The sequence below is a fragment of the Primulina huaijiensis genome, chromosome 5 (genome assembly GCF_012295235.1).
Source record: "Primulina huaijiensis isolate GDHJ02 chromosome 5, ASM1229523v2, whole genome shotgun sequence".
NCBI lineage: Eukaryota > Viridiplantae > Streptophyta > Magnoliopsida > Lamiales > Gesneriaceae > Primulina > Primulina huaijiensis.
In genome coordinates, this window is record NC_133310.1 from 16,576,107 (window position 1) to 16,648,195 (window position 72,089).

Below are 72,089 nucleotides of genomic sequence, written 5' to 3' on the forward strand. Positions count from 1 at the left end.
TTCTCTCACTCGAATGGCATGATAATCATCAGCAGGCCGCAGCATGTAATTCTGATCCAGGGATTGGTTATCTTGGTGGGATTGGATCCTGGATTGGATTGATGAATGCATACGGATCTTCAAATCCATTAGTCTAATACTATAGATTAATTAAATTAAGATGGAATTTTTTTCTTTGTTTTTTGTTCATCTTGTTGCATTTATTAAATTGCAATCAACGTAAGATTTAATCGGAAATATTAATCTTACTTAGAGAGAGGGTTTAAAATTTCATTTTAAACTTTTTAAGTTTTTTGTCTTATGTTTAGCAGTTTTAATTGACTTATAATTACTAAGTGGATGAGTGTGAATTGGGAATGTTGAAGGCCCGAGTAAGATAAATATATATGTTATTAAAAAATGCTAGCTTTATGTACCTTATTTATTTGACAAAAAATTGTGTGAGACGGTCTTACGGGTCGTAATTTTGTGAGACAGATCTTTTATTTGGGTCATCCATGAAAAAATATTACTTTTTTATGCTAAGAGTATTATTTTTTATTGTGAATATTGATAGGGTTAACCCGTTTCAAAGATAAAGATTCGTGAGACCGTCTCACAAGAGACCTACTCGATTTATTTTATATGCTTTATTGTTTTTTTTTTCAATATTATATTGTTTTGAGCTGAATGATTATTTTTTATTTTTTTGACTTTTAAAAATCCATAATCTTACAATTTACAAAAAAACATACATACTACAATCCTGAGTATAATAAAATGTATAAAATTGAAGGCCATGGATCCCCAGCATATACGCGATCCTCCTTGGAATGAGACGTAATCCTCCTACTGTATGTCGGACCCGGATCACCTACAGTGGTGGTATCACTGTAGGTGATGCTGTGCCATGGTATCTTTTTTTATTTTTTTTAATTTTTTTTTCTACTTTTTTTACCTCTGTTTTTTTCTTTTGTTTTCCCTCCATTTTCCTCATTTTTCCCTCTTTCACAAACATTATTTACACAGTTTTGTTTTCTTCTCGGCTATTTCATCTCGTCTTCTTTTGTCTATTTTCTTCTTTTTCTCATTTTTTTCTCTCTCAATCAATTTTATTATTTTTTTTATTTTTACAAGAAATACTATAACATACAAAGTTTGATTTTCTTGTTTCTTTAAATGTCTAATTCTTTTTCTAATTGTTTGGCTATCGAATTTTTTATTTGATTTTGTTGATTTGTATTTTTATGGTGTTATTGATCTGAAAATTCTATTAATTGTGTGTATTGCTTGCGGTTACCGATGCTACCTTTAAATATCATTGTTGTAGGAGATTTGTGTGATATATATAATTTGTATATATATATGTATACATGTATAACTATGTAAGATTAGGTTTTAGCACATGATATTCAATAATTCTAGGTAAGGATGATAAATTTTTCTTGGCTTTCTTGCTTGTGGCTTTGTTTTAACATTATTTTAAATTTTTTTTAAAAAAAAATATATGGTTCTGATCTGTATTAAATTAGTAGATTATATATGTATCAAATATTTAATAAATAATTATAAAAAAATATTGAAGAATGTATCGTGATTTTAAATTATGAATTTTCCTATATTTTTGTATAGTTTAGAAAATTGGTCGTGATGTATTTTAATAGTTAGTAAAATATTAGAAAAAAATTTATTGTTATAATCTAATCTAAAATTAATTTTTTTAGTAAGAATATTATATTTACCATTAATAAGGATATCATTTGAATATGAATTTGTAAAAATTTTACATCTAGTAGAGTGAATATGGAGCAATACAAAATACTTCATGCAGATCAACAAGACAATTAGGCTATTTCATCGTTCTCTTGTACATGACACAACTCGCCTGGTTTAGAATTTTGATTGACACTGATTACAATTCACGTACTTGATTTATTGCGTTTTGACTTATTGTTCTTGGATATTAGTTGAGAAAAATATTGTTTTATTATTAATTTGTTGCATTTAATATGTAACAGAGAAATTTATTGCATTTTTTGTCACTTTCGTTGAAAACTGAGACTGAAACAAGCCAAAATTTTTATTGATACTTTCAGATTCTTGATAGATTCTAGTTCAAATATCGAATTCAAGCCTAAGATTGGTATGGAATTTGATGGTCTAGACGAGTCTTTGAAGTTTTGGGTTGAATATGATGGGAAAACTGGATTTGGAGTTAGGAAGCATTATTTTAACAAGAGCAAGAACACCGGATTTATAACTTTGTATAAATATGTTTGTTGCAAGGAGGGTGTTCGTAAAAAAGACAAAAGAGATTCATCGACACTCAATTCTCGGCTTGAGACTCGAACAAATTGTAAAGTAAGAATGAGCGTCACATTTGTGGATAGTAGATATAAAGTTAATGAGTTTATCAAAGAGCATAATCACCCACTCCATCTTCAAGAAACAGTTCATATGTTGTCTTCCCAACGTAAAATTACAGAAGTTAATTCAAGCCTATGAGATTGATTTGACAGAGGATGTTGGACTTAAGCAAAAATCAAATTTTCAGTTGATGAGTAAGCATGCAGGGGGAATAGATGGTCTTTGTTATACAATGTTGGGTGCTAAAAATTATATTCGATCCAAAAGACAAAGAAGTATGGTATATGGGGAAGTTGGTTGTCTGATGCAATATTTTCAACAAAAATTATCTAAAAATTCATCATTTTACCATGCTAATCAGATGGATGTGGAAGAACAGATAACTAATGTTTTTTGGGCTGATGGCAGAATGCTAATCGACTATGAGTATTTTTGTGATGTTGTGTCATTATATACCACGTATTGTACAAACCGTGTATACCGACCACTTGCTATCTTCTCAGGTTTCAATCATCATAGAGGAGCGGTGATTTTTGGTGCAGCACTTTTGTATGATGAGACAACATCATCATTTAAATGGTTGTTCGAAACTTTTTTAGAGGCACACAAACAAAAAAAACCTATCACTATCTTCACTGATCAGGATCAAGCTATGACAAAGGCCTTACTGGAGGTGATGCTTGAGGTATTTCATGGATTGTGCACATGGCATTTGATGCAAAATGGCATCAAACACTTGGGAAACTTGATGAAAGATGGTTCGGAGATAGTGGTACCACCACTGTAGGTGATGCTGTGCCAAGGGAGGGAATTGTCTTTGTCCGCATTGTCTCCTACTTCTCAGGAGGTTTTAACACCCCTTTATTAATTTGCTCCTGCAACACATTCTTAAATGCCCAACAATCATTGTGATAGAGTGATTAAAAGGGTTGTGATACTTACAATAATCTTTTCTTTTAATATCTTCTTTCGATGGCATCCCATGGCAAGGAGGAAATGTGATGAATTTCTCTTTTACTAGAAAACAAAAATTTCTTCGTTCTTGGAGACATCAAAAGTGTACCGATCCTGCATTGCTGTGATGTGTTGGAGACATTTGAAGACAACACCTGTACAAAGTGTTGATTAGAGAATTGTTTTGTTGCTCCGAATTTTGGCTACACAAATTTGCATTTTTTGTTTTGGTTATTTTGTTTGTTATTGATATTTTAGGATGCAATTTACTTATTTGATTTGTTTACTTGTGCATAAACATCTCTGTGTTATTTTAGTTATTTGAGCGTTAAAAATATTTAACTTCATGTTGTCGTAAGGTGTTACAACATCCGAGATAATACTTATCTAATGCACACAATCCTTACCATTATGTTAAACAAAATACTATCACATGTTATCAGAGCCAACTTTTGACGTTACTAAGTGAGATTCTAGTTATTTTTGTTTAACAGGTAATGTTCAATGGACATGTCACTTGTCAACGTTACACCGCGACACCTATCTTGGATGGATCCAACTACACTATTTGGAAAGTCAAAGTAAGATTTTATATCAAGTCCATAGATGAAAAAGTATGACAACGTGTTGTTAAGATTGGACTCCACCAAAAAGAATGGATGAAGATGGTGACAGTCTGATCAAACCAGAAAGTGATTGGACAACAAATGAAGTCAAAATTTTGAACTACAATTCAAAGGCATATAATGTCATATTCACATCAGTTGATATAAACATGTTCAGCTTTGTAAGGTCTAGGAAATTCGAGCTACGTAACCTGATTGCATGCAATCTAGGGTTTACTAAAATATGTGTTTAATTATTTTAATGCATTAAATTCATGATAATGACATGAATAGGGGTTTTATTTCATGGTTGTTAAAATTTCATGTATTAAGGCTTTTAGTAGTATTTCGCGCTCGAAGGAAGAACGGAAACCGGGGACAATTAAGAAAAAATATTTTTATTGAATATTTATTTTTAATTATTTAATATATGCTTTAATTATAGATGATTTTTGAAAATGGACCTAGGTACATTATTTTTACTCTTCGGGTCATATTTTAAAATCGGTACGCAACTTTTAGCAAGTCAGAGGACTTTTTGAGGGTTCGTACAATATTTTCAAAAATGTACCTAAACGAAATATTTTATGGGAGTGTTTTTGAGCTTAATGCGACTATTTTATTACATAATGGTCCTAAAATCCTTTTTAATCTCATTATTTTTTTATTAAGGCCCATTAGAACTAATTAGTATAATTAAACCCTTCATCCAAACCCTAAACTCTCCACCCTAGCATTCGGCCACCCCCTCTACTTTTCCAGCAGCAAGTTTCGAATTTCAGCCGCTCTCATCTTTAGGTTTTCTCAAGCTTTTTTGAAGATCTTCTTCCCCGTCTCTCCGGTGCACGTTCAACGCAAATATCTCAACGAATATCTTGTTTTTCTCACCATTCACATCAATATATGTTGGTTTGTATGTTGTTGCGTGAGAAATCTTAAATGTATCATGTTGTGTAGGTTTTATTCGATTTTGACATGAGATATGCATATCTTTTTTACATGTAACTCAAGGCCTTGATGTGTTTGTGCAAGGGCTTGCTAAATCAAAGTTTTAAGGGGCTGTTCATGTCGAGATCTGAAGCATCAAGGTGCTGGAGTCAGTTAGGGGTCGAGCTATATAGAGAGACGATCGGATCTTTGAAGGCTAGTGTTCATGGGGTTGATCGGGTGAAGGGAAAAGAAGGGCACAACCATGAAGGGATGAACCACGCCGTGGTGCGGACCTCGGTGGGTCCAAGCCATGGTTTATGGAGGTCCATGCATGGATGGTTGCGAGCCGATGGTAGATCGGGGAGGCATGCTTCGAATAAAGGGCTTGAGTGTGTTGTTGGTGAGGTACCATACACGTCCGTGTGCATGGGGGGCTGCAGTCGTGGGTTGGTCGGTCCAGGAGAGGATCCACGGCTTGGTCTTGGTCCTAGGGTGGTCTGGTTCAAGGCTGGTTCGGTCTAGTGTGGGCTAGGATCTAAAATTCAAGGTTAAGTGCGCTAGGGTTTTGTAGGTTGCAAGGGCAGAATTTTCCAGCATCTGTTTGGTTAGTTTCGAGGATCTTAGGTGGTCCAAAACAAGTGGTTTAAGGGCTGGTCATGTAGGTTCAAGTCATGGTTTAAGTTTGGAAAATTTTGGTTGAGTTTCGGGTTAAAACCGGGACCCCGGTTCAAGTTTTAAAATGAATCGTAAAAGTAATGGAACGGGCTCGAGGTCACGTTTAAGAAATGATTATATTTATGTTTTGAGGTGTTTTAAAAAGTTTGGTTGGCTTCGGGCCGAAATTTTGAGGTCCAGAGGTAAAATGGTCAATTAAGGTTTCCAGAGGTAAAATGGTCATTTTGCACACGTGTCAAGTTAGAATTCCTGGCAGCGCCCTGATCACTAAATCACATGTTTTAATTGTATATATTATCATGAACTTGAATTTTATGAAAATATGAATAATACGTTACACGCTTGGTTTTAAGGAAATGTACGTGTATGCATGATTTTTATAAGTAATGAATATGATGACATGTTTTGAAGGAAGGGAGTTGGTTGTGACTAATAAGAACACGGACACGAACACGAACATGAACATGTAAGGCCAAAGCTCAGTAGATGGTAAAATTGTCGCTGATGTCCCCACCCCCGGGTACCACGGTTATACCTATATAGACCCATCGATTAGAGCTGATAAGAAAGTCAGAACTAATGATCTGAACTCAATTAAAGAAAATAAACACATTTAAGTTGATATGATGTGATATGTTTATGCTTTGTCATGTTATGTTAAGTTCACACTTTTAAGATCATGAAATTTATTTAAATTACAGTATTTTTACTGTTGCATGTCATGTATATGTATTCGTTATAACGGTTCAGGTGTGTTATGTTTTTAGACTTACTAGGTGTGAATGATGCATGTGAGCATGATGATGTGGAGACTATAGGTGACGAAGAGTGAGTAGGTGGAGCTGGGCGTGTGCACGTTAACCCGAGGACTGTACGTTTTCCGCATTATATATTTATGAGTCAGGAGTAAAAATTATTATTTTTATACATTTTCATCTTTTTCTTTGTTGATGTATTAGCAGAGTTTTTAGATGCTTCATTCGAGTTCCTTTAAAACCATAGTTTAGGAGTTTGACGAGGTTAAAAATTATTTTTACTGCAGTATTTTTAATTGTGGTGAATGATCTTTTTAAAATGCTTGTGTTGGTTGCAATTTTCGAAAATTAGCTTGCAAAAAAAAAATTCTAACAGTGTTTTAGCAGAAGACGTTTCTGTTGGTATCAGAGCAAGGGTCTTGTAAAGGGTTGTGCAAGCGCCAGCTTCAGAAGCTTAGTCTTCATACCTCAAGTCTGTAAGTTTTCATGTTTTAAATGTTTAAAATAGTTTAGTGTATCACCTGAATGTTTACATGATATATGTTTTACAGTGATTTACATAATGATAATCATGTTTTGAAAACTAGATTAAATTGCATGATGGGTTACATTTAGAATTTGGACTGTATTCAGATAATATGCCTCCCAGACGCACCCCCAGCACCGAAATGCAGGATGATAATCCTGGAGGTGATAGATTTTTTCCATCACCACCACCGCAGCTACCCGAGTCCTTGAGGATATTGCGAGATTGATGGAGCAGGCGCAGCAGGCTCCGAGACCCCAGACAGATATTTATGAGTAGTTCAGACGGCTCAACCTGAAGGAGTTCGGGGGTACTACTGACCTTTTTGTGGTGGAGGGTTGGATACGATCACTGGAGCTGCACTTCTAGTACTTGGATATGAGAGATGGTGACAGGGTCAGGTGCGAGACGTACATGTTGAGGGACGATGCATCCCTTTGGTGGGAGGGAGCCGCTCACGGGGTGGATTTGATACCCTTACTTGGAATCAGTTCAAGGACCTATTCTACAACAAATACTTTCCAGCATATGTCAAGGGACGCCTGATGAGAGAGTTTATGACTCTCCGACAGGGAGATCTATCTGTGGCTGAGTTTATCCGGAGGTTTGATAGGGGCTGTCACTTTGTGTCCCTTATAGCGAAAGATGCGGCAGAGAAGTTGAGGCACTTTATGGATGGCCTCCGACCCATATTCGTCGGGACGTTATGTTGATGAGACCGAATACATATGATGCTGCCACTGCCTGTGCTTTTCAGGCAGAACATGCCCTCAGAGATATCGATGCAGAGATGCAGCGGAAGAGGCATCAGGCCTAGAGTGCTTGCAGCCGCAGAAGAGATAGTTCTCCGGGCCACCCAGGCATCAGGGGCATCAGAAGCCCCAAGTTCAGTTTAAGAAGCCCGGACAGTAGAATCCACCACAAGCTCCAGGTGCTCTTAAACCGGAAGAGAGACAACCTTGCAAGCAGTGCAACCGGTTCCACTACGACAAGTGTATGTGGGGGACCTTCAAGTGCTTTATATGCAAGGAAGAGGGCCACAAAGCAGCTGATAGCCCTACGAACAAGGGCCCCTCGACTGGCAGGGCCTATGTGATGCATGCCGAGGAGGCGGAGGCTGAGCCAGACTCGAAACTGATCACCGGTAACCTTTATGTTTAAAATTTTTATTTTTGGTCTTGATTGCATGAATATTATGTTGCTTGCTAGGATTACTTTTGGGAATGAAAACATAGAATAAAATAGGTTGCAGGGGTTGGAGATGCCCTAAATGATGTCGTCGGTTAGTTTTTTCTTGAGGTTAACTCATATGTACTTGTTCAACAGCGTCGTGTTCTATTACTAAAGTTTATTCGTAATAGAGTGAAAACATTTGATGTCATGATATGTTTTTAAAATTATAGCACACTCCATAGAGAATTTATTTCAAAGTTCTTGTTTCAATCTTACTTGTACTTGGATTGTTTTTTGTTCTTTTTCTGATTTTTTAATTCGTTACATAAAAATTTCAATTTAAACTCTTACTATTTCCCAAAATTACGATATGATTCTCATTTAAATATAAAATAAATCAATTATAAAAAACTGTACAAGTACACAACCCATGTCAAAGCTCAATAGTTCTCATTATTATTGAGTTCATTCAATGGCATAATTATCACCTTACACATACTTTTAAAAAAAGGATATGTGAATACATTGAATTTATTATTTTGAAAAAATTGTAGAAACAAATTGTAGCTAAATGTCGATGACAAGAAGTAAAATACATATTTACAACAGTGTTAAAACCCTACTATAATGTTATTGAAAGGAAAAAATTATAAAGGTCCACAGTAAACTCAACTCATTAACTTGTTTCAAGATACGACCTCGTGTATTTGTTGAGCTCCAAGTGTCACACCCCGAGATCGAGCTTAGTCGACACCAACGTTATCCAACAATCACATAATCGTAAAACAACAAACATCGTAGAACAGTATAAACCAAAACTAGTTTATATTATAAATTCCAAAGAAAAAGAAACATTGTCTTTACAACTGCATAACTGAAACGATAGAAATAATGCGTAAACGTTTTACAACCTAAATAAAACATAATTCGAAATTATTGCTCTCGTGAATCACCAGCCCCAAAACTCGTCCGACTCCTCTTCTTCGATATGTTCTTCGGATTTATCTGGGAAGGTAGAGGAATGGGTGAGTGATATGGTCGTCACTCAACAAGTGAGGGTCGTTCGAGCACATACATGACAAAATGCATAAATTTCGAAACACATATCATGCATAACATGACTCATACCACAAGCATATCTTTGACTAGGCACTGAGATTCTTCTACTTTCCATGGTTTAATGATATCAGTCCTTAAATTTTACTCCTCTAAGGGACGATGCCTTATAACGGTTACAATCTCACCGTGTAAGGGCCATAAACATATCATATTGGGATTACCATCCATATCCAGTCGAATGCTCACCGTGCCAACACAAAACCGTACGATAATCGTATCAAGAAGGGGTAGAAGAAGAATTTACACTCGATCGAATTTTCAAAAAAAAAAACGAAAATATGCATAACCGAAAATTTAAATTTAAAACAAACGTACTTACCTCAGATCTGGTGAAAAACGTGGATGGTTCTTGCATTGGGATTTTCGAATCCTAGTCTGGGTCTGGACTGTGGTAGCGCTTCGACACTCGGAAGAACTTTGGAGAGTAAAGTCTCGAAAATTCCTAGGGAGAACTAGAGAGAATTTCAAAAATATTGAATGAAATTTAGGTGTGATTTTCGAATTGAATGGTCCTCCTATTTATAAGGTCTTATTGGGACCCTGATCTTGTATTATCCTCGCGTTTGAACTTTTAAATCAAACTTTAAATCTAAGATAATTTCTCATTATTTATCCATTTAACTTTGATAAGTTCGAAATATGGGCATCCATTTTCTTGGATAATTTCAAAAATACTCTCATGTCCAGGCCTGAAATTTGAATTTCCTTTATATTTTTCAACATCTTGTAGATCTTTTATTTTGCAGTACAATTAAATCATTGCCCTTAAATCCCAAAATTCTTTTATTAAATTCGAATTTAATGATAATTTATCCTAAAAAATAGGACTCTTGATTTTTCCTAAAATTTTGGTAGGCAAACTTTTGAATTCCTCATGCTTGTAATTCTTTATCATATAAACTTTTCCCTATCTATATAATTTCGAAAATTACAATTAAATGCCTGAAAATTTCGAAATTCCTAGATTATATTATTTTTTGTTTGATCTTTATCCAAGCAAATCAATATTATCTCAAATTCTATTTCTTTATGTGGTATTTTCTTCTCAAATTCGAATTTATTGCTCAGAAATTAACTTGCTTATATCCAATATCTCCTTATTTAATTTCTTGAATCATGGTGTATTTATTTATGCCAAGCTCAAAATATATATACAATATCCTTTTAAATTTCGAGCTTCATAAGTATCTCACACAGCTTTAGATAAATTTGAAAATCTTAAATTAAATAGTGAGATAGATAACAAAAAATCTTGAATAATATAGTACAACTCTAAATTACAAAATACTATCATGAGTTTTACAAATCGTGGGTTTTAAACCAAGACTTCTGTAACTAGAGTTTCATCAATTTCATTCATACCAAATTTCATCAATTAAGTGGGAAATTATATTTTTTTGGGATAAATTTTACATTTTCTATTGTTGGTCTCTTTGTCGAATGATTCAATATTTTAATCCATTTATTTGCATTGTTTTTCCTCCTCAATTTTAATTATTTTTCACTAGAGCACTAAAAAGACATTGGACATGTCAACATTGTCAGACATCATGTCAACAATTTTAGATATCACCTCATCGCTTTCGTTGTCCCGTCATTTAACAGAGTCACATCAGCATTCTAGTGCAAAAAATGGACTAAAATTAGAAGGAAAAAATATTTAGGGCTCGTTGGGTATTTGGAAGGCTTGGCCAATAAATAGATTTAGGCATGACTTGAATAAAATCAAACATTTCGAATTGGGCTTCGTAAAGCGCATTGGAGTTGGTCTAATCTTCTGGTTCTTCACATGTTACGTACCAGTTGACTTTCTTGCGGAAACCTCGAAGGGAAGTAAACTTTTAATTTCAACCAGACTTTAGGGTGAAAATTTTAATTTGTTTCCAGAGATTGAAGGATTTGGATTTGAGAAAAAATTTGAGAGGATGATTTGAAATAATTTTTTTAAAAAAAAAATTTTGATATCCACCACCATAATGACTTAAAAAAATAATTATTTTGGATTTAAGATTTACTGTCAATTGAATTTATCCAAACAAACCAATGGATTTGTTATTATAGATTTGAAATATAAAGTTTTAAATAAGGAGTAGATCTCTTGTGAGACGGTCTCATGAATCTTTATCTGTGAGAAGGGTCAATCCTACCGAAATTCACAATAAAAAGTAATACTCTTAGCATAAAAAGTAATACTTTTTTATGGATGACTCACATAAAAGATCCGTCTCACAAAATACGACCTGTGAGACCATCTCAAACAAGTTTTTATCTTAAATAAGTCAATCTAAATGCAACATTATATCATCAAATATCTAAACAAATTTTTAAAAAATATATATATAATTTCCTATCACGTGTGTCTTTTCATTAGATATGTTTATGACATTTTTAATAGTCAAATCGCAAAAGTAAATCAACTTATCACTCTTTGTCAAAAAAATTTGAAAAACTCAAAGTTTGATTATGTAATGAAATGAAAGATTTCTAATCCGAAATTCTTTAGGCGCTCTGACGTCGATTTTCGTCCATGCAATGTCACCCCTGTCTGTATATCTCACTTTTTTTTGAACTTAGACTACTAGTTAGAGGAGATTAAATTTTAATTTTTTTTATAAATTCAAATTTTACATTTTTTAGCTAAATATCTGTGATCAAATTCAATTAATCGCTTTAATTACGTTTTCTTTTTAAAAAATGAAAATTTATAATTTTGTTATATGTTTACACAGTACGATTTTAATCATCTATTTTGTCAAATTTAAGAGTTAATCATGTTTTTTTAATTTTTGACTATTTTAATTATTTTTTATTTTTTATATTAATAATGTTGACAAGTGATTAGTTATGACAGGAACATGTAATAATTATCAAAGTTACAACCATACAAATAAAAGAGATAATTTATTTAATTTTTTGTCATTTTTATTATTATTATTATTATCTGATTTAATCTCTGTACCTAATTCAGTGATTATTCAATGTACATTGCCACTAAGAAGTGGACCCCTGCTTTCTCTAAAAAAAAGGCCTGAGCTATAAGGAAGGGTTGCCAAAAAATGTCTAATGATATGGATAAAAAAAAATTACTTGTTTTTTAATATTATAATTCCAATTGCCTTTTTTTTTAGTTGAATTCCAATTGCCTTGAATGGATGTTATATTATCATTAAATTGTACCATTAAATAATTTAATTGACTTGTACTTTGCAAACAAGTGGCAGTCGGAAGAAATATCAAATTTGGTTCACAGGTCCTTTATTTTATTTTATTTTATTTTATACTTGATTTTTTTTATTTTATACTTGATTTTTTTATTATATTTTTACTTGGTTTTATCTGTATAATCAATAGTGGGTAATATATGGGAAGATGTAGGCATGCAACATTGTGACACCCAGTCAACAATAATACTCCTATTGCAAAAAAATATATATCTATATTATTATATAAAAATATCTCTCAAAAAGAGAAAACAAAAAGAAATCACTTTATGTTTTTTAAATTGTCTTTATGCCAATAATTTTTTTTTCCAAATCGTTATTGAAACTTATTTTCAATATTATCCCTCTTAAATTTACAATATGACCCTTCACTAAAATTTTCATTATGATATTGATAGGATCGGTTAAGGTAGTTTAAGTATATAGAAGGGGAGTTGAATAAACAGTTAGGATTTTTGATTCTTTTTCTAAATATAAATTAGTTCTTTGAAGAACTGATCTTAAAATATTGTTTGTCGATATAAATCAGTCAACTGATAAAAAGTGCGAAATTAGACTGAAATATAGATGGAATACTGAAGGATGGTATAATATAAAACTGACAGTATAATTTAAATTAATACAAGAATTTTTACAGATGTTCTGAGACTTCAAATGTTCCTACGTCACCCCTTCTATCACAAGGATATGTTTTTACTAAAAAACTTTGATATATTACAACAGATTGTAACAATCCACTTCAGCTGGTCTTACACACTTTCTAACTGAAACTCTTAGTCTATCAACTCTTTTACCGTAATAAATTGAATCGCTCTAATTGGTAACCTGAATGATACGAATAAATGCAATGAATTTAGAGATGAATGTGCGATATGTAAACTGAGAACTCGTGAAATGTATCGCAACTTATTGAATATCGTAGCTTGGTCGTTTCGTGTGTTTTCCATGAAAGCAACTTGCTTAATCCCGACCAATACAAATCTCACAGCCACAACAATCAGACTATTTACTAAATTAAAGCAGGAGAGACATGACGTACCTATCGACATTTTGTCCGCAAACTTAACCTAATTAGCTTACATAGGCATTAGCACATCAATCACCGTCATATATAGCTTTGGCTCGTGAATTTTTTCAAAAAATATTAGTTGATTTATATTCGAAATTATCGAATTCGAGTACGTGAATCTTCAATATGTTTTCAGTTGAATCCAAATTCTCTTCTTCGATATTTTGATATAATCAATATGTGCTAATTGCATCAATATCTCATGTAAAAAAACTATAAAAAAACATCTTGTATAAATTTAATATTATTTGAGGCCTCATGTTTTAAAAAAACAGACATAAAAGAACTACCAGATGTGATAAATATGTCTAAATTTTTACAACATATGTGTAAAATGTGTTTGATTTTTTTAAAATGAAGGAAGTTGATACCCCAGGAATGGACCCATCAAGATCAGGCCCAAACTCCTGGCTCATCCCTAACACAGTTAGAGGGCCTATGATAGGCCCATGTATTCTTTTATAAATATCAGGTTCTGTTGTCTAACTCAATTCATTCACTATATTGTTTTCAGCAGCACCCTTAGCTGCTCTTCACTTATATCCTCAGTCTCTGACTTGAGCGTCGGAAGAGCTACGTCGGGACACCCTCCCAGCCCCCTTCTAACGGTCTTATTCGTGATTTCAAGCTCAGGGTAATTTCGAAACCTGCGTCTGGACTAGTGACACTTGCTGGAATCGGACCCTAAATTTCCCGTGAGTACCCATCAAGATCAAGCTCAAACTCCTTGCTCATCCCTAACACAGGTAGAGGGCCTATTATAGGCCCATGTTGTGGGGACCCGGGCTCTAACTCAATTATCTTTGGGATTAAGTGGATCTTTGCTAGAAAATGTGGGTCAAAATTTTGCTTTTAATATAAAAAATAATTGTATATAAATTATACACAAATGATATCTCTATTTTATTTCAAGCGAAGTAAATACATGTCTTGATTCATTACAGTCATACAAACTGGCGTTTTTTAAAAAAACAACTACATATCAACATGTAGAACCACTAGTTCATCGTCTATGCCCGTAATCACCACGCTATCTCGATCTCTCATCTTTGTCTCGACCCTGATCCTGTCCCACCTGTTGTTATGCACACATACAGACACAACAACAGCCGGATACTCCGGTGAGAACAAATCCCAGTATAAAACCTGTATACATGCATGTCATGCAATTAAATACAAAATCATAACACATGAATCGGTAGTTATGACACATTAGTGACTACGAATAAAACTCTTCGACTCTTATTCTTTGACTCGACTAATATCTAAGTCTAGGGATCCCTTTGTGAATAAGACGTAACAATCTCCCACTTACTCTCCCAATCGGGGTGGCGGTACGTCCTATTCCTAGACTTCGGTCCTATCTATATCGAATATCTACAATAGGAGTTGATCTTCTACTACGCCCATCGATATCACCGAACATCTAGTACTTGGCTATTCTACCAAGGCTTACTTATATCATGTACATTGCTATAATTCAATAGACAAGGCATAACCGTATCAATTAAAACAATCTAGTATGTGATTTTGAGAAACTCAAATCGGATCTAATTCGAGTTGTGCAATCCCGAATTAACGTTGCTTTATACCTTTCTTGTTGTATTCTCGGTTTGAACAAGTCAAAGTCTTGAAATCTCGATATCCAATCTGTCAATACCAATCTGAAAAGACATATATACAATGTACCATATCAACCTCTAACTCAAAGGAGTACACATACGGATCAATATTCAATCTCGGTACATTTCGACGGCATAACGGCGAAATCTTGCGATACCGGTACCTCAAACATCATAAAATCAATATCACCAATTCATAACAACAATCATATGTATATCACAACCTCAAAATTCTGCACAACTCAGGCCATATCAGCTGGAAAAAGAGAACAATAACATACGGTATCCTTTCATCAATCCGTTTTCGATTATACGTTTGCCGTAAACTCAAGAACCCATATTATCAACCAAACTATAATTCCCCCAACATCTGAATTTCAAACCATGCTAGAAAACAATAAAACTTACATCCTTTGAAAGCTTATGATGAGAGGAACAAGAATCTACACTCGGATTGAAAATCGTGTGGTCGGATTTTGCACAATCAATTCTCTACCATAACATGAAACTTGATGGAATTTCTGAAGCTTCTCTCGGTGATTGCTGCTGAGGAATGAAGGAATGAAGTACAATTCAGATATATATCTTGCATGGTAAGGGGCAAGTGGCTTATTCTTTGTTCAACATGTCTCACGCATATGCGCGACTATCACCGGCGCATATGCGCGAGACGCTCTGTCTCGGTACTTGACAATTTCAGCTGCTGGCGTATATGCGCGCCCTCTCTCAGTGCATATGCTCCAACTTCTCTGGACAAACACTTTGGCTACTGGACACCTCTCGCATATGCGCGTCTCTTGTCGCGCATATGCGCGAGACCTTCGTCTCAGCACATCTTGGAACCACACAGCTCGCGCATATGCGCGTCCACTCTTCGCGCATATGCGCGAGACCTTCTGGTCACGCACTCAACGAGTATTCGCGCATATGCGCGAGACCTTCTGGTCACGCACTCAACAATACTCATGCCATGTCAATTCATATCTCGAGATGATCCGTCTAAAATCACACCAATTTATCAGTTCCTCATTTCAGATTAACATGATAAAAATCTCGGACATTACAACTCTCCCCCTCTTAGACATGAGTTCGTCCTCGAACTCGCAGGAAATCAATAAAAACATATAAGATAAGCAGGAATAAGAACGGTACAAGCATAATCAGACAGAAAGACTCACATCAGTGAAATAACTCTGGAAATCTCTGTATCATATTTGACTCAGTCTCCCAGGTAGCTTCTTCAATGCCACGACGACTCCATTGAACTTTCACCAGCGGAATTATCTTCGTTCTGAGCTGTTTGTCTTTCCAATCAAGAATCTGAATTGGCTGTTCAATATAACTCAAAGTGTCGTCAAGCTCGGCTTCATCAGGCTGAATGACATGAGAAGCATCAGGCATATATTTACGCAGCATCGATACATGGAAGACATCATGTATCCCAGATAGAGAAGGAGGAAGAGCAAGTCGATATGCACGATCGCCAATCTTTTCAAGAATTTCGTACGGACCGATGTATCTAGGAGACAACTTACCGTGTTTGCCAAATCTGACAACACCTCTGAAAGGTGAGATCTTCAGGAATACTCTGTCTCCCTGTTCAAACACTAACGGTCGACGACGTACATTCGCATACTTGGCTTGTCTATCCTGAGCTGTCTTCATTCTTTTCTGGATCAGTCTTACTTTATCAGTCATTTCTCGGATCATATCAGGCCCAAGCTCTGGTACTTCTGAGATGTCATCCCAATATAGCGGAGATCTGCACTTCTTTCCATATAAAGCCTCAAACGGTGCCATCTTGATGCTCGTCTGATAACTGTTGTTGTACGAGAATTCACAAAGAGGGAGTGAATCTTGCCAACTAGTGCCAAAATCTAGCACTACAGCCCTTAGCATATCCTATAAGGTCTGGATAGTCCGCTCTAACTGTTCGTCTGTCTGGGGATGGTAAGCAGTACTCAGGTGCAATGTCGTACCTAAATCCTGCTGCAGACTGTGCCAAAAATGTGAAGTGAATCGTGGATCACGATCTGATACGATCGACTTCGGCACACCATGCAATCTGACTATCTCTCTGACATATATCTCTGCCATCTGGTCATATCGATACGTCATTCTGTATGGAATAAAACATGCTGATTTGGTCAATCTGTCTATCACAACCCAAATCGCATCACAACCCCGGGATGATCGTGGTAACTTCATAACAAAGTCCATGGAAATGTGATCCCATTTCCATTCAGGAATAGATAAACTCTGAAGTAAACCTCCGGGTTTCTTTCTCTCGGCCTTCACCTGTTGGCAATTCAAACACTTAGTTACAAATTCTGCAATATCTGATTTCATCTGTTTCCACCAAAACTGTATTTTTAGATCGTTGTACATCTTTCTGCCACCAGGATGAATACTGAACCGACTATAGTGTGCTTCTGATAATATCTGGTATTTCAAATCTGAAATATCTTGCACGACAAGACGGTTATTCACATATAAAACATGATCATGTACCTGATACTCTAAATGATGTCCAGATCTGACCATCTCAATCGACTTCTGAACGTTCTGATCATTTTTTTGTGCTTCTTTAATGCGAACAATCAAATCTGGTTCCATTTGAATCGTGGCAAGTCGCAATGGCCTACTATCTGTGTCAAATGCTATTCCAGACAAACAACAATCTTCAATTTGGTTCGAGACACCTATCGTCGATAAGCATAGAGCACATACCTTCCGACTCAAGGCATCCGCTGCTGCATTAGACTTCCCTGGATAGTATTCGATTTCACAATCGAAATCTTTCAATAAATCGAGCCATCTACACTGTCTCATGTTCAAATCTGACTGTGAAAATAGGTATTTCAAACTCTTGTGATCAGAGTAGATTTCAAAGTTCTCGCCGTAGAGATAGTGTTGCCATATCTTCAGTGCAAATACAATGGCTGCCAATTCAAGATCATGAATTGGGTAACGAGTTTCATGTGGTTTCAACTGTCTCGAGGCGTAAGCAATCACATGTCCCCGTTGCATCAAGACACAACCTAATCCTCTGTGAGAAGCATCACAATACACAATAAAATCCCCAGTACCTGATGGAATAGTCAAGATCTGTGTACTGGTCAGTCTTTTCTTCAACTCAAGAAAACTGGACTCACAGTCTTCAGACCATACAAATGGTGCATTCTTCAGAGTCAACTGCATAATAGGTTTAGCAATACTCGAGAAATATTTAATAAATCGATGGTAATACCCTGCCAAACCCATAAAACTGCGAATTTCTGGCACTGATGTCGGTCTCGGCCAACTGATCACTGCCTCAACCTTACTGGGATCAACTGATATACCATCTCCGGATATGATGTGACCCAAAAATACAACATGTCTCAACCAGAATTCACATTTCGACAGTTTTGCATATAACTTCTCAGTTCTCAAAGTTCTCAATACCGTTCTCAGATGCTCAGCATGATCAAACATATTCTTCGAATAAATCAAAATATCATCGATAAAAATAATCACGATATCATCGAGATATTTCTGAAACACACGGTTCATTAGACCCATAAAAACAGCTGGAGCATTCGTCAAACAAAACGACATGACAATAAATTCATAATGTCCATACCTGGTTCTGAAAGCTGTCTTCGGTATATCAGAATCTCTGACCCTCAGCTGGTGATATCTAGATCTCAAATTGATCTTGGAATATACTGAAGAACCCTGCAACTGATAAAATAAATCGTCGATACGAGGCAATGGGTATTTGTCCTTTACCGTTGCTTTGTTCAGTTGCCGGTAGTCAATACAAAGTCTCATTGAACCATCTTTCTTTCGACAAACAGTACGGGAGCGCCCCAAGGAGACACACTCGATCTGATGTATCTCTTGGTTAATAGATCTTTTAACTGAGTTTTTAATTCTTTCAATTCGATTGGCGTCATTCGGTACGGAGCTCTAGAAATCGGAACTGTACTTGAAATAAGCTCAATGCTAAACTCTATCTCTCGGGCTGGAGGTAACCCTGGAATCTCGTCTGGGAACACATCAGCAAATTCACATACCACTGACAGATCTGCCAATGCTGGGCTCGATTTCAGTAAATCTACTGTATACGCAAAGAATCCCTCTGCTCCTTTGTGTAATAATCGAGTCATAGATAATACAGATATTATAAGAATCCGAGATCGGGAACCTTTATCGTAGAATTTCCACTCATCTGCCATCTCTGGTCTGAATCTGACAACCTTCTGGAAACAATCTACAGTGGCTCGGTACTTGGTTAACATATCGATACCGACAATACAATCAAAATCAGATAACCCAAGCACAATGCAATCTAAATCAATCTCATTACCCTCAAATTGTAGTATACAATGTCTAACCGATGTCACGGATATCAAACCACTTCCCAAAGGAGAAGAAACAGAGACAACAGTAGATAATGACTCGACAGGCAAAGCATGCATCAATGCAAAGCGCTCAGAAATGAATGTATGAGATGCACCCGTATCTATCAATACATAAGCAGGATAACCGCAAAGTAAACAGTTACCTGCAATCACGTCATCTGGTGCATCTTGGGCCTGCTCTTCTGTCAGTGCAAATACTCGAGCCTGCTGTCTAGAAGGTTGGCTCACTGTCTGACTCCCTCCTGGCCTCGCCTGGGATTGTGTAGGTGGCTGCTGGAAGGAATGGACAGATGATGCTTGTCTCTCCAGCTGAGGTATTGATGCAGATGATCCTGCACCCTGGAATCGCTGTGCGCCTTTCTGGGGGCAGACTTTGGCGAAATGTCCCTGCTGTCTGCAGATGTTGCATTGCCCAACCACTCCTTGACACTTATCTGTAGGATGTCTACCTCCACAAGTACTGCAATACACTCCTGTATAATCTGAACTCTGACCAGGACCCCTCTGTCGTGACCCACTAGAGCTTGATGAACTGCTACCTGACTTCTTGAACAGTTTTCCTCGAGCTGTCAGTTGATCTTTCTTGCCAATACTACTACCACCGCTCTCGAATTTGGGAGGGGATTGAAACGAGGGTTGTGGTGGTCTCGGAACCGGAGCAGCATACGATAGTCCTCGTTGCTTAATCAGGCCCAGTTCCGCTCCCTTGGCTCGGTTCAAGGCATCTGCAAAGTTGTTTGGTCGCCCCGTATTCACCAATGTAAAAATGTCAGGATTTGAACCGTTGATAAATTGATCCGCCACGGCTTCATCATTCTCAGCCACGTGTGGAGCAAAACGTAGCAACGTAGAAAACTTAGCAACATACTCTTCAATGTTCACCTGCCCTTGTCTCAAGTTTGCAAATTCTGCACCCTTGTCCTTTCGGTATGACACTGGGAAGAAACGCTGATAAAAATCAGTCTTAAACACTTTCCAAGTAATTTCTGTACCTCTCTGTTCCAACGCTCTCTTGGTTGTAATCCACCAATTCTTTGCAACTTCTTGTAATTGATACCCAATCAATTTAACTCTTCGTTCATCGGTATAGTCAAGGGACTCAAATAACATCTTGATGTCATCTAACCAGCTTTCACAATCAATAGCACTCTCAGTACCTTTCAGTGTCGGCGGTTTGAAGGATTGAATCCGTTTCAGTAGTGTCTCCATCGGTGTTGCAGTAACATCCATAGGATTATTCGAAGTACTGCCCTGTTCTGGCATCGGACGCACAGGCACTGCTGCTCTTCGAGGAAGCATATCTGATTATCAAAGGGATTAGTACACAATCTATACAATCTGTCTCAGTCCTCCTCTGATCATATACCTCTGATCCAGAATCGGTTCTGATTCATTTCGTTCTTAATACATGTCGCAATCAAATCACATAAACAGGTAGACATGTCTTACAACAAGAAACATGCTTTCATATAGGACATATGTAACTCAGCATATCACAAAAGCAAGGAAGATGACTCGATCTACCCCGCTCACTCTCTTCTAGTTAAGTCTACAGAACCTACAGCTCTGATACCAACTGTTGTGAGGACCCGGGGCTCTAACTCAATTATCTTTGGGATTAAGTGGATCTTTGCTAGAAAATGTGGGTCAAAATTTTGCTTTTAATATAAAAAACAATTGTATATAAATTATACACAAATGATATCTCTAGTTTATTTCAACCGAAGTAAATACATGTCTTGATTCATTACAGTCATACAAACTAGCGTTTTTTTAAAAAAACAACTACAGATCAACATGTAGAACCACTAGTTCATTGTCTATGGCCGTAATCACCACGCTATCTCGATCTCTCATCTTTGTCTCGACCTTGTTCCTGTCCCACCTGTTGTTATGCACACATACAGACACAACAACAGCCGGATACTCCGGTGAGAACAAATCCCAGTATAAAACATGTATACATGCATGTCATGCAATTAAATACAAAATCATAACACATGAATCGGTAGTTATGACACATTAGTGACTACGAATAAAACTCTTCGACTCTTATTCTTTGACTCGACTCATATCTAAGTCTAGGGATCCCGGTGTGAATAAGACGTAACAATCTCCCACCTACTCTTCCAATCGGGGTGGCGGTACGTCCTATTCCTAGACTTCGGTCCTATCTATAACGAATATCTACAATAGGAGTTGATCTTCTCCTACGCCCATCGATATCACCGAACATCTAGTACTTGGCAATTCTACCAAGGCTTACCTATATCATGTACATTGCTATAATTCAATAGACAAGGCATAACCGTATCAATTAAAACAATCTAGTATGTGATTTTGAGAAACTCAAATCGGATATAATTCGAGTTGTGCTATCCCGAATCAACATTGCTTTATACCTTTCTTGTTGTAGTCTCGGTTTGAACAAGTCAAAGTCTTGAAATCTCGATATCCAATATGTCAATACAAATCTGAAAAGACATATATACAATGTACCATATCAACCTCTAACTCAAAGGAGTACACATACGGATCAATATTCAATCTCGGTACATTTCGACGGCATAACGGCGAAATCTTGCGATACCGGTAACTCAAACATCATAAAATCAATATCACCAATTCATAACAACAATCATATGCATATCACAACCTCAAAATTCTGCACAACTTAGGCCATATCAGCTGGAAAATGAGAACAATAACATACGGTATCCTTTCTTCAATCCGTTTTCGATTATACGTTTATCGTAAACTCAAGAACCCATATTATCAACCAAACTATAATTCCTCCAACATCTGAATTTCAAACCATGCTAGAAAATAAAAAAACTTACATCCTTTGAAAGCTTATGATGAGAGGAACAATAATCTACACTCGGATTGAAAATCGTGTGGTCGGATTTTGCACAATCAATTCTCTACCATAACATGAAACTTGATGGAATTTCTGAAGCTTCTCTCGGTGATTGCTGCTGAGGAATGAATGAATGAAGTACAATTCATATATATATCTTGCATGGTAAGGGGCAAGTGGCTTATTCTTTGTTCAACACGTCTCACGCATATGCGCGACCATCACCGGCGCATATGCGCGAGACGCTCTGTCTCGGCACTCGACAATTTCAGCTGCTGGCGCATATGCGCGCCCTCTCTCGGCACATATGCGCCAACTTCTTTGGACAAACACTTTGGCTACTGGACACCTCGCGCATATGCGCGCCTCTTGTAGCGCATATGCGCGAGACCTTCGTCTCGGCACAACTTGGAACCACACAGCTCGCGCATATGCGCGCCCCCTCTTCGCGCATATGCGCGAGACCTTCTGGTCACGCACTCAACAATACTCATGCCATGTCAATTCATATCTCCAGATGATCCGTCTAAAATCACACCAATTTATCAGTTCCTCATTTCAAATTAACATGATAAAAATATCGGGCATTACACATGTATTCTTCTATAAATACCAGGTTCTGATGTCTAACTCAATTCATTCACTATATTGTTTTCAGCTGCACCTTTAGCTGCCCTTCACTTATATCCTCAGTCTCTCACTTGAGCGTCCGAGTGCTACGTCGGGACACCCTCCCGGCACCGTTCTAACGGTCTTATTCGTGATTTCAGGCTTAGGGTAATTTCGAAACCTGCGTTTGGACTAATGACACTTGCTGGAATCGGACCCTAAATTTCTCGTGAATACCCATCAAGATCAGGCCCAAACTCCTGGCCCATCCCTAACATAGGTAGAGGGCCTATGATAGGCCTAGGTATTTTTCTATAAATACCAGGTTCTGGTGTCTAACTCAATTCATTAACTATATTGTTTTCAGCGGCACCTTAGCTGCTCTTCACTTATATCCTCAGTCTCTGACTTGAGCGTCGGAGGGGCTACGTCGGGACACCCTTTTGGCCCCCTTCTAACGATCTTATTCGTGATTTCAAGCTCAGGGTAATTGTTGCATGTTTTCTTGATTGCTCGCAAGCGCACGATGTCAAGTTATAGTAAAATGTGAGTAAAGTATCGTTCCCAGGAGGAGTGTAACCCAAACGTATATCAATGCTTGTAATTAAAATAGTCTCGACTTTATCTAGAAAAATCAATAAAAAGGTTGGTTTTCGTAGAATTAACAATTCGCAAAATTAATAACTAATCACCGAATTGAAGAAAATATCTAGGAGAGGACACATCTAGAGAAATGATTTCACTAAGCTTCTACGATAATTATTTTCAGTTTCCATTTATATTCACGAATTCCAATCATTTAATAGCCAAGAACACTTACTTGTTTTATTCCCCCTTTCCCAAGTGACGAATAACTGTATCACTCAAACTTCGATTCAATTATTCCTAATGAAATATAAGTTTAATTGATAGATGCAAACAATGCTCTTACCTAAGCTTCGCCAAAGTTATACGCCTTCAGAACGCTATAAACATTCAACGATGTGTTTCTAAAGATCTATAATCCTAATCCCTTTCCCGAGTTATAGAATTAATCAGACAACACACAATTTATGGCCAGTAAATTGTAGTAGAATAAACACAAAGAGACACAATTAAACGAGAAAGAATTCAATCATATAAAAACCGAGTCAAATTATCGTATCCACAAAGCTACATCATCCTCTAGAATAGAAAATTAGTTCATAACAAAATCTGGATAAAAACAACGCATGTTCAAAGTTTTAGACATCGAAATACGAGAAAATGGAAAAGTGGAAGAACAGATAACAAATCCGAAGCGTCGTCTCTGTCCCCAGATTCGTCGTTCTTCGTCTTTGTAATCGATCTTCGCGCTCTGTGTCGCCGTCTCGTGTTTTCTCCTGCTCTCTTCTACGGTTTTTCTCCCCAAAAACGGCCTCCCGTATCTGACCCCTTGCTTTTTTTTTTTTATTTTTCGTCCGGGCCGTGAGTCGGAGCCCAATTAATCTTAGTTTCGCCGCCATTAGCCCCGCAGCGCTGAATAAATGGTGCCTAGGCGCCCGTCAATCTTGAATATTAGCGCCGCGGCTCTTGTCCCTCAGCGCCTAGGCGCTTGTCTCTCGGCATTGAGGCGTCGCGGCGCTTAATATCTGGCGTTGCGGTGCTAAGTCTTCGGCAATGTTGCGCCGCGGCGCTTCTTGGATAGCGCCTAGGCGCTCGTCCTTCGTACAAATGAGTGCTGTGGTGCTTGTGTTGGCGCTGCAGCTCTCTCAAAAACATAACTGATTGCTCTAAACCATCCCACAGTTGTATATCTCCTGCACTATACAAAAACAACAAAAACCAAGCATAAATCTGTTAGAAATCAACATAGATCAAGTGGATTAACATATAGATTAAGTGCAATTCTTGCAATTATCAAACCCCCCAAACTTGAACTTTTGCTAGTCCCGATCAAAATAAAAGTAGAAATAGGAATGCAGACTCAAGCAAGAAATTAATGCCGACAACTATAGTCATGGATATGCAAAAAGTGACAGTGGACTCAGATTTATTTATTTTCATGTGATTCGTATTTACTCGAGAGTCACGTGCGTGTGTGATATGTCAATGTTTATTTACCTCATCGAATGCGCAAATAGATTCACAATGCCTAATCGCCTTATAAGCTCAAGAAGTCCTCAGCTCGGTGCAACTCACACTTCATTAACATACACATTTACTTACACAGATCACAACAGACTTTATTGGTGTTTATTTGGCTCAAAAGATATTCAACTCAAGTATACCAAAAATGAAGTCACACAATGAGATGCTTGCATGCAAGTGATTAAAGTCGATACTCATTAACCATGTTTATCAGGTATCCATAAGCTTGAATTGAACAACTTTTCTCCACTAGTATATTGGATAAATGTGACAAGGTTAATAGGTTTTGTAGGCTTGTAACGTTAGGCTACGACTCATGGCTACAATAAAGGTATAGAGATCAAAATTTGAGAGAAATAAATGAACTTCATCAATTTCAATCATTTCCATTCTCTTTTTATTCACCAATTATTGTTTTCTTCTCATTCATATCCTTCATTTCCTATATCTTTTTTTTTTCACCACTTTTGATTCACTTTTTTTTTTTCACATTTTTGAACTCCTTTATGCACATTCAATTTTTTTTTCTTTTTCTTTTCAAGGAGTATTGGAATTATTACAACATCAATGAACTTATTTCTCTCAAAATCAGGTAGGATAATAAGTGTATAAGTTTCATTTGGTAGTTGTTGTGGGATATAGAATAGATACAAGTGGGGGCTAATCGTATGTCATTGACACACACCACTTGATTTTTAGTATGCTCAAAGTGGGATACTAGGGATATTTCATAATGATTTGGTAGGCTCGAAGGCTCAAACGGTTCCAAAGATCGCCTAAATCATTCCTATGTCACATATTAACCGTATTTCGCCTCGAAAAGTGTTCAAACAAGTTCTAGATTTCCATCAATCCATCAGTCAACTCATACAAACCAATCACATGCAATTTCCAATCAAAATGATATATGAGATAGGTGCACAAAGAAAAATCAAGCATCTCAATCTACTCGAGGCTCAATGGGCTAACAATTGATAATGAATGAAGAAGGGAGGCCCAAAGATATTGATAAAAATTGCCTAGATCATCTCTGTGTTCGTAAAAGTGTTAGTCAATGTCATGCGAGAATTACTAAAAATCAGATTTCTCTCATTTAATCAGCATCACAGGCACGTAAATTGTTTCTAAGCACCCATAATATCAACAAACATGACCGTGCAATACAATGTGACTCCCAAGTAATCATGAATACATTCATGCTTTAAACTCACGATTTCATTTTCATCATCGGCCTCACGATAACTTATCCACGACTTGTCCTAACAACTCTAACATGCAATAAACCAATTTTTTTTAAACGAAATTAAAGCAAACCGCAGGAGATAACTAATCATGCAGTTTCTAAAATGACAACTGAAACTGAAACTGAAAAGTAAAGCAGAGTAAACGATAAAACAGAATGAACGACCCCTCCCCAAACTTAAGTACGTGCATTGTCCCCAATGTACAGTAATAAGCAAGAAGAAAAATGGGAACAAGTACCTCATACAGTGCACTTCAGGAATCGCTGTCCTCGCCTGACAGCTCAGGCTCCTCCTCATCATAATACTCATCATCATCCTCAATAGGTCTGTGGGAAAATGCCGGCGGCTGTGGAAATACGGCCGCAGAGGATTGTTGTGCGAGCATCTGATTAAAGTCGTGCATGTAATCCATGTGCTCTCGTGTCATCCGCCACTGTCACCTCATAAGACGCTCTATCTCATCGAGACGTTCGTGTGGTGTCTTTCCCCTCCCTGAACGTGCCTGTGGGACGGGAGGAGGATGCGCTCCACTCCCTGAAGCCTATCCCGGAGCACTAGTAATCTGTCTTTGTCTCCGATCTCTCGGGAGTCTAGCAACAAGTATGATGTCGCCTTTTGTGTGCAAAACAGCCTCGCTATCATCCCATACAACCCCTGCTAACCGACATAGCTCCGTAATGGTAGAGGAGTGTGGCATACTCACAGTAGAAGTGCCCCGAGAATCCTGCAGCATAGAAGTCATAATCACGCGGCCCGCATCAACTGTCCTGCCGGTGATGATGCAATAAACCAAGGCCGCCTTCGCTTTTGTCACATAGATACGTGACCAGATGGCATCAATCGCGAGGCTACGAAGTGGTACCAGTTGTATGCCTCCTTTTGCATGGATGTCACAAGGAATGTGACCGGAGCTCGTTGATTGTTTAGTTTCCAAACCGTGCCCTGCTCACATAGTGTGGTAATGATCGTCTCATAGGGGTAGGCCTCTCGCATGAACATTGTGTACCCATCTGTTTCGTAGTCTGGCATCGAATACAGCGAAAATTGTTTTGCTATCGAAGGCAACCATTCGGCCCGCACCTTGACGTGATAATTTTCGTGTTTGACTTTAGATTAGCATAGAATTCTTGTACAATGGAAATCACAGCGTCTGCCGACGGTTTCACAAACTTAGCCCAATGAATATTCCTAGCAACAATCAATGTCATGCAATCTGGGATGCTCTGATCCATTCCTCTTTCCCGCTGCATGCTTGTATCCTGTAATTTAGAATAGTTTTCGGCAGCAACGGCATTCCAGAATCGCCGTCTATCAAAGGTAGCTGTAGACGACTCGCCCTTCCCAGATTCAATCTGCTTGGTCTTCTTCCTCAGCGGTATATTTTAAATGAAGATCAACCTTGCTCAACAACAATTTTCAACGTCTCACACACAAATAGGGCAATAGTGTGGCACCCACAATATCAACACAATCGAGCAATTGATAGTCTCCTCTACAATGCAATATCCCAATTCAATAAATCTTGAAAACGAATTCACTTAGAACATTTATCGAGCACCTTGTGTACACAAAATCCAAAACCTTATTCCTTCAAATTCTAACAGGATCTTGAAACTCTACAATGCCAAGAACGATTACCTTTTGATAGAGTACCCACAATAGGCTTGTAGTTCCTCCGTTGTTAACCCGTTGAAGATTTTTTTTTTTCAAAAATTTTTTATCCACAAGAAGGTGTAGGAATACGAAATTTAGGTGAATTTGGATGGAGGATGATTTGGGTGGTGTGTTGTGGTATTTTGAAGGTGAATTTATGGAGATTTATTGTTGGAGTCGATTTGTGGTGGATGAGGAGAGGAGAGCCGCGGCGCTTGCACTTCTTAGACTAATGAAAATAAACTCTCGGATCCCCCTTTTTTTTTTCATATACGCGAACTAGCGCCGCGGCGCTGAGTAAGTGGCGTTGCGGCGCTGCTTCCTAACGCCTAGGCGCTGCTCCTTCCGAGATTAGACATATTTTTTTACCCTTTTTTGCACACTTCGTGTCAACTTGTACCTGCATAATAACAAATAAATCAGTGTCTAATCTTCACATGCCAAATTAAATACAAAGATTTTTTAAAAATAATAATACTACTGAAAATATAATAAAATAAAAACACGAAAGCAATAAAGAGAAACTGGTTGGGTTGCCTCCCAACAAGCGCTTGGTTTAACGTCGTCAGCCCGACTGTCACTAGTCCGTTTAGTTTGGTTCGCCCAACTTGACACTGTCGATATTCCTTACTTCGGTCCCGTAGTAAGGCTTAACCCGCTGTCCATTCACCTTGAAGGTCCTTCCATCATTGCACTTTAGCTCGATAGCCCCATAAGGATACACTGTTTCCACAACAAATGGCCATGACCAACGCGACTTCAGCTTCCCAGGAGACAACTTCAGATGAGAATTAAATAATAGTACTTGTTGTCCCGGTTTGAGTTCCCTTCGGACAATGATTTTTGTCATGCCACTTCTTAGTCTGCTCTTTGTAAATCTTGGCATTTTCATATGCGTCATTTCGGAATTCGTCCATCTCGCTCAACTGTAGTTTCCTAATATCTCCAGAAGCTTGCAAATCAAAATTTAATTTCTTCACAGCCCAAAATGCTCTATGCTCCAACTCCAATGGAAAATGACATGCCTTACCAAAGACCAGCCTATAGGGAGACATCCCAATATGTGTCTTGAATGCAGTCCGATAGGCCCACAATGCATCATCTAACTTGATGGACCAATCTTTCCGGTTTGTGTTGACAGTCTTCTCCAGTATTTGTTTAATCTCCCGATTGGATATTTCAGCTTGTCCATTTGATTGAGGATGATATGCTAGTGCCACCTTGTGCTTCACACTGTATTTAGTCAAAAGTTAGTTAAAAATTCAATTGCAAAAATGCGTACCTTCGTCACTTATGATGGCTCTCGGTGTTCCAAATCTGGTGAAGATGTTCTTATGCACGAATTTAACTACAACACGAGCGTCATTAGTATTGGTGGCGATTGCTTCCACCCATTTCGAAACATAATCGACAGCTAGTAAAATATAATAATTACCAAAAGAAAGGAGAAAGGGCCCCATGAAATCTATGGCCCAAACGTCAAAAAGTTCCACTTCCAAAACATTTGTCAGTGGTAATTCGTGACGCCTAGAGATGTTTCCTAACCTCTGGCATCTATCACATGATTTTACTAAGGTATAACTATCTTTAAACAAACTAGGCCAATAAAAACCAGATTGCAATACCTTAGCTGCTGTTCGTGATGCTCCAAAATGTCCACCATATGGTGAAGAATGACATTTCTCTAGAATTTTTTGTGCTTCGATACCTTCCACGCATCTCCTAATCACTTAGTCATCACACCTCTTATACACAAATGGATCATCCCAATAAAAGAACTTGATATCATGGACGAACTTCTTCTTCTGATGATAGCTCAAATCTGGAGGGAGGGTGCCGCAAGACAAAAATTAGCAATAGCAGCAAACCAAGGAAGTACAGAATTTACCTCAAAAAGCTGTTCATCCGGAAATGTTTCCTGTAGAACTCCATCTTCTTTCGTCTCCTCCAGCTCCAGTCTTGACAAGTGGTCAGCCATTTGATTTTCGATTCCTTTCTTATCTTTTACTTCGAAGTCAAATTCTTGCAGTAGCAAGATCCACCTTATCAAGCGTGGTTTTGCATCTTTCTTGGCGAATAGTTAGCGAATAGCTGCATGATCAGTAAAAACAATTACCTTTGTGCCGATCAAGTAGGGCCTGAATTTGTCGAAAGCAAACACCACTGCAAGCATCTCCTTCTCAGTTGTAGTGTAATTTTGTTGTGCAGCATCCAGTGTGCGGCTTGCGTAGCAAATTGCTCTAAATATCTTTTCCCTTCTTTGGCCTAAGACAGCGCCCACTGCATAATCACTAGCATCACACATTAGCTCAAAGGCCTCCTTTCAGTCCGGCACTATCATAATCGGTGCAGTCACCAATGCCTTCTTGATCTAGTCGAATGCCTGCAAACAGTCATCATCAAATATAAAAGCAGACTCTTTCTCAAGTAAATTACACAAGGGTTTAGAAATCGTACAAAAATCTTTGATAAATCTACGATAAAACCCGGCATGTCCTAAGAAACACCTAATCCCTTTGATACTCTTGGATGGTGGAAGCTTTTCAATTGCAACCATTTTGGCTCTTTCTACCTCTAATCCCTTAGAAGATACTTTATGTCCAAGGACAATGACCTCTTGGACCATAAAGTGACATTTTTCCCAATTAAGAACTAAGTTCTTTTCCTGACATCTCTGCAAAACAAGGGATAGGTTATGTAAACAATGATCAAACGAAGAACCAAATACCGAAAAGTCATCCATGAAGACTTCCATTATTTCCTCCGCCATATCTGCAAATATGGCCATCATGCACCTCTGGAAAGTGACAGGTGCGTTGCATAGCCCAAAAGGCATTCTCCTAAAAGAAAACGTGCCATAGGGACACGTGAAAGTAGTCTTCTCCTGATCTTCTGTTGCTATAGAAATTTGGTTGTAACCTGAATAACCATCTAAAAAACAATAATGACAATAACCAGCAAGCCTATCAAGCATTTGATAAATGAAAGGCAATGGAAAATGATCTTTACGTGTGGCATTATTCAATTTCCTATAATCAATACATACTCGCCATCCAGTCACAGTACGAGTAGATATTAGTTCATCGTTGTCATTCTTTACCACAGTCATTCCACCTTTTTTAGGCACAACTTGTACAGAAGACACCCAACTACTATCAGAAATGGAATAAATTACACCAGCATTTAACAAATTTAGTACCTCATTTTTCACTTCCTCCTTCATGGCTGGATTTAACCTCCTCTGATGATCCACATAAGGAGTATATGATTCCTCCATTAAAATTTTATGCATGCATATAGTGGGGCTAATTCCCCTAATATCATAAATCGACCATCCTATAGCATTTTTATATTTCCTCAATACTCTTAATAGTTTATCTTTTTCAACACATGTAAGAGAGGAAGAAATGATTACCGGATATGTCGACTTCTCATCTAAAAATGCATAGCACATGTGGCTTGGCAGATCCTTCAAGTCAGGGGAAGATGGTTTTACCTCAAATTTCTCATTTACATTCAACTCCTCAAGCGGTGCATCTTTTATCTTTTCTTTCTGTAGTGCCTCAAGAGCCACCAATTGCTCTTTCATTTCCCAATTATCTTCATCAATAGTTCCTGCAGCACCTATCAAACAGCTCTCCAAAGGATCCCTAATTCCTGCACATTCAATCGACATACATGAGTCTATAACATCAATGCTTTTACAAGTGCTTACCTCATTTTATTCCTTCATGGCGTGATAGATATTAAAAATAACTGCTTCTCCGCCAACTCTCAAGGTGAGTTCACCCTTATGTACATCTATTAACGCCCTTCCAGTCACCAGAAACGGTCTCCCAAAGATTAATGGAGCATCATGATCTTCTTCCATATCTAAAATCACAAAGTCAGCAGGAAAAATAAATTTATCCACTTTTACCAGTACATCCTCGACGATCCCACGTGGATACGTGAGACTACTGTCTGCAAGCTGTAAAGTGATAGTGGATAGCTTGACCTCTCTTAGCTCCAATTCCCTGTAAATAGAAAATGGCATCAAATTAATATTTGCTCCCAAATCACATAAAGCTTTACTACATTTAGAACCACAAATAAAGCATGGACTAGTAAAACTCCCTGGATCTTTTAATTTTTGTGGTAGCTTCTTTTGCAGTATGGCGCTACACTCTTCAGTCAGTTTCACAGTTTCAAACTCCTGCAGCTTTCTCTTCTTAGACATCACATCTTTAATAAATTTTACATAATTCGGCATTTGCTCCAAAGCATCAGCAAATGGTATGTTGATGTGTATCTTCTTAAATATCTCTAAAAATTTTGCAAACTGATCATCCAAATTCTTCTTTTTGAATCTCTGGGGATATGGAAGAGTTGGCTTAAATACTGAAGGTTGTTCAACTTCAATTTCAGCTTTGGATCCCTCCGTCTCACCTTCTTCAACTGTCTTCTCCTGATCTTCTTTTTCCTTGGAACTTTGCACTACTAACTCTTTTCCCCTCCTCAAAGTGACTGCCTTGCACTGCTCTTTTGGATTAACTTCTGTGTTACTAGGAAATTGACCCATGTTCCGATCTTTCAATGCGTTGGCCAACTGTCCAATTTGAGTCTCCAAAGATTTCATTGTAGCACCCATAATTCACATGTGAGTCTCCATATTGTCAAGACGAGACTCAATCCTTGCCATCCTCTTCCCAGATTCAGCAACAAACGTTCCAACCAAATCTTCAAATGAAAGCTTCCATTCCCCCTTTGATGTATTGAATCCCGGTGGAGGATTCAACACATTTTTATCATTCGCATATGAAAAATTTTTGTGATTTCGTAATCCAAGATGATAAGTATTAGGGGGAGGGTTACCTCGATATCCTCCGAATACACTAAAGTTTCTGTTGTTAACATACTGAGCTTTTTCAGGATGAGATGGTTCTTCCGCAACAATCGATGGACCCTCAGTCTCTGACGTGCTCACCCTATTCATAGCTGCTATCTGTGTAGTCAATGTTGATACCTGCGCAGTGAGTGATGTGATAGGATCCACAGCATAAACACCATTTGTCCTCTTCACTCCTGACCTCTCGGATGGCCACTGGTAGCTTTTTATAGTCATCTGCTCAAGCAAGTCATAAGCTTGGTCAGGAGATTTGGCAAAGATCGTGCCACCAGCCGCTGCATCCACTGTTCCTCTTGTTTGCCCATTCAGACCATTGTAGAATAATTCAATTTGCACCTAGTCTTCAAAACCATGGTTCGGGCACTTTCTCAAAAGCTCCTTGTATCTTTCCCACGCCTCATACAACTGCTCAAAATCAGTCTGCCTGAAAGTGTTAATCTCAATCTTCAACTGTGCAGACTTTGCGCGGGGGGGGGGGGGATGTATTTTGCCAGAAATTTCGTCGCCAGCTCCTGCCATGTTGTGATACTCCCCAACGGAAGCGAATGAAGCCATCCTCTTTCTTGGTCCCTGAGAGAAAATGGAAACAAGCGCAATCTAATAATATCGTCAGAAACATTATTAATTTTTACCGTATCCGTGATCTCCAGGAATGCCCTCAAATGAACATGAGGATCAGAGGTGGCAGTTCCAGCAACTGAACCATATTGATCAGAGCAGGCTTCAACTCGAAATTATTGGCGTTCATGGTCCCTCTTGCAATACTAGAGTAATGATTATTGATCACTGGTCGAGAGTGATCTCTGATAGGTATAGCCTCTGGCGGGTTTTGTCTGTCATTTTCTCTGTTATCAGCCATTGCTTTGATTTCTTCCCTTCTCACTTTTCTTAGTCTTCTCACAGTTTTTTCGATCTCCGGATAAAAAATAAGCTAGTCAGGGTTTTGCGATCTTAGCATGCACTGTCAAGCAGAAAAAAATGAAAGACTCAATCTATATAAAATAATAAAAAAAAATAATGAACTCTAAATTAAAATCTAGACTAATTGGTAACAATACTGATATAAATTCAAATTTTGACACTCCCCGGCAACGGCGCCAAAAACTTGTCGCATGTTTTCTTGATTGCTCGCAAGCGCACGATGTCAAGTTATAGTAAAATGTGAGTAAAGTATCATTCCCATGAGGAGTGTAACCCAAACGTATATCAATGCTTGTAATTGTAATAGTCTCGACTTTATCTAGAAAAATCAATAAAAAGGTTGGTTTTCGTGGAATTAACGATTCGCAAAATTAATAACTAATCACCGAATTGAAGAAAATATCTAGGAGAGGACACATCTAGAGAAATGATTTCACTAAGCTTCTACGATAATTATTTTCAGTTTCCATTTATATTCACGAATTTCAATCATTTAATAGCCAAGAACACTTGTTTTATTCCCCCTCTCCCAAGTGACGAATAACTGTATCACTCAAACTTCGATTCAATTATTCCTAATGAAATCTAAGTTTAATTGATAGATGCAAACAATGCTCTTACCTAAGCTTAGCCAAAGTTATACGCCTTCCGAACGCTATAAACATTCAACGATGTGTTTCTAAATATCTATAATCCTAATCTCTCTCCCGAGTTATAGGATTAATCAGACAACACACAATTTATGGCCAGTAAATTTTAGTAGAATAAACACAAAGAGACACAATTAAACGAGAAGGAATTCAATCATATAAAAACCGAGTCAAATTATCGTATCCACAAAGCTACATCATCCTCTAGAATAGAAAATTAGTTCATAACAAAATCTGGATAAAAACAACGCATTTTCAAAGTTTTAGACATCGAAATACGAAAAAATGGAAAAGTAGAAGAACAGATAACAAATCCGAAGCTTCGTCTCTGTCCCCAGATTCGTCGTTCTTCGTCTTTGTAATCGATCTTCGCGCTCTGTGTCGTCGTCTCGTGTTTTCTCCTGCTCTCCTCTACGGTTTTTCTCCCCAAAAACGGCCTCCCGTATCTGAACCCTTGCTTTTTTTTTTTTTTTATTTTTTCGTCCGGGCCGTGAGTCGGAGCCCAATTAATCTTAGTTTCGCCGCCATTAGCGTCGCAGTGCTGAATAAGTGGCGCCTAGGCGCCCGTCAATCTTGAATATTAGCGCCGCGGCTCTTGTCCCTCAGCGCTTAGGTGCTTGTCTCTCAGCATTGAGGTGCCTCGGCGCTTAATATTTGGCACTGCGGTGCTAAGTCTTCGGCAATGTTGCGCCGCGGTGCTTCTTGGGTAGCGCCTAGGCGCTCGTCCTTCGTACAAATGAGCGCTGTGGCTCTTGTGTTGGCGCTGCGGCTCTCTCAAAAACATAACTGATTGCTCTAAACCATCCCACAATTTTATATCTCTTGCACTACACAAAAACAACAAAAACCAAGCATAAATCTGTTCGAAATCAGCATAGATCAAGTGGATTAACATATAAATTAAGTGCAATTCTTGCACTTATCAGTAATTTCGAAACATGCGTCTGGACTAGTGACACTTGCTGGAATCGGATCCTAAATTTCCCATGAATATCACTTGGCGCCATCTATGGGAAGCTTGAGTTAAGACGTAGAGATGGCAGGCAGGAGAGGGATTCGAAGAACTAACTCAGCATCATTGTGTTCTCAGGGAGTACCCGAACAACCTCGTCTTGAGACAGGAGCTGAACAATCCCTTCCCGAGACAAGGGCCGAGCAACCCCGCCACAATGAGAACGTGGGGAACTTGACCCTGGAACAATTGGGCCAATTTATCACCCGGACAGTAGACGAGGCCATGAAAAAGAACCAAGAGTCTATATTCACGGAAGAACATGCCACTCGCCAGGAGCGAGAAGAAAATGCTGAGAGTCACAAGAGCAGGGTTGAAGAGACAAAAATGATAGCCTTCACCGTGGTAGATACCCCGTCAGCGTATAATGGAATCCTAGGACGGCCAGCCCTGAAGGATTTTAGAGCCGTAGCTTCCACTTATAATTAGAAGCTTAAATTTCCTGTGGGAAAAGGAGTTGGAGTCTTGCGCGGGGACAAAAAGTCGCACGTCGATGTTATAAAGGGGTAGTGAAGGTGGAGGGAAAAAGAGGGCGTGTGGAGGTTAACATGATTAGGAAAGGAAGAAGTGGGTGACTTGGTCGTGCTGAAGAATCAAGAAGAGTAGAGGGGAAAGTTGGACCCAGAATGGGAGAGACTTTTCAGAGTGATTAGGAAATTTAATTATGGAGCTTATTACTTGGAGAATGCTCAATGCAAAGCTTTAAAGAGGCCATGGAATGCTTACCACCTTAGAAAATATCATTCTGGATTTTATCGTTGATGTATTTCATCTTTGAATCATCCCACGTAAACAGTTGGAATTCAATAAAATTAAGTTCTTCTTTTCAGTTCATAAATATTGTTGTATTATGAAAGTGAGAAAACTTTATTTTTCCTACTAAGGTATTGCCTAGTAGAGGAGTAGAGTTGGGAAGGAGAAAAAAATAAAAAAATTTCCTACTAAGGCATCGTCTAGTAGAGGAGCAGAGTTGGGAAGGAGAAAAAAATAAAATTTGCTACTAAGGCATCGCCTAATAGATGAGCAGAGTAGGGAAGGGGAAAATTAAAATTTTTCTACTAAGGCATCGCCTAAATAAAATTTTCTTACTAAGATATTGCCTAGTACAGGAACAGAGTTGAGAAGGAGAGAAAAATAAAATTTTCCTACTAAGGCATCACCTAGTAGAGGAGCAGAGTTGGGAAGGAGAAAAATAAAATTTTCCTACTAAAGCATCGCCTAGTAGAGGAGCAGAGTTAGGAATGAGAAAAATAAATTTTTTTCTACTAAGGCATCGCCTAGTAGAGGAGCAGAGTCGAGGAAAAAAATTTTATTTTCCTACTAAGGCATCGTCTAGTAGAGGAGCAGAGTTGGAGAGGAGAAAAATGAAGTTTTACCTACTTAAGTTGCGCCTAGTGGAGGAGAAGAGTTGATGAAGAGAAATTAAATTTTAACTACTTGGACTGAGCCTAGTAGAGGAGTCAGGGGTGTGGAGGTGAAACTTTTGTTTTCCTGCTAAGGCATTGCCCAGCAGAGGAGTCAGAGGGTGAGGAGTTGAAAATCAAGTTATTTTTCTGCTGAGGCATCGCCTAGTAGAGGTGTTAGAGGGTGAGAAGTTGGAAATCAAGTTATTTTTCAGTTGAGGCATCGCCTAGCAGAGGAGTCAGAGGGTGAGAAGTTAGAAATCAAATTATTTTCCTGCTGAGGAATAACCTAGCAGAGGAGTCACAAGGTAAGGAGGTGGAAGTTTTATTTTCCTGCTGAGCCATCGCCTAGCAGAGGAGTCAGATGGTAAGGAGGTGGAAGTTTTATTTTTCTGCTGAGCCATCGCCTAGCAAAGGAGTCAGAGGGTGAGGATGTGGAAGTTTTATTTTCCTACTCAGATATCGCCTAGCAGAGGAGTTAGAGGATGAGGTAAGAGTTTTATTTTCCTACTAAGACCCGGCTTAGCAGAGAAGTTACGAGTGATGAGGTGAGAGTTCTATTTTCCTGCTAGTCTTGCTAAGACATCTCCTAGCAGAGGAGTTAGATGTTGAGGAGGTTGAAGTTTTATTTTTTCTTGCTAAGGACTATTTTAGCAGAGGAGTCAAGGGCACGGAGAAGTGGAAATTATTTTCCTTCAAAAGCTTAGTAGAGGACCTTGAAGATGGGGCGACGAGAGCATACCGTGTTTGAAAAATTTATTTGGTTTGTCGATAACGAACGATGTTTGCCACTGCGAAAATTATGGAGATCGACCTGCCCGGTCAGGTCGCGGGGATTGACCTTCCCGATCAGGTCGTGGGGGTTTGGGGGCAACGCAATCATTCACAAGGGACGGAGGTCGAGGCTGTGCAAGGCAAGCACTCGACGTGCTGGGCGAGGGTGTGGTTGGGGGAGAACGAGCAAGTAGTGAGCCCTGGGCGGGAGTGATGAGCGCGGGGGTGAACACTTCAGCAGAGCGAGCGTGGCGCGCGCTCGGGCGAGAAGCTGTATGGCGAGGCTGGGCGGTTGCTTGCGCGGGGAGATGAGGCGGCTGTGCAAGGGCTCTCGGGTGTGTGGCAAGGGCGAGGGCGAGCGTGTGCACGTTGGGCGAGGCTGAGATGGCGAGGCGAGGGTGATGGGGGGCTGGGCGCTGGCTTGCGCGGGGAGACAGAGAGGCGAGGGTGATGGGGCGAGGATGAGGGCTGGGCGCGCTAGGGCGTGCTAGTGTGTACGGGCGAGGGCAAGAGCTTGGTGAGGTTGACGTGGGCGAGGGCGTGCAGGAGCACGAGATGGCGAGACGAGGGTGATGGCGAGTGGGCGATGGTGATGGGGCGAGGATGAGGGCTGGGCGGGCTGGGGCGCGCGAGTGTGTACGGACGAGGGCAAGAGCTTGGTGAGGTTGACGTGGGTTAGGGCGCGCAGGTGCGCGAGATGGCGAGGCGTGGGTGATGACGAGCGGGCGATGATGATGGGGTGAGGATGAGAGCTGGGCGTGCGAGCATGTGCGGGCGAGGGCATGATGGAAAGCGGGCGAGGGTTATGGGGCGAGGATGAGGGCTGAGAGCGCTAGGGCGTGCGAGTGTGTACGGGTGAGGGCAAGAGATTGGCGAGGTTGACGTGGGCGAGGGTGCACGATGGTTGAGGGTGCATAAGTGCGCGAGACGGCGAGCGAACGAGGGTGATGGGGCGAGGATGAGGGATCGCGATGTGCCGAGGGAGCGCAGGCGCACGATGGGACGAGGACGGGGGCGAGGCGAGGTCGGCGAGGGCGAGGCGAGATCGGCGTGGCGAGGGTGTGCGGTGGGACAAGTATGAGGGCGGGGCTAGGCGCGGCCAAGCGGAGGCGTGCGGCTGCTGGGTGAAGAAGATCTGATGAATGGAGCGTGGAGGGAATTCTGTGTGGGAATAATAAAAATGGAGTGAGGAGGGGATATCTATCTATGGAGGAGGCCCAGAGCAGATCTGGCCGTTGAGGAGGGGAAGGTGATTTAATTTGTTTCCAATTTTTGGAGACTAATGTGCGGCAGGAGGAGAATACACAATCCCCATGTTGCAAACCGAGGACAACATAATTAATCGAACTTCGAACCTACGATTCAGTTCGAATTGGGAGGAGGAGACTGGTGATACCCCAGGAATGGACCCATCAAGATCAGACCCAAACTCTTGGCCCATCCCTAACACAGGTAGAGAGCCTATGACAGGCCCAAGTATTCTTCTATAAATATCAGGTTCTGTTGTCTAACTCAATTCATTCACTATATTGTTTTCAGCAGCACCCTTAGCTGCTCTTCATTTATATCCTCAGTATCTTACTTGAGCGTCGGAGGGGCTACGCCGGGACACCCTCCCGGCCCTCTTCTAACGGTCTTATTCGTGATTTCAGGCTCAGAGTAATTTCGAAACCTGCGTCTAGACTAGTGACACTTGCTGGAATCGAAGTATTAGCCAATTAATATTTTTTAAAGAAATTCATGAATTTTTAAAGAAGTTGATGCAATTAGCCATAACCTATATTGATTAAATTAACGAGATTGTTTCATAATTAAATAGAGTACAAATGGAAACTAGGACGATTGTAGGGGCAAAGGTAAGCATTTGACCAGTTGAAAATTTTTAAAGGATATAATCGTGCCTATAAAATTTTCTATTTTGTATAATAATATTATAGTTTTCTCATTAGAAGATTTTAGGGTAAATTGAAGATAAATTTTTAAACCCAAACATAAATTTATTTTTATTCTCTACATCTAAAAAAACTTTGTTCAAATTCCCTCAAATGCTAAATATGACAAAATTACCCTTGTATTGATTGATTTTAATTGATTTATTTACCTAAGCCAGAAATAGTAAATCGAGGTAAAATTACTTCAAAAATACAAAATAAATATTGTTGTGTAGTTAAATGTTTGAGGAGAAGAATTTTCTCAAATAATATGGATCCGAAAATATGTTCGAGATTAATTATTTGCAAGAATTATTTCAATACTTTTGAATGTTAGATATCAGGAGCAAGATGAAACTTATCAGAATCCAAAGGTAAATTTATGATTTAATCTAATATTTTCTTTGAAATAGTGTTAGATTCATCTAAGCTCTCTGGAGATCTTAGAAAAATCAAAAATATGGTACAAAATTATGGCAGTATGTTGTATTATGTACCACAAAAGGTGAAAAAAAACATGAAAGACAAAAAAAAATTCTTGTAACACTAAAAGATATTCAAACAAGAATCCAAACTCTATAAAAACAAACAAATTCTAGTAAAAAAATTCAATAGGTAGGTTACCACTATCATTTGGTATTTAACTCTTATTACACTAAAAAGAAATGGCCAAGGTGATGTCAAAACCTTTAACCGATGAAGAAAAAATAGTCAGTCTAATTAAAAATGTCTCAGAGAAGAAATTAATCTGATGACAAATTTAAAAAAGATTGGTCTCGATAATCTCACAAATTTAAGGGTCGTAGATCTAAAGATGAAGACAACTGGGGGTGAACCATCTACAATAACATGATCATCTTCTCATGAACCACCTAGAAAAATTATGGGATCTCATACAAAAATGAGAGGACCCTAAATAAATTTTCATATTGGTAGAGAAGCACACCCAGCGAGAACCAGGTCAAGAATAAGTCAAATTCCCTCTTATCAAAAAACCTATGAGAAATATGTTTTAGAACCTATAATTCTGTATGGGTTTATGCTTAACCTTGATGTACTAAACTTCAAAAACAGAGAAGATCTCATAGATTATTAGACATCGGCTATGAGACTTGCAGCATGAACACTTGATCCCAACATAGTTCCTTAAACTTTTAGAAATGAGTCTTATGTGATCAGTTAAAATTGCATGAGACATGAGTCCTAGCCAAAGAATCTCTCAGTAATATAGCGGGAAGAATGACTACCCTATCTAAATCACAATTTATATTGGTAAACTATTTTAACAGTCAAGACACAAAGAAGAAAAGAAATATACTCAAACTCTGTATAGTCTTAAATTATATTACATCTGTTTAGTGGATAAATATATTATATTATTCACTAAATATAGATAAAATTCAAGAGTCGAAGAACATAAGGCAATGCAACTTTTCTTTGCCAAAATACCAAGTCCCTGGAGAGAAATACTACTTAGTGAATATATATCTGGTAATCCAGATATTTTAGCACAAAGATCATCTTTTCTCAAAAGAAAATTAGCAAAATGGTATCATATGACAACATTACAAAAAAATTAAAAATGATTAAGGGGTATTAATAAACGTACTCATTTATGTTGTAAAGAAAATGATCTTCTAACAATTATTGAAAATAAGCCACAAAAGAAGAAAATGAAGAGTTTCAGATCTCACCTCTATGCCAGGAGTGGAAAAAGTGGAATTAGTTATTGGAAATTATGAGCAATATGGTGTATAAAAAAGCCAGATCTTATAAATCTAGGCAAAGAAAAGATATGCAAATTGAGTGAGTAAAATTTTTTTGGTCGAAGCATTTTATTAAACACTTGATAAGCAATAGTTTGATATTTGAACATCACATAAAATGCTTCAACTATGCATATTTAAAACAACTCCTACGTCACCCCTTCTTCCCCTTGAAAAGTTTGCACTAGAAGACTTTGATTTATACAATTCATTGTACAAACCCATTTCAATTTAGGACTTGTATCTTTCCTAATTGAAACTCCTATCACACTCTCGATTGTAGGTTGCAACCTCACAAGCCGCATAATATTTAACGTGTCTTATGTCAAAACTACAAACACAATCTTTAATGTCTTTGTGTGAAGACTCCCTCAAATAAAATTTAAAGCTCAACTCTCATGTATATATGTGAGTGATTGTGTGTGAGGATTTAATCATTTACAATACATTTATCTCTCAAATGTATCATCACACATTGTGCTTGCTTTCATTCTAGATCATTTATTCATGTAGCTTGCCCATGCTTTGAATTTCCTTCAAAAACTTGTATTTGATCTTCAAGATGTTGTATTTATATTCTCCAATAATGATATATACGTTAGACACAAGAATATGACCGTTTAAAAAGTTTTTGTACTGTTTCTAATATTGAAACGGTCAATTTTGTATTGATGGACATTTTCCCAAGCTTAAACTACTCATTCAGTTTTGCTCCTGGTCAACTGGTTCAGTTTGGCTCTGCTCAACTAATCAAACAGTTCAGTTCTGGTCTGCTCAACTGGCAAATTGGTTCAGTTTGTCTCTGGTCAACTTGTCAACTGGTTCAGTTTTTCTCCTCTGCTAAAATGAACCAAACTGATGAGGTATGATGAAATCATCTTGTGCAAAACCAGTTGATTCATTGTCATTTATCAGCATATTACACTCCGATTCAGACTTTGATCTATGAAAATTATTATTTGATCATCGTCTTAGCTTCGTAACGCATATTGGATCATTTCATTTTGATAATCGAGATGATCATGCTGACCAAAATACTGCAACTGCTCATTCTAAACTTATTGTCGTTTTCTTGCTATCAGTTTGGTCTTGCAACCATGAATTTTCCTATATAACATCCGATTTAGCTCAACTAGCATGAAATATGACTTGTCCCAAATTAAGTTTTCTATTTTTTCATCATGGCAGATGGTCATTTGTATTATCAAACTGTGAGATATAATTAAAATACTAAAACTTGCCAGATTTTCAGCTTGGATAAATTCGAGTTTCATTTTTCGTATTGAGTTAACAACTTCACATTTGATTAAATATGTTAGAAACATAATAGCAAGTTTTGTTATCATTAAAATCAAGATTATTAGAGTTTCATTCGAGTTTTGACGTTGCATAAAAACTTTAAAGAAAAAAGCTGATGAAATAGGGTAATAGAACATATTCTATTACCTATCAAATTTCATATGTTCTATCTAATACACATCATTCAAAATTGTTTATTAGTAATGAGTTTATTGAAATACTAGAAATATTTGGAAAAGTTGATCAGATAACTTATGCAGAAAGAACTGAGTTTTCTTTAATAAAGGAAACAGATATCTAGATTCAAGACAAACCGATTATACAAAGAAATCAAAGTCTTAAACTGAAACCAAGAAGATTATTTTTCCAAGGAGATATAGTAACAAGTCAAAGATAGGGGAAAACACATGTCCAAGAAGTCCAACCATTAACATATTTTTTATTTTAACAATACGAAAACTTAAATGTCCGTAAAAATGGAGGGAAGTCGAAATAGTATTTGATATTACAAGACAAAGAAATCAATTTTCTTGTAATACTATATACTATTTGGAACAACCTATGATAAGAACTTACCAAGGAATGACCAATATCGGAGAATTGAAAGTTCACATCCAAAGATTCCCAGCAAAAGAACCTGATCAATTGGTTATTGGGTTAGAGTTATTCGAGGAACACAAACCTTGGAAACGACTGGATAATGAAATGGAATTCATGAAAGATGATAGAATGTGGAAGATCCAATGAGCACGAGTCCATTCTCGATATAAATACCAGTAGGCATGTTATATATACAATATAAAGCAAAATATGTTGCTACTTATTTTGATTCGTGGACTGGAATTGTACAACAAAAAGAGGAGTTTTTTTTCAAAAAAAGGGGAAAAAGAATTAACTCAGATTGCTAGATAAGATTTCTCTAAACGAATCTTAATCTTATGTAAAGGGATTAAGATGACAGAAATATGAATCGGAGGTGCTGGACAAACACCTTTGTAAAAAGTAAAAACACCACCGATTTATTTACACGATACATGAGCTGGCATTATGTTAGGAAACAATTTTTTACAAATGTTAAAGTCTTAAATACAAGAGAATGAGACTAAAATATTATTGTTCACATAACACCATATAATCACAAAGACATAGTCCAAAGACTAAGAGAGTCATTTTACAAAAATTGTCAATCCAGTTTTGCAGCAAGCGTGGTGATGAAAGAAAACCTATGAACCCGAAAATGAAAGATTCTAGACTGTTTGAAGAAAAAATGCTCCAATTAAGAGCTCATAAGGACCTCTGACAAAAAAAATAGAATTCCTTAAGATAGCTCTACATCAGAATGAGGTAGAGTTTGAATCGAATCTATTCCTAGAAGATATCAAGAAGAAAATCAAAGAAAATTACAATGAAGATATTTTGGTATGGTGGGATAAAAATCAACTAAAAGCAGACCTTAAAATCAAGGAAGACAAAGAGTATGAATTTTTCAGATGCAAGCCTATTCTGATGAACATAATTGATCAAAAGGATATGCAAATTATTATCAAGAAACAATTGGACATTGGATAATCAAAACAGGAATATCACCATACAGCGGTCAAGAATTTCTGGTAAGAAATCATGGTGATATCAAAAGAAACAAACCAAGATTGATTATTAATTATCAAGAAATTAATAAAATCTTGGAGTTTGATGGGTATTTTATATCTAGTAGATAACATTTGATTAGTTGTATACGCAACGCCAAAAAATTATCTAAAATTTGATTGTAAGTCTGGATTTTACCAAATTCGGTTGGAAAAATAAAGTAAGAAATTAACCACTTTCTCCACACCACAAAGTCACTGTATTTGAGAATTCTTAATAATGGGATTGGCTACTTCAACCCAGATAATTCAAAAAAAAAATTGGATAATCTATTTACAGATTATTTTAAATTCATGTTTGTCTATGTTGATGATGTTTTAATAACATATAATATGGAAGAACATATTAAACACTTAGAGATTTTTTCTAAATTTTGTAAGAAAGAATGAATTATATTATCTAAAAAAGAAAACAATCATTGCTACGAGAAAGATTGATTTCCTTAGCATAAAAATAGATGAGTTAGGAATAATTTTACAAGAACACATACTAGAAAATGTGCAAAATTTTCCTAACGCACTAAAAGATAAGAAACAACTTCAAAGCTTTTTAAGAGTTGTTAATTTTACTGAGATGTTATTTAGTAACTAGCAAAACAAAGAAAAGTGCTTAGTTCATTATTGAAAAAAGATGCAAAATTTATATTGATAGAAGAACATACAAAAAGGTTTAGCCAACTAAAAGAAATTTGTAAAAAAAACTTCCAAAAATAGCTATTACATGACGATGATATGGTACTATACAAAATGTCAGTGATCATTGGTGGGCAGCGGTTTTAACAAAGCTCACACCATAAGAATAAAAACCATGCAGTATTGCAGTGATCTATTATCAGAAGCAGAATTCATATGATGACATATCAACAAAAAAGAATTTTATGTAGTAAAAAAGACTTTTGAAAAATGAGCATTATTTTTATTTGCAAAGAAATTTACTTTAAATCTTTATAACTCACATGTAAAAGCTTTCTTGATAAATAGAATAAAATTTAAACTCGAAAAAGCTAGATTATTAAGGTAGCAAGTTTTATGTCAAAATTATATTTTTGATATTGTGATTATTAAATCTCATAAAAATATTCTTGCAGATTTCTTAACAAGAGATGGACAGCGGTGATATCAATGTAATCATAAAAATGCATAGGCATTTGAGGAAATACCTTGAAATGCTTCAAAACGAGTTTAACAAGCTTGCCCTAAATGCAGAAATTGCGGATAAGCTACAACAAGCACATAAGAGAATTATCTCTGATCGAATTACAGGATGTCTATCAAAATTTTGTAAATGGATATTTTCTGTTGAACCCTATGATAGGAAAAACAACAAGTTTTGCATAAGACCTATTTGTAAAGAAAAGAAATCTTCGGTGGAATAACAAGATGTCGGGAAGCAAAAAAACTTGCCGAAAGTTCTATAATATGACTCATGTGAGAAGATGATCAGAAAACATCTGCCCCGAATTCTCTAACCAAAATAAGCCAGAATTTGGTAACGACTTTCAACCTAGAACGGACCGAAAGCATCTTACAGAAACTTAACCAAGTGGTGAGAGACTACACAAAAAATAATTTTCTCGTGGACCATAAAAAAGCAGAAGATTCCCCGGCAAAGATAAAGTAGTCATGTGATCCAACCACTCTATTAGTGGAGAATGAATCACAACTAGAGACGATTCCACTAACTAGTCGAAGATGGATCACTCAACCACCCATAAAGATAAGCCATTAACTAGTAGTTGAAAAGACCACCACTCACAAGATGCTTTCATCCACAAGTGGCAGAATAATTCACAAGATTTGAAGTCCGGATTTTGAATCCATCAATGCTTCTATAAATACCAAGGCAAAAAGAAGATAAAGACATCATTCAACATCTTCATTTTTCTTTCAAAATAAACTTGTAATATTTTTCTTTATTGTATGTGTGCAGTAATTACGACCACTATATGTTTCTAAACAATTTTCTCTTCCACTGCAGGATGTTATTGTGTATTAATAAATTATATGTTTGAATAAAAGACCAATATCTACTTCTTTTCATGTATTATTTTCAAATTAAACTACTTTACTATACACCCCGAGGTAGGAAAAGAAACAGGGTTGTGCTAGGTGTTGTTGAAGGAATATACGTCAAGAACCATTTGTTGCTACTGTGTGGTTGGACGGTGAGAAGTAGTCTATAAAATCCGGTGGACACAACCTAACGGCACTCCGATCAAAGAGATAAATTATTCAATTTATTATACAGACGCATGATGATCGACTAAAAAAATCAATCATCTGAAACATGGTATATATGCTGCAAACAGTTTGAGCTATATGCCTTAAGAATATGCTCAATATGTATAAAATTTCACATACCATATTTATGAATATTGAAGATATTTTTGAAAAATTTAAAAGATTAAGAAACTCAAACAAACATTTAGAGAAATAAGGAGTGATGAAAAAGTTATGTTTGAGGATGATGAGTTATTAATAATTTGCCCAAGATTTTATTTAATTTTTTTTAACACGATTCTAGAATCCTGGTTAGTTCATGAATGAATATTACCCAAACAGTCCAACTATATGTACAAACTTAATAGCTATCAATTAAGGAACTTGTGAGCGATTCAATTCACTAGTTCAACTCAAGTTCAATGACCTAAAACTATATTAAGTCTAAATATCTCATACTTCAGCTTTTGTCAAGCATGTATCCGAGCACTCAAATAATAATTTTTTTATTGATTATATTTTTCATTAGTACTTTTTATGACATAATTATATAATTTAAGTACTAAGTTATCTCGTATCCGCCCGAAAAAGAAGTTTCTGATTTGAGATGAAGTTTTGATAACTATCTTGTTTTTCATTTTTTATCATCGCTATGAACCTGAGGACCCCAAAGTTATCATGTAGTGAATATTTATGAAGTGGACTATGTGAGGCTAATATAAGTTAATCCAAAATATTTACAAAATTAGTTTATGGTGAAGTGTGTTGAAAATTAATATTTAAAACATGTGTATTGAATATTTGAATGTTGAAAACAAGAGTTGTAAATATTGAAAATTAGTGTGTGATGATGAAGGTAATGATGAATTTATTTTTGGATTATTTGTAAATATTTTCTATAAATAAATCTCTCATTTGTGAAGAAAATCACAATTGAGTTGAGAGAAAAATATTATAAAGTGTGTAGTGTGATAATTTTGAGAGTTTGAGATTTTTACTTTTTACCGTAAATTTTTACTTTTTCACAACACGTTATCGGCACGAAGCTCTAAAAGTCCTCCATATTTTTTCAAGCTCCAAAACAGAAGAAAAAGGTAACAAAAGTAATAATATTTATTCTACTGTTATTTATTTATTGTGTATATATTTAATATATAATATAATGTTATTATATAATAAAGATTAGAAATAATAAAAATAAATTTTTTTCAAAAACTTGTTATAAATCCAAGGAGGATGTTAAGACTACATCCCACACTCCCGGTAAGGGATACGACAAGTATAAAAGCTTATAAGGGTTTTAAACAAAATAACTTATGACACCTCATCATAATAATGTGATATGATATACATAATTATTTAAACATGACTAATATTATATACACCATATTATTATCATAAAATTATACAAATATATACATTTATTTTTTTGTACACCAACGGTCATAAACGGTAACGAAACGGCTAGTTTTTGCCCTATAAATATGATCTCACAAACACATTCAATCACTCCAACTTTCTCTTCTTCTCTAAAAATTATTCTTCATCAAATTTTCGAAGAAAAAAGAAGATGTCTTTCTCAAGGTTATTTTTAATTATTTTGGTTATAATACTCACGAATCTTGTATTTATCGGAGAATATCCTCCTCGTGTGTTTTCTTTATTTTTACGAATACTTGTATTTGTTGTTTATCCATTACTTTGGATTGCAATATTCATTAACTAATAAAATGCATCAAAAATTTTTTAGTACCACCATGTCAAACTTGATAAAGCTCGAATTTGTTGCACTCGACATTACGGGGAAAATTATATGTCATGGACTCTCGATGTAGAAATGCATCTTGAGTCATTGGGTCTAAGCGAGACTATTAAAGAAAATGGTATATCTTCATCACAAGAAAAAGCAAAAGCTATAATATTTTTGCGCCGACATCTTGATGAAGGTTTGAAATGTGAATATCTCATCGAAAAAGATTCCATGGCTATGTGGAAAGGATTAAAAGAAAGATTTGAACATATAAGGGAAGTTATACTTCCGACCGCCCGTGATGAATGGAATATGTTGAGATTCCAAGATTTTAAGAAAGTAAGTGATACAATTCGGCGATGTATCGATTAATCTCGCAATTAAAATTTTGTGGACATGAGGTTACGGAATCGGAAATGCTTGAAAAAATATTTTCCACATTTAACACATCAAATATAACTCTACAACAACAATATAGAATGCGTGGATTTGCGAGATATTCTGAACATATCGCATGTCTTCTTGTGGCGGAAAAGAACAACGAGCTATTAATGAGAAATCATCAGTCCCGACCCACTGGATCAACAGCATTTCAAGAAGTAAATGCTGTAAGCAAAAATGAATTTAAACCTGAAAACCAAAATCAAAGTTATAGACAAGATTTTGGTCGAGGACAAAATCGAGGTCGTGGTCGTGGATGTGGACGTGGAAGTGGTCGTGGTCGTGGACGCGGCCGTGGTTTTGAAAGTAATCGAGATAGTTATTTCTATAACTCATCTCAAAAGAGCGTCCCAAACCATCCACCGAAAAGGCATCATGAGAATATGAGTGTTAATGAGAATCAATCAAAAAGATTTGAAAGTTCTTGTTTTAGATGTGGTACTCCAGGACATTGGTCCCGTATTCGTCGAGCACCTTTGTGAACTTTATAAAGAATCAATAAAGGGGAAAGAAAAGGAGACCAACTTCACATAACACAATGAACCTTTAAGTGATTCAACTCATTTTGATGTTGGAGATTTTCTGATTGATTTCTCAGACAATGATCAATTTGCTGGTGGAATAAATATGTAAAATATTTTATTTTTCACGTACTTGTATGATAATGTTTTATCATGTGTATTGTATTGTATTTTATTTTTATAAATGTATTGTCAGTAATTTTATTTCATTGCATATTTTTTTTTAAGTTCAAATATGGAAAACGCTATGAACAAACGCTATGAACAAAGCTGAAGTTTGCATACGTGATAGTGGTACAACGCACACTATCCTCCGAGATAAAAGATATTTCTTGGAACTAAAACCAACAAAAACAATGGTGAATACAATATCAGGTCCTGTAGACTTGAGTAAAGGTTGTGGTAAAGCACAATTTTTGTTACCTAATGGTACAAAATTTTTGATCAATGATGCTTTGTATTCACCATAATCGAAAAGAAATTTGTTGAGTTTTAATGATATATATTCTCATGGGTATGACACTCAAACAATAAATGAAGGGAATGAGAAAATATATGTGTCTTATCACATATAAATCAGGAAAGAAATATGTGATTGAAAAACTATCAATGCTCCCTACTGGATTGCATTATATACATATAAGTCTCATTGAATCAAACATGGTAGTTGATAATTTTTCAATATTAACCAATTGGCATAATCGATTAGGACATCCTGGTTCAACAATGATGCGAATAATTATAGAAAATACACATGGTCCTCCGTTGAGAGACCAGAAGATCTTTCAAAATAATAAGTTTCAATGTAAAGTATGTACTCTTGGAAAACTTATTATAAGAACATTACCAGCCAAAATACAAACTGAATCACCAATGTTTCTTGAACGTATTCAGTGTGATATTTGTGGACCAATCCATCCACCATGTGGACCATTCAGATACTTTGTGGTATTGATTGATGCCTCCAGCAGATGATCACATGTATGTTTCGTGTCAACTCGAAATGTTGCACTTCCAAGATTGCTTGCTCAAATAATAAAATTGAGGAATCAATTTCTCTATTATACAATTAAGAAAATTAGACTTGATAATGCTGGTGAATTTACTACCCAGACTTTCAATGATTATTGTATGTCTATGGGAATCATTGTTGAGCATCATGTTGCTCATGTACATACACAGAATGGATTGGGTGAAGCATTGATTAAACGTCTGCAAGTGATTGCTAGACCAATGATTATGAAAACAAAGCTCCCTATTTCTATTTGGGGACATGCAATTTTACATGCCGCTGCATTAATTCGCAGCAGACCAAGTGCATATCATAAATACTTCCCATTGAAGCTTGCATTTGGTAAAGAACCAGACATTTCTCATCTGAGAATTTTTAAATGTATGGTGTATGTGCCTATTGCACCACCGCAACGAAAGTAAATGGGACCTCAAAGAAAGATTGGAATTTATATCGGTTATGATAGTCCATTAATCATTCGATATCTTGAACCTCAGACAGGCGACATGTTCACAGCACGTTTTGCTGATTGTCATTTTAATGAGGAAATCTTACCAATGTTAGGGGGAGACAAGAAACATACCGAAAAGGAAATTACATGGTATGTATCATCATTGTTACATCTAGATCCAAAAACACAACAATGTGAAAAAGATATACAACAAACTGTGCACTTGCAAATAATAGCAAATCAAATACCAGATGCATTTACAGATGCAAAAAGGGTAACAAAATCATATATACATGCTGTAAATGCTCCTGCTCGAATTGAAATTTCAAAGAAACAAATTGAACAAAGTCATGATGTTGTAAAATGCCTGAAGCGTNGATATAGAAGAAATTGATGATATATTTTCTTATAATGTGGCAATCGACATCATAAATGATAATGAAGATCATGAACCAAAATCTTTTGGTGAATGTAAAAATCGACAGGATTGGATAAAATGGAAATATGCCATCCAGGTTGAATTGGATTCGCTAAATAAACGTAATGTTTTTGGACCTATAGTCCTTACACCTGAAGGTGTAAAACCTGTTGGATACAAATGAGTTTTTATTCGAAAGCGAAATGAGAAAAATGAAATAGTAAGATATAAAGCTCGACTTGTTGCATAAGGTTTTTCTCAAAGGCCTGGAATTTATTATGAAGAAACGTATTCTCCCGTGATGGATGCAATTACGTTTCGGTATTTGATTAGCTTGGTGGTATCTGAAAATTTAGAAATGCGTCTTATGGATGTTGTTACAGCTTACTTATATGGATCACTTGATAGTAATATATATATATATATGAAAATCCATGAAGGACTTAAGATGCATGAAGCACAAAGTTCAAAACCCAGAGAATGTTATTCTGTGAAATTACAAAGATCATTATATGGGTTAAAGCAATCTGGTCGAATGTGGTATAATCGGCTAAGTGATCACTTAATGAAAAAGGGATATTTAAATAATTCAATATGCCCTTGTGTTTTAATTAAGAAAAAAACATCTGGATGCGTAATTATTGTTGTATATGTGTATTATTTAAACATCATTAGAACGAATAATGAAATTCATGAAGTTGTGTCATACTTGAAGGAAGAATTTGAAATGAAGGATCTTGAAAAAACCAAGTATTGTCTGGGTTTACAAATTGAACAAAAAGAATGTGGAATATTTGTTCACCAGAAAAATTATACAGAAAAGATCCTTAAACGTTTTAATATGGATAAATCAAATCTTTTAAGTACTCCAATGATTGTTAGATCATTAAACATAGAAAAGGATTCATTCCGTCCATGTGAAGATGATGAAGATATTCTTGGTCCAGAAGTACCATATCTAAGTGCTATCGGTGCCCTTATGTATCTTACAAATTGTACAAGGCCTGATATAACTTTTGCCGTAAATTTATTGGCAAGATTTAGAACATATCCAACAAAGAGACACTGGAACGAAATTAAACATATATTCCGTTATCTACGAGGAACGACAGACTTGGGACTTTTGTATTCAAAAGATGCTAATCCAAGTATAATTGGTTATGCCGATGCTGGATACATATCTGATCCACACAAGGCACGTTCTCAAACTGGATATGTATTTACTCGTGGAGGCACTGCAATTTCTTGGCGTTCACAGAAACAAACACTCGTAACAACTTCATCAAATCATGCCAAGATTATTGCACTACCTGAAGCAAGCCGTGAATGTGTGTGGTTAAAATCAATGACCCAACATATCCAAATCTCATGCGGATCATCATTTGACGAGAAGCTTGTGATACTATATGAAGATAATGCTGCATGTGTTGCTCAAATGAAAGAAGGATACATAAAAAGCGACAGAACTAAACATATTCCTCCTAAGTTCTTCGCATTCACTAAGGAGCTTGAGAAGAATAAATATATTGGGATGCACAATCTACGAAATTTGTGAAGAATTGTTCATATTAACATGAGGGGGAGTTTATGTGACTCCACTCTTTTTCCCTTACTATGGTTTTTATCCCAATGGGTTTTTCCTAGTAAGGTTTTTAACGAGGCAGTATAAAAAGACGTAATGAAGACAATCATTATGATCATCATCACAAAGGGAGTGTTGAAAATTAATATTTAAAACATGTGTATTGAATATTTGAATGTTGAAAATAAGAGTTGTAAATATTGAAAATTAGTGTGTGATGATGTAGGTAATGATGAATTTATTTTTGGATTATTTGTAAAGATTTTCTATAAATAGATATCTCATTTGTGAAGAAAATCACAATTGAATTGAGAGAAAAATATTATAAAGTGTGTAGTGTGATAATTTTGAGAGTTTGAGATTTTTACTTTTTACCGTAAATTTTTACTTTTTCACAACAAAGTGCAATATTTTTCATTGTTAGGATAGCGATCAATACGTGATGTTTTGGGGTGTTATTCTATTAAAATATTTGAATTATATAATTGCCACCAATTATGATATTTGATAAAGTGGCAAACATTTGGTGATACAGTTATCACTATTTAAAAAGTTGTAATTATATTTATTTTTAAAAAATAAAATAAATTAATTATTTGTTATGGAATGATTTGATAATATTTTTTGAGATTTTTTTATAAAAAATAAAAAATCTGACAAACTATTTTTTTAATTTAAAATAAAATATTAATCGTCTTTTCTAGCTAAAATGTCTCTTCCAGCTAGGGTTTCGAATATTAAAATACAGTCATCGGNCAATCTTATTAAAAATGTCGACCCAATCATAGTTAGAGTGAAAATTAATATTTTGACATAAAAAATAATAATTTTTCATTAATTAAGTCGGATAAAATACTCGTCCCACAAAATTAAATTAGATAAACAAATGTGAAAAACATTAATTTTTGTCTTTTCAGATATTTGGCTGTGTCTACTTGCATATATAGAAGGGCCTCCCTTTTGAACCCTGAATGAAAATCGATCAAGAACACGACCGAATGGCGTGGTGTGCTTCAATATATATACACATTAATTTACACACATATATATAAAACCTGAATAAAATTGATCAAGAACACGATCGAATGGCGTGGTGTGCTTCAATATATATACACATTAATTTACACACACGCATATAAAATTTTGATACGATTGGTGTCTGAAACATCTTGCAAATATTTAATAGAGTATATTTTTCGAGATCGTTTGATGTGACATTCCAAAAGATATGAATATATGCAATCATTTTATGCAGGATGTTTTTTCGAGATCGACTGATAAGATATTCACAAGATATTATGTTCATGTGAACATCTTGCGACGCCCAATATATCATAATTCTCTTCTATATATATTTATAAACGTGTGTATTGTCATTGAATAATTATGGAATACTGAAATTAAATCACTAAAGTTGTCAAAACATATTATATATATTTCTTTTAAAATATAATAGCTTTCATATACGTAATTTTGTTTTATCATTCTTGACAAGCTGTATATTTGACAATTCAAGAATCGAATAATTCAACGGAAGAAAACGACGAGGAAGGCTGTTCAATATGTAGACACAAAATAAATCAGCAGATTAAATGTTTACACATTTAAATATAAAAGTCAAAGCTAAACACCATATGCATTGAACTTTGCTGCGTTTTCAAATCTACTCTTTTTATGAAGACAATGAACTTTTGTTCATATTTTCTAAAAAATTTGAATATTTTCCTTTATTCCATAGGAAGGAAAATTACACATTTTATCTTCAAACTTTAACGTTTTCATTGTTTGTTATGTTATTGGTAAATTTAAGATTTTAAATCTTGTTTTTTAATTTCATGCTTGTCATGTTGTCAAATAATTTTCAACAATGTTCGATATCACGTTAGCAATACAATAAAAATTTAATAAAAAAAACCGAAAAAATATTACAAATTAGTGTACTAACGCCATGAACAAAAATCATGACAAAAAATAAACTAGTGCAACTTTCATGTCTTTCCATTCCATATGTTTATTTTTAAAAATATTTTAAAATATATATTAGCCTATATACATATGTATACATGCCTATGGATTAAAATTAAAATAATAAAAGACAAATTAAATGAACGAGAGACTATTGGCACGTAGACAAAAAAATTTATTGAGCATGGATGATAACATCAGCCTGAGACTTTTTAACATTAATTTGCTGTGGACTGTCGGGGATATTATTATTTTTATTATTATAAACTAAATATAACATAAGAGATTGTCGGTTCAGACTTCAATGATTAGTCAGTTAAATGAATAAACAATATTGGGAATAAAATATTAGGCTAGTTGTTTGAGATGCAAATCTGTGGAAAGCATCCATATGCATCGGTCCACGCTCGTACGTTTTTTTTATACAGATATCATTTTAATTGTGGGACTTCCATCATCTAGAGATCTCGACGCTCGTGGGTGTACGTACTTGTTCTAGGCATTTATTACAATATGTAATTCAAATTCAAAAGATTTATTTCTGAAGATTTAATTTAAAAGATTTGTGTATATATAAAATACAATTTTGTTATGTTATCCTTTTAACATTATTTCTAGTAGGAGACAGTGTTGACGGTTAAAAAAAGTAAGATATCTATCTCTAAAAGATATGAGACAGCACTAACAGATAAATATGTACATTCTCGAACTCATGTGCCTTATAGCCCGATCCATCAGCATCCAAGTAAGTGCACTCTGTTTCGCCACGAGTATAAAGAAATAAAGTTGCACATTGACTAACAACTATAGCTTTTGACATTGTGGTAAGAACTTGATTATAATATTATTGTTTTGTTTAAATGTGTTGATGATGGTTGATTATGGTTTGATGATTGTTTGAGTTTTTATTTATTTCAATTTGTACAAGTCTACCATAATGCCATAAATTATATGTAAATATTGGTAGAAGTAGTAATATCAATATATGTTTCCGTTTCAGAAGCGTTAAATATAAATATTGGTCGCAGGAGTGATATCAATATTGGTTTTCTTTCCGTATCGTGCATTGCACTATATTGAGTTTATTTTCCATGGTGTGTGTTGCTTGTTGTAAATTGTCTTTTCCGCAACGTGAATTGCGAGCTGTTGATTTTATTTTCCATAGTGCGTAATGTGTTGTTGGTTTTATTTTTCACTGCGTGCATTGCGCAATTATTGTTTCTATATTCTGCCACGTGCATTGCTCGCTGTTGATTTTATTATCCACGTCGTGTAGTGCACATTGATTCACATTCATAAATATTGAGGGTATTAAAAATAGAATCATAAGTTTCCTGATCAGTTGGTCAAAAAATTAGTGTGTCGTTTTAAAAAAAAAAAAAAAAAAAAAAAAAAAAACAATGAGCAATTGATGGAGCTTGACGAGCGCACTTGATTCTCCTCTTCCTCTTTGAAATCATTTGTTGCCAAATTAAACATGCTAAGACCTTGAGTGCAAAGTAAGAAGAGATATGAAGAGAATGGTCGCCCTCGAGAAGGCTGGAAAAAGTGAGATTGACGACCATTGTTAAGAATAGAGAATCCGATATTTCCCAAGAAATCGGTAATTCTATCAATCCAAAATGCTGAGAAGCCCATATTGACCAATACTTCCCTTAGGAATGCCTCTCAACTCTATCGCTTTCAATCATATCCAATTTTAAAGTCATAATATCTTTTCTTCATTGTCGCCATCTCCTCAAATTAAGGAGAGTCAAATGCTACGAGTATATTATCAATAATTAATCTGCCCGGGATGAATGCGCGCACATTGTTCATAATTATAAGAGTATGAAGGTGTGGCTTTAATCAATTAGCCATCGTTTTTGCAACTATTTTGGACAGGGTATTACATATACTAATTGGGCGATACTTTTTAAGTGAACTTTTACCTTTGGAACAAGAACCACCAAATATGTATTCTTTCAAGTGTCGATAGAATTAACACCATTAAGAATATTCTCTAGGTAACCTGTTCACCCAACAACAATACTCCTGAAAATTTTGGTCTGAAATTCATCTAATCCCAGTGCTTTCCAGAGGGACATAATGATGATGCACCATTTTCTCGCACCCAAGATACAACGGAAGTTTAAAATTTTTCGTTTCGACGTTCGAAACGGTCTTTGGGCGTCGTATGTTTGAAACCATTCATAGGTGTTAGAATTTTATACATACGCGTATATTACGCTTGGACTCCAAACTATTCCGGGTTTGAAGCGGAGATAGTCCATCATTAGGAATCAGCTTATAAACTCATTTTTAAGCATCTTGTTTGATCTCTATCAAATTATAGTCGCCAAATTCAGCTCCTTAAACTTTGAATTTCTCAACAGGAACACAGAGTATGATACTTGTGTGACCCTCAATGGTTCCAGATACAGCTAGCTATGGGTTCACATCTCCATGTGATACAAAATAACATTTATTCTTATTCGATCTTACCCTAGTTAGTTCTATTCTTTTCATCAACGCTTGATCAAGAATGTCAGAACTCATTTCTGATTGCATCCATCGGATCATGATAAGAGTTTCCAGTAGCATCGCCCCATGATCCCCTAGGTATCAATGACAGTGTCTACAAGAAACTTAAGTCATGGTTAGCGTACAGTACGGTCCCTTCAACACATATATTTCCGATCAAATCTGCAACTATTCGTATATCAAAAGTTGCATATGAATTTGATAACGATGCGATTTATCTTTGAGTAATAATAGTAACATGATATGTGCAACTAGGAAAACACCTTACCCTAAAGCACATTTCTTGCTCTGATCAGAGACTTTTGCACTATTAACTCATCAGATCACATAGGATATCTTCACCGGTAGGAAAACAGTGAATCCCCGACTACAATGCAATTGCTCCTACGTAGTTCGAAACTACACTAAACCTCGCTACCTAATAACCCTCAATGGAGTCGTTAAACGGATCAAAATGCATGCTAGTTCGTATAGACCCTACGTTGTCCCGGGTCAAAGGACTAATGGTGTACAACCATAACTGTGGATGACTATTCCACTCGATAAGTTAGAACAACTTAGACAGTCCAAGGGAGGGTTGTTCAGTGCATCATCATATGATCACCCTTCTATATGAATGGACATATCCATGCCCTTGCTAATGAAACATGACATTTACATCACATTTGCTAGTCTCAAGCTCAAGTGACATTTATCTTAATTTTAGACGGCTTAATCGACTAAGAATCTGTTTAGAATATATGTAAAATTCCTAACGAGTTTCATGATCTTATATTGAGAGACAGATCTCGTGATATCTATTGTATATTCAAGGAATTTATCTATGTATATTTCATGGGTATACATATAAGGCATAATGTTATAAATGAATTAAATCGTAAAATATTACTAAAATAAAGATTTTTTTACATTAGAGTCAATAAAACCCCAAAATCACAAGTTGGCTTGCTGGGCACCTACTCTAACAATATCCTACTTGCCCTATAGACAACTACCCATAGATCATAGATCCATTGCTTCACGATGCTTCTCAAACAATGGTCCTGGCAAGGGCTTCTCAGTGGATCAGTAAAGTTGTCTGCGGAGGTGACTCTCTCTATCGATATGTCTCGTCTTCCCACAAACTCCCGGAGTATGTGGAACTTCCTCAGCATATGTTTGGATCGCTGATGAGACCTTAGTTCCTTCGCTTGCGCAGAGGCATCGGTGTTGTTACAGTAGACCGAGACTGGATCAACTGTTTGAGGAATGACACCCAAATCTTGGACGGAAATCCTCATTTAAACACCCTCCTTGGCTGCAGCCGATGCAGCTATGTATTTGGCCTCAGGTTGAATCTGTTGTGGTGTCTTTCTTGGAACTCTTCCAAGAGACAGCACCACCATTAAACTTTAATGAAAATCCAGAGGTTGATTTTGAATCATCCACATCTGATTGGAAACTAGAATCGGTATAGCCTTCTAATTTTAATTCTCCACTCCTGTAAACCACGAACAAATTTTTAGTTCTTCTTAAGTACTTAAGAATGTCCTCACGGCTTTCCAATGCAATGGACCGAGATTCACTTGATATCTACTTGCAACACTCAATGCATATGCAATATCAAGTCGAGTAGATATCATACCATACATAATACTGCCTATAGTAGACGCATATAGAATGCGGCTCATGGTTTCTATCTCTTCGTCAGTCTTAGGGAACATAGGCTTGGATAGAATCACACCATGAGACATTGGGAGGTACTCTCTCCTGGACTCCTCTATAGAGAATCTCCTCCGTATGGTATCGATATATGTGGATTGAGTGAGCCCTAGCATCCTTTTCGATCTATCCCTATAAATCTGTATTCCTAATACATATGATATTTCACCCATATCCTTCATGGAGAATTCGCCAGCTAACCATACTTTAGTTGATTGCAACATCCCTACGTCATTCCCAATGAGTAGTCTGTCATCAGCATAAAGTACCAGGAATGTTACTACACTCTCACTAAATTTCTTGTACACACAAGGTTCCTCAGGATTCTTGGCAAAATCAAACTCTTTGATAGTGTTGTCAAATCTAAGGTTCCAGCTCCTTGATGCCTTTTTGAGTCCATAAACGGATCTCTGAAGTTTGTATACTTTATCCTCACTTCCTACTGTGGTAAATCCTTAATGTTGAGACATGTAAATCTCTTCCTTAATATCTCCATTAAGGAATGTTGTCTTCACATCCATCTGTCATATTTCATAGTCATACCATGCTGATATGGCTAGCAGTATCCTAATTGACTTGAACATCGCGACTGGAGAAAATGTTTCCTCATAGTCAACACTTTGCCTTTGAGTATATCCTTTTGCCACCAATCTAGCTTTGAAGGTCACCACTTTCCTATCCGTTCGAAGTTTCCTTTTATAAATCCCTTTGCATCTTATGGGAACAATTCTCCCTGGTGGATCTAATAAGGACCATACTTGGTTTGAATACATGGAGTCTATCTCGAACTACATTGATTTAAGCCATTTAGATGGATCGGGGTCAGACTATGCTTCCTTGAAGTTTTTTTGATCACATCTAGGAATGGGCTCGCCTTTGCCCTCTTTAAGAAGCAGGCTCATCCTGTTAGGTGACCTTGAAACCCTTTCGGATCTCCTAACAACTTGTGTTTCATCGATTGGCTGTTGGGGTGTGGGTTCTACTATATGTGTAGTGGGTGGTTATTGAATCTTATTGAGTTCTATCATCCCATATTTTCTATCCAATAGAAACTCCTTCTCTAAGAAGGTGACATTTCTTGAAACAAACACCTTTGTTTCACTGGGATCATAGAAGTAATATCCAACAGCATTCTTTGGATATCCCGTAAAGTAGTACAAATTATCTCTACTATCCAATTTGTCTCCCACTGCCTGCTTCATGTATACATGACATCACTATATTCTTAAATAAAAATATTTGGGTGGCTTTCCATCCATATCTCATATGAATTTTTATCCGCTGCCTTTGTATGGACTTGGTTCAACAACTTTGACGTTGTTTCAAGCGCAAATCCCCAAATAAATGACGAAAATTCAGTGAATCCCGCCATAGATCGAAACATGTCAATTAATGTCCGATTTTGACGTTCTGACACACCATTCAACTGGGGTGTGGTAGGTGGAGTCCACTGTGAGAGAATCTCATTCTCCTTAAAGTAGTCTTGAAACTCAGTACTTAAGTATTCTTCAACTCAATCTAATCAAAGTGTTTTAACACTCTTTCCTAACTGTTTCTCTACTTCTACTCTGAATTCTTTGAATTTTTCAAAGGCTTAAGATTTGTATTTCATTAAATATACATACCCATATCTTGAATGGTCATCAGTAAAGGTAATGAAGTAGGAATGATCATATCTCGTGCTAACACTTAGCGGGCCACACATATCTGTATGGATCAAATCCAACAGATCGTGTGAACGTTCCATTTTCATTTGGAAAGGGACGTTGGTGTCATCTTTCCTTTCAAACAGGACTCACATGTCTCTAAAGATTTTATGTCTGAGGAGTCAAACATGCCCTCTTTCACTAGCTTGTTAATCCTTCTTTGAAAAATATATCATAGCTTAGCGTGCCACAAATATGCTTGATTTAGATTATCTTGTTATTATTGGTTTGTTGTTGAAATCGTGTTTACTTGGATATTTACTTATCATTGCCAAAACATTTCTGGCCCAGATAATTTCTTATGTCCAAACTTCTTGTAGTGAAACAAACATGTTCTGACTTATCGGGATTTGAGGGCCCTTTAAGTGTCATTTGGAGCTTGCCTCTTATTGGGCTTGTTTTTTCTTGTACAGGGCATAACATTTCTTTCCCTTATCTTGTGGGCCATTTTTTGTTCTTGACGAGAAGCTCACTAGAAAACAACATTTTCATGCTTTATGGTAACCTCATAAGTGATGAACATATTGACTAGCTCTTCAAGGCTATTCTTTATCTTATTCAAATTCAAGTTCATCATAAACCCGTCAAATAAGGAAAAAATGACAACAAAATGATTCCATCAAGTAACTCGTTACGAATCATCAATTCCAGGCTCACCACTTTTCAATAAGCCCAATCATATGTACACCACGCTCATGAGCTGGAGCCCCATCTTGCATGCGTTTAGTCATGAGCTCTTTGAAAGTGATGTGCATCATTGTACGAGTTTCATGTACCATGCAACTCTTGCATATGCATTCGAATGTCAGTAGAATTCAACATTTCCTCAAACCGTCTATACAATTTATTTGACATAGAAACGAGCATATTACACTTTAACTTGCATACTATAGTCCCACCATCTTGCATGTTTTGTCAGTTCAGCAAGACTGACATTAGTGTGTATGTCATTTTCTCCGAATTTAGAACAATTTCTCAGCCAATCTTGTAACCCTTATGTAATTTTGTCTCACGTTTGAGGAGGGTCTAATTTTATTATCATCTTTCTCTTCACGTGTAGATTTCGACCAATTAATGTTGAACCTTAGTGGACAGTCGCCATGAGATCCCCTGATTTTATGAGCTGAAGCCATGAGAGTTCTACGTAATTCACATTAAATATGTCAATTGAAGTCACAGCTTTCCGGCGTCCAGGCCTCCCCAATTTTCTGAGCCAGAAACTGACCGCGGATAGCGTTCATCATGCAACTACCATTGATGGAAGGTACAGAAATATTAAATTTTCTTTTAATTTTTCTTTTAATGGACTTGATTTAAATTTTGGATCTTATCCAAAATAAGAGATTTCATCTTTAAAATTTTTTCTCATCATTAATTTTGAAAAAATTTTAAAAACTTGTGACATGTGGTTTGTATGCTTGCCGGATTCATGCAACTCTTGTTATTATATTAATAATAACGCATATAATGATTATTTATGACATATCACATACATCATAAATAATGAAGGATGATCGATAACCGATAGATAATTGATCCATACGAGCAATATACGGATCCATGTTCATAACCTAGGTTAATGTAGGGATGCAAATGAAATATTACATAAGATTCCAATATTTTACATATATTCGATATTCAAAACTCCTTACAAGGATCGAACCCACCGTCTTCACAGGCCAAAAGTCTGTCCAAGTTGTGTCCTAGAGATTTCACCTCATTGTGATCATAATTTTCAGAATCAGAATTTAAGCTAGAGAGTTAGTTCTGAATCACATCTATCTGTTTTGGATCTTTTTCTAAAGTAGCGTTAAGTCATCCAAATATTTTTCACCACCAAATATTCACAACTGTGCTCTCTTGATTTGTGTGCCAAGTTAATAACCGGTTACAAATTTGTATTAGAAATTTTAATTAAAAGATATTAAAAAAATGAAAAAAAATATTTTTTTTAATAATCAACACTGTTAGTTATTTTAATAATTTTTTATTTTTTTTAAATTAGTTATCCAAAAATAATCGTTATAAACTTTCTAATTTTATATTCAAATAAAAATTACATATTAAATAATAGATGAAATTAATTAAAGTGGTGAAATAATTTTTTATAAAATTGTAAGTTATTTTATTTAAATGAAAATAAACTATTAATTAAAGTGACAGTGGGACCAATAAATATTTGGTTGGTGTGATATTTGATTGTGAAATTTTAGATATTTGAATAGTGAAATATTTCATTGATGATGTGGATCATGAGACCTACAAATATTTGGAGAAAATATATTTACTATTGTGGATGGCCTAATGTGACATTGATGTAACGTTAACCAGACATTGATGTTGGACTCACGTGTCCACCATCACATCAGCACTACCGCATCAGACTAAAATTGAAACACACAAAATTAAAATTTAATTTTGACAAATAAAAGATTAAAATTACAAAACGACAAACACGGAAGTTCAATTTTCTGAGTATTCACATTTATGAATTATTTGAATCATGAACAACGAAGCTGCAGTTTAGTGATGCAATACTAATTACAGTGCCGACTGCCACATAAAGTTCGATCCCCGGGGAGACTTGTAAGGGCCAAAATGAAACCGATCCTAGCTATCTTTTTATACATTTTCCATTGTTATCTTTGGCACATTAATATACGAGTTCTCGTCAAACTACATGCACGTTGATATATTAAATAATATTGTTCTCTTTTCATTCGAATATTTTGATTCGCGGGACAACTAAATTAATTAAACCAATTTTGTTTGTTTTGCAAACGTACGCATGCATATTTACTGTACTCAAGAGACTAAAACGATCAACTAATATTTCCCTAATTGATTGTAATATTTGCCATTAGTTTACATAACGCTAGCTCAAGTATTGCATATTGGACAAAATTAATTACCGCATATATAAACGTATCAGATGGAATTCTTTCAGGTTGCTCTTGGATTGATGTATTTTAAATACACGAATTTCAAATTTATTCAAATATATTTTTGTGAAGTAAGACAATAAATTTCAAATTGACTTCTTACATGTTTATATAATATTTCATGTTAATAAGGAGGTATTTCAAGTCTGCTAAATAACGATGTATTTGAAATTCATTCTATTTTATATTATCAATGTGCAAATAAGCAAAATATGAATTTAAAATTTGATCTATTGTTTAAATGTAAACAAAAAAATTTATTGAAATCTATGGATTTCAAATCCATCTCTCCAAGTGCACTCTCAACTTATATATATCGAATACTATTATTGTAGTGTAATAATTGTATCTGCATGGAGAGCAATCGAAACATGATGCTCTACCTATTGTAGAATTTTACATATTAGAGCTGAACTATTACCATCGGTTATAGTTTTGGTAAAACGATATGCGTTCGATCCTATAATTATCAAATATATAATTATTACCAATAATATAATTTATATATATGCCAATATTATTTACACTTCGGTTTATTTATTCACTCTCCATTTTATTTATTTATATGTTTTTTTTATGTAAAGTGGAAATAAAAAATAATAATAATATTTCTTATTTCAAAATATGCCATTGACCGAAATGCCCTCCTCCTTAACATACCCTTGAAACAGTTCAAAACAAATATATGCATGTCTCGTGCACGATATGTTAATTATTTTTTTTTTTCACTTTGATTTCTTAGTTATTTGAAAATAATCATTATTAATTATTAAAATAAAAGGTAAGAAAAATATGATTTCTCTGCTGTAATTGTTAATCTAACTTCAGTTGTTGACCCAAACATTCAGGGGGATTATTTGTAAGGGTGTCAATTCGGGTGGGTCAGGTGGGTTGGGTCGGGTTGGACAATAGTACTATTCAAAAATTGTTGAACTCGAACCCAACTCGAACCCGAGCCAACCCGAAAATACTCAACCCGAACACGAACCCGATCAACCCGAATAACCCGATTTTGAAATTTTTTTAAAAATTTTTTAAAGAAAAATAAATAAAATTCAAAAAAAAATATTTTAATTTAAACACATAATAACAAAATCTCCATCATATGTATGATTTAAATTTGAAAGTCTAATTGAAGAAAAATAAAATATATTTACTAAATCAAATAAACAATTGTATTTGTTGTGAGTGTACTACCTTATCCTAGCTCCTTCACCGCCATGTAATTAATTAATTATAAATTGAAATTATTAGTAAACTTCAATTTCATAAAGCCTTTCAAGAAGATTATTTAATTCACGGCTTTGTGTATTCGGTATATGTTAATGCCTAATAAATTTACTGAAAATGACGACATTGTTTGACAATAATAAATAAATACTACTCTTAACACGCAATTCGTGTATTAATTTATTTAATTTTATAATTAACATAATGTGTAATTATATAGTCATAGGTTTTTTTTTAAATCCAATATTATATATGTTTGAGTTTTAAATTTTTTCCCCATTAAAATAAAAGTTTCGGGGATGTGCATTGTTGGGAGAAAAAAATATAGTATGTTTTATGGACAAAAATAATTAGATATGAGAATCTCTCACTCAATAATAATGATAATAATAATAATAATAATAATAATAATAATATAATAATAATAATAATTATAATAATAATAATAATAATAATAATAATAATATTCTTATTATTATTATTATTATCATTTAAGATACAAAAAAAGAAACTTATATGGGACTCGTTGGAAGGTTTAGAAATTCGAAAGACGTAACTTGACTGCTTGCAAATCTAGGGTTTTGTTAAAAATAAGGAGTGTTTAATTATTTTTAATGCATAAAAGACATGATTTTAACATGAATATGTATTTTTAATTCTTGGTTCATTATGATTGCATGATACAGGGTTTTTAGCAGTATTTCACGTTCGAACGAGAAACGGAGACAATGACAGTTAAGGAAAAATGTTTATTAAATACTTAATTTTAATTATTTAATTTATGACGTAAATATGAGGGATTTTTGAAAATGAGCTAAGGTATTTTTACGTCTCGGGCCGTATTTTAAATCGGTATTCAATTTTTAGCAAAATGGAGAACTTTTTGAGGGTTCGGTAAATATTTTCAAAAAACGTATTTTACGAGTGTGTTAGTGGGCTTAATGAGACTATTTTAATATATGTTGGCCCTAAACTCCAACAAATCCTTATTAATTTTAATTAAGGGCATAATATACACTTTTATTATATCAAACCCTACCCTCCCAAAATCCTAATATTCTCACCACACCACATGGCCGCCCCTCTCAAAATTCCAGCAGCCTCTTCACGTCCAACAACAGCATTTGAGGTCTAATTTTGTAAGAAAACTTCATAGGAACTCTTCCTCGTCCCTCCGGTACCCGTTCTACGCGATTGTTGTCAAGGTTTTCGAGCGTAAATACGCAAAAGCACGCCCTAGACCTCTTTTTTCTCATCAATCATATCATGATATGTGTTTTAAATGGTTTTTGTATGGTACCACATATATCTATTATTTTGAATTGGATTTACATGATTTTTACGCAAAAATATGCATATTCTTTGATATGAAGCTCACGTTTCCTTGCTTGTGTGTAAGGGGCTGCTAGACCTCGGTGTATGGGCTGTGTTACATCATGTTGGAAGGTGTCTAGGAGTGAAGATAGGCTTTGGGATCGATTCATGCAAGGGCCGATGGGTTTTGTCTAGCGCTAGGGCTCGATATGGCTAGACTGGGTGAAAGGGATGAGAGTAACGTGCACGGGCTCGGTCCAGGCTGTGGTTCATACCCTGGTGGGTCCATGTCAAGGCTGGGAAGGGTCCATGAGCTGCTGGACGCAAGGTTGGAGTCGATGCGAAGGTTATGTGGCGAGTTAGTCTGATTCTTGGACGAGCCGAGTGACTCGACTTGTAAAGGTTGTATGCATGGGTTTGGTTGGTCCAGGAGTGAGTTAATGGCATGGTCATAGTCTTAGGATAGTTGGGTAAGGGCTGGTCACGTTGGTTTCGGGCCTAGGGTCGAGATTTGGGGGCTAGGTGCACTAAGGTTCGAATGTTCTTACATGCAGAAAATTCCATCGGCTTGCAAGGGGTTTTCGAGGGCTTTTTGTGGTCTGAACTTGGATGTTAGAGGCTTAGTGAGGTGTTGTTAAGTCATGGTTTAAGTTTGGAAATATTTGGTTGAGTTTCGGGTTAATTCGGATTAAAACCGAGACCCAAGTCCAAGTTTTAAAATGAATCAAAGAAATTAATTCATGGGCTCGAGTTTACGTCTAGGAAATGGTTATAGATATGTTTTGAGGTTTTTTTAATAAGTTTTGGTTGGCTTCGAGTCGAAATTTTGAGGTCCAGGGGTAAAATGCTCAATTAGGGTTTCCAGGGGCAAAATGGTCATTGTGCACCCGGGTCGAGTTAGCAGTCCTGGTAGTGCCCTGATAACCGAAATTGCGTGTTTAAAATGTATATGTTTAATATTAATATGAATTTTTATAAAAATATGAGAAAATAAGTTGCATGTTTGGTTTTAAGAAAATGTACATATATGCATGAATTCTTATAAGTGGTTAATACGATGACATGTTTTTGAAGGATGTGAGTTGGTTGTGACTAATACGAACACGAACATATAAGGCCAAGGCTCAGTGGATGGGTAAAACTGTCGCCGATGTCCCCACCGCCGGCTACCGCGGTGATACATAGATGGATCCATCGACTTAGAGCTGATACGAAAGCACAACTAATGATCTGAATTCAGTAAAGGAAAATGAACACGTATATGATTACGTGATGAGATATAATTCAAATACGTTTATGTTATTTCATGTTATGTTTAAGTTCACGTTTTTTTAAGATCATGAAGCTTACTTTAATTATAGTATTTTCTGCTGTTTCATGATATGTATATGTACTTGTTATAATGATTCAGGTGTGTTGAGTTTTTAGGCTCTCTAGGTGTGATTTATGTAAGTGAGCATTATGATGTGGAGACTGGGGGCGCTGAAGACCGAGTCGACGGAACTGGGAGTGCACACAATAACCCGAGGACCTTGCATTCTTCCGCACTTTATGTTTATGAGTCAGGGGTGAAACAATGTTTTATACGTTTTGCATTTTTTCATATGTTGATGATTTTGACAAGTGTTGAGTTCTTTAAAACTGTAGACTAGGAGTGGATGATATTTAGATTTATTTAACTGATGTTATTTTTATTCAGTGGTTGAATGATTTTTTAAAATGCATGATGGACTGCTTTTATTGCGAGCATGTGTTTGATTATTTTCGAAAAGATCTTTCAAAAAAAAATTTATAGTAGTAATTCAGTAGTAGATGTCACACTCGTCCACTTGATTAAGCAGAAAATCTAGGGACCACAATTTTTAATTACGATTTCAAGAAGCTCAACGTAATCACACTTTAATGAGATTTATTTTCGTAGTTTTATTTATTTATTTTAAAAAAAATAAATAACCCTTTGTTAATTAAATTAGTACTAAATNTATATATTATATGAAATACACACGAGTACTCATAAAAGTTTATGTCAGTCTATTCTATTTAGAGTAGGTTTCTTGTGAGACGGTCTCACGAATCTTTATCTATGAGACGGGTCAACTATATCGATATTCACAATAAAAAGTAATACTCTTAGCATAAAAAGTAATATTTTTTCATAGATGACCAAAATAAGATATATGTCTCACAAAATATGACCCGTGAGACCGTCTCACACAAGTTTTTGCCTTCTATTTATTTAATATATTTGGAATACATTCTCCAAAATAAAATATCGATATGATATATAATATGCATTGTTAAATGAAATTCTATTTTTGGAGCTTAGATTTAGGGCCATTTATGATGATATTTAAAAAACAGTATGTGTTAGACCGACTACTACTTAAAGAAGGTTTTTTTAAATGAATTTTTATAATATTTAGTACTATTATATGTTAATATCTTTAAATTATTTTTTATTTTATATTATTAAATCATTTTTTGATATATGTGGAAAGAATATGACTAACAAAAAACTAAAATGATATTTTTTATTTTAAGATATTAACTCAATATCATTATTATAATCCTCATCTTCTTCGGATAAAAAAATCCCGAGAAAGTTATCTCACTCTAGTCAGTAAATGAAAATGAAGTTTGATGTGTTAGTACATGTCAACAATCACAATTCTCGTTGGACTTAGTTTTGGTCCAAAATATAATAACGTAATCCAACTGCATGCAAATATAGAGAAAATGGAAAAGAATAATTAAATGGTTTTAATGACATGAATTAATTATAATGTGCATGTTTAAAATGTATCTTTCTACATGAATGCATAAAAATGAGTTTTAAAGGTTATTCAAGTACCGATCGGGAACAGAGACCGGGGACCATATAAGGGAAAATATTTTTATTTAATAATTATTTTTAATTGTTTAATATATGGTGTATTTTAAATGAAATTTTCGAAAATGAGGTGTTTTTACATGCCGAGTCGTATTTTTAAACGGTATTCGATTTTCGACAAAAATATGAACTTTTCGAGAACTCGGCTAATATTTTCACAACTTTTCCTAAAAAGAATATTTTAAATATTAACTAATGGGCCTATTATACTAGGTTAATGGGCCTAAGCTTATACCATGTGTTTTATATCAAATAAACAAGACTTCCAAGTCTTTTATTCCCCTCAACCACACACCCCCACCCCTCTAAATCGTACTAGGACTCTTCCTTCAGCATTCAAGCACACATCACACGTGAATATTGAGAGAAAGCCATGGTTTTGAAGGGAAAAATCAGCAAGGTCTCAACGTTCTTCGCATCTCAACTCGTTTTTCGTACGTAATAAACGCAAAGGCACGCCTTTATCTTCTTTCAAACATCTTTAATGTAAGAACCGGATTTTTCCACCTCGTAATTAAATAATTGTAAGGAAAATTTTAGCATAAGAATTTATTTTGTATTAAAATAAGATTTACACATTGGAGAATATTTTATATGGGAAAGGTGGAGATAATCTTGGATAGACAATATTAAGTTGTTAAATTATGCTTTAACACGCAATTTTCGAAATTAGGAAGAGAATTTTTGCAAGATTTGGAATATCACACAAATTAAAGAATTAAGACATGGTATTGCATGGGAATTCCGAAAAATCTCCTAGATTAAATCCCCAGCCGCTATCCTAGCCAAAACTCTATCCGAAAATCGTCCCAAAGATAGAATAGAAATCGAAGCCGAAGTACTGTCCGAGCAAGAACGAGAAGCGACTCAATTAATTTCCGAAGCCAAACTCCACGTTTTTTTTAGCATCCAAGACACTGTAAGTGGGCTGTTTTTAAAGTTTTAAAATTAGGATTTATGCATGTGTTCATTTTTGAAAAATAGTCGAGTACAATTTTTCTTCTACTCTTGCTTGTATTGTCATACGGTTTTTAAAGTACTGTGAGGAGTCGACTGTATATGGGTGGAAATCTCAACCATGACGTACCCTTACGCGGTGGGGGACATAACCTCTATACGTCTTCGCCCCCTTAGAGGAGTAAAAATGAGAGACTGACGTCAGTAAACCATAGAAAGTAGATAAATCTCAGTGCTTGGTAAAAGTTATGCATGTGTTATGAATTATGAACGCAAGTCATGTTTTTTTTTTTTTGAAATTTATGCATGTTGTTTTATTGTGCTCGATATGCCCCCACTCCCCCCCTTACAATCCTTACAAGATAAGCTCGAAGAAGAACTCGAGGAGGAAGAGTCCGAACAGTTCTAGGGATGATGAATGTTCAAGAATTTAGATAGTTTAAAGTTTATTATGTTATTTAGTTTTTTACGTTTCCGCATTAAACTCTGTTGTTTTTTTGAGATTTCGGTATTGTAAAGACAATTATTATTTCATTTGAGATTATGATATATAAACTGGTTTCGGTTTACACTGTGCTACAAAGTCTTGTTGTTTTCGATTGTGTGATTGTTAAAAAACGTCGGTGTCAATCCCGAGTTTCGGGGCGTGACATTTAACACCATATTATGTATATTTAATTATGTTTGCATGAGAAATATGATGCACCACTTTTATTTTCGTTTTTATGGCTAAACATGCATAAAAGAAGAGTTTTTTTTTACTCTTCTTAATTATGGACAAAGGGGCTGCCATGGTAGGGGTACTTGAAGGGATGTTTTTCAACATGTTTAAGGACTTTTAGATGCATGTGTAAGGGCTGGACAAGATGGAGAACCATGCTGAATGAAATTTAGATTTTCATGTAATTAGGGTTTCGGTTTTGGGGTATAGGAAGGTTCCGGCTGCGTGAGGTTGTAGGCACGTGATCATGGGTACTAAAAAGGTTGAGTCATGGCCATGGAGGGCTCAAGGGGACGCTGGAACGAAGCCTAGGGCGGAGACGAGAGGCTTGGGTCGCATAGGGCTTATGGTCGCAGGTTGGTGGCTGCGGCTTCTAGGCTTGTTAGGGTCTGTCCAGTAGCTTGCTATGGATTAGTTCATGGTCCTAGGAAGGTGGTCTAGGGGCTGGTCTTGTTGGCTAAGGGCTAGAGGAGAAGGTTGCATGGAAAGGTGAGCTAGGGTTCGATCGTACGGCAGAAAATTCAGTAGTCGATCTAGGCTGGTTCGAGGGTCTTAATTGGCATGAATTGGGTTTTATATGGTTTAGTTAGGTGTTATTAAGCTATGGTTTAAGTTTGGTTAAGTTTCGAGTCCATACGAGTCAAAACCGGGATGTACGTCTAAGTATGAAAACGAATTGGGAAATTAGTCAAGAATCTTAAGGTTATGTCTGAGAAATAATTATGGGTGTATTTTAAGGTCATATGTTAAGTTTGGATAGATTTGAACTATCGTTTTAAGGCCTAAGCATAAATTGGAACAGTTAGAGCTCTAGAGGCAAAACAATCATTTTACATCTGAAAATGTTAGATACCCGCTCAGTGCCTTGAATGCTGTAAAAAAAATTAAAATGTTTATGGAATTTTATGATTAAACGTTAATGCTAAAAGATACGTTGCATGCTTGGTTTAAAAGAAAAATGATTTATATATGCATGAATTTTTATAAGTGATGGAAATATGAAAGTTGAAGGATGTGAATTGATAGTGACTAATACGATGATACAATGATATGTAAGGTCAATGCTCAGTTGACGGGTCAGAGCGTCGCTGATGTTCCCGTCGTCCGGTACCGTAGTAATATGTAGATGGATCCATCGACCTACAACTAATACGAAAGTCATAATTGAGGATCTGAATTCAATAAAAAAGGAAACGTATACTGTTGGAACATTTCATGTTTGCAATCTTTATTTTGATGTTAACAAAACTTGTTATTTTGTTTCTAATGATTTATCGAAGTGCGCAAGAAGGTGAAACTTATTACCGAGCCAAAACTGAAGCTATCGAGACGCAAACTGAAAGTGCTAGGTTAATGCCCAAACTAAATAAGCTCAACTGATATATCAAAGAACAGCTCAACTGATTGTCCAGCTGATAGGTGATTCAGAAGGAGAACTTCAAAAGCCCGGTCAGCTGATGAAATGCTCAACTGATGAAGATCTCAGTTGACCAGTACAACTGAAATACGAGTCAACTGATTTCACTAGCCCAACTGAAGATCAGTTCAGATGACTAGTTAGGAGCATCAGTTAGGA

At 36.0% G+C, this 72,089-nt stretch overlaps 2 protein-coding genes across 2 annotated transcripts in view; one reads left to right on the plus strand and one right to left on the minus strand.

The window, feature by feature from the left end:
• Positions 1–362, plus strand: part of LOC140977537 (dof zinc finger protein DOF5.6-like) — a 1,756-nt gene extending 1,394 nt beyond the window's left edge. Inside the window, exon 2 of the mRNA XM_073442284.1 lies at positions 1–362. This exon is cut by the window's left edge and continues 775 nt beyond it. Within this exon, the coding sequence (XP_073298385.1) occupies positions 1–137 (137 nt within the window). The 3' untranslated portion in view covers positions 138–362.
• Positions 363–30,250: 29,888 nt separating this feature from the next.
• Positions 30,251–32,509, minus strand: LOC140977682 (uncharacterized). The gene is made up of 2 exons (XM_073442427.1): positions 31,669–32,509; positions 30,251–31,536 (listed from the first exon to the last, which is right to left on the minus strand). Exons 1-2 carry the CDS (start codon positions 32,507–32,509, stop codon positions 30,251–30,253), a joined length of 2,127 nt encoding a protein of 708 aa, XP_073298528.1.
• Positions 32,510–72,089: the final 39,580 nt, after the last annotated feature.

Coding starts and splice junctions, on each gene's coding strand:
- LOC140977682 (XM_073442427.1), bottom strand. CDS start 32,509: ATGGGTGCTACAATGAAATCTTTGGAGACTCAAATTGGACAGTTGGCC. Junction 31,537..31,668: donor GTTAATAGATGTACATAAGG/GTGAACTCACCT, acceptor TTGAATGTGCAG/GAATTAGGGATCCTTTGGAG.